Raw genomic sequence first — 59242 nt, forward strand, 5'->3', positions numbered from 1 at the left:
AAAAATTATACCTTGATGCCTTACTGCACTTTCTATTTGCTTGTGTTTTACTGTATAAATTTATTGCTAAACATATAACACAAATTAATGTTTCATATCCTGATGTGCAGTGTTAGTTTATCTTACAATGCAGTCCATACTGCATGAATATCTGAATTCTTAATAAAATTTTGGATTCTCAGTTTTTTCATCACCATAACAGTAAATGTTTTTTTGTTACTAAAATTACTATTTAATTTTTACAATTTGATGTTAAAATTTTGATTTTATCAGTAATATATACAATAAGTTAGAATTTTAGCATCTTGTGCCTTGTTACTTACCTTATTTGTATACAATAACTTTAATATAAAATACTGCTTGCAAAGTATATTTAAGGAAAAAATAATCCTTTTAATTATGCGTTTCTTATTTTTTGGCAGAATAATGCAATTCCCTCCAGTATTATATCAACAATTTTTTTATCATTTATTAATATTTTTATACACTATAAAAACAAACTTACACAACTGTCCAGCTCCTGTTGTGAGTCAAACTTCATCTTTTTGCTGACCATAATTTTGATTCAATGTTTTACAAAATTATTAGTGATTCACTTAAATGATGCTCCTTGAAAACAAATTTTTATTAATTTCCATTATTAAATTTGCTTCCACAATTTTTACATTAGAGATTTAATATTCACATACAAGGTTTGATCAAAGTAATGAGAATTTTAAATTTTCTCTCTAAGTATTATTCAATCTTCAATGTTTATCCCATCCCCTTCAAAATAGTGCCCCTGTGATATTATACACTTATGCCAATTTACCTTCCAGTTTGAAAAAACACTGGTGAAATGCTTCTTAAGGTATCACTTTTCAATTTCACCTTTATCTATCTATTGTTGAAAAACATTGTCCTTTTAAGTTTGGTAAATAAGAAAGTCACAGGGAGCCATGTCTGGAGATGACGGTAGTTCATCACAATGGTGTTATGTTTCACCAACAGCTGTTGTAAAGCGGTGTGGGCTGGTGCAAAATCCATGAGTTGTCTTTCCAAAGTTCATGTCATCTTCTCTGGATTGCCTCAAATAAATTGCATATAACTTCTAAGTAGTACTCCTTGTTGTCTGTATGATCTTGCAGTAGTAATTTGTGATGAATAATTCCATTGTAATCAAAGCAAACAATTAGAAAGGCCTTCACATTTGACCAGACTTGACATGCTTTTTTGGTTTAGGCTCCTCGGAAAACTTCCATTGAGATGACTGAACCTTTGTCCCAATGTCATAAAATTTCGCTATTTGATTTGTTTCACTTTCTATTAGTAAAAATTGATTCGCATAAGTCATATTAAAGTGTTATCTCTTTGGCAATCTCTCTATGATGATTCTGTGATTAGCAAGCACAAACTCTAACTTTTTCATCAATGATTTTTTGTGCTAGGACCCCCAGACCTGTCTTCAGTCTTCCTGAAAGCAGTTGCACCACTTGTAAACTAGTGGCAGAAACATAGCATCATTTCCAAAGGCCTTCTGTAACATTTTAAACGCTTAGCTCCACTTAAATCGATTTCAATGCAAAATTTCAAATTTTCTGACATTTTGCCATACAAAAAATCGCTGAACATAGTAAAGTACATCTTGCTTTTTCACTTGCCAAACACAAACTAAATGTTGTAGCTGGCTGAAAATTAACAGTAGATCATAGATGGTACTATACCAAAATACAAAAAAAAAATATCAATGCAATTGACTAGATACAGCAAACAGAATAAAATAATTCTCATTACTTTTTGATCAGACCACTTACTTAACTTAGCTTTGTAGCTCTTGGCTTGTTCAACAACCTACCTTCTGAAAGCTTCTATTTCACTCCATCAGTCTTCTCTAAACCTTCTTCACATTCATTGCTGTTCTAGTCTCTAAGGATCTTATCGAATTCACCTTTTTTTTTCTTTTCAACAGGAATTCAAACAAATTCTATTAGTTCACATTTTCCAATTGAGTTTATTAAACTCATGAAAAGTTTAATTTTTGCTTTTACGGTAGTTCTATCAGTTTATACCTAAATTCCTTTTATGAACTGTGTCTAACAGTTATGATCAAATTTTGCTCTTACCCCTCTTCCAAGTTGGGTAAATTTTTCTGAGATTTTAGCATCAATCTCTCAGAGGACTGTCACTTGTAACATTATCATACATGGAGGGAGTGCAATTGGTGGGTTGTCATTTACATTTCTAATCATCAGACTTAACTAACACCATCCTTGAAAACAACTTCACTGTGCTGTTAGTTTCAGACTGGAGATTCATCTGACCATAAAGAATTGATTACCATAGTTTCACAAATGTTCATGGTTCATCTACCTTGAAACATGTGACTTTTTTTTGTTGGGTGTAGGGAAAATGAACTCTTTCAGATCAATGATGATGTTAAATATTGAAAAAAATTGAGTTGTTTCCTTGCAAAATATTTATCCTGTTATTTACTTTCTCTCTGATAGACAAAACATTTGGTGTGCTATGAAAGCAAATATTTAAAAAAAAACCTTATTTTTCTGCATCCGATTAAAAGTATAGACTCGCTGGCACAGAGACTGAAACCCTATGTACTAGCATTCTGCATGTGTTGGCCTCTGTTACAAGCAATCTAAAAACATAGTAATTTTCTAAATGTCTTTTGTGGTATGGTAATATATAAAAAAACAAGTTTCGTAAACTTGCTGTAGCGTATGTACTTGTTGAGTTTTATTCTAAATTATACATTGATGTTGATCTAGGCTTACTTCCTGTTATATAGCAACTAATAATAGCAGAATCATTCATAAATCATACATGACTAATGTGCTATTTATAAATTGTAAACACAACACACAATTCTAAGAATTTCATTTAGTTATTTTTAATTTACTCTAATCATTGCACTGTAAAGAATCATATGTCACACATCGCTAGTAATTATGTTCTAGAAGTGGTTATCGTAGAAACATTTATTGCGATGTATATTTTACTTGACGTGAATAGCTGTTAGTAATTTATTTTTACTATTTGTTGTTTTTTCCATTTAAGGCTTTGTCATAAATATTTTGATACAGTTATTTTCTTTCCCAAGTTAGGAGGAAAAGGTACAGAGTAGTTCATAGTCAGGAGAGGGAAATTATATTCAGTGTTTATAATTTCTTTTTACAAAAGAATGCCGGAACCAGAATAGTGAGGAAAACTGAAGTGCAGAATACAGTTCTGTTCAAGCAACAAAACAAGTATCAAAACAGATGATCCAAACAATTATGGCAAAAGAGAAATCAAATGAAACTGAGAAGCCATCCGTGTTCGTTTTACCGAGAAAATGTATAAATTACCCCAATACTGTGTAGAATTTAGATTCGTTTGACACAGATGCTTTAAGGAATTTAATAAATAAATTTTATGTAACCTAAAAATGCATTCCTACTGTGAAGAGAATTATAAAAGAAGCCCATGAAAGTGAAATTAATTTCAAAGGGAGTGAAATATCTTTAAGGAGAATATTATGTAAAATGGGATTTAGATGGTAAAAAATAGAAGACAACTGGAAAATACTGATAGAACAGCATGACATTAAAATTCACAGAATGGAACTTCTATGATAAATCTCCTTATTTCACAAAGAAGGAAGACGGATTGTACACACAGATGAAACCTACATTCACAGTAGTCATGCAACACCAAAATCATGGGTAGACATAACAAACCTTCATGAGGGACTGATATCCGAAAGCTCACTATTAATAATTGTTCATGCCGGCTGCAATAAAGAATTCATTAATAATGCTTTACTTGAGTATGAGTCAAAAAAGAAAGGAGATTATCACTAATTGATGGATGCCAAAAAGTACATGAAATGGTTATGGGAAAAGTGTATTCCCAACTTGCCATTATACTAGATAACACATCGTATCACAACATTCTGCTACAAAAGCAGCCAAATTCTAACTCTAAAATGCGATATGATAAAATGGTTAGCCATACAACGAATTAACTCCCGCTATGACAAAGTGATAAAATTACACAAAGAAAATCAAGAAATTTCTAATAATCACATTTTTGAAAATTATAGCCACAGTTCTACGGTTGCTATTTTTTCATCCTGACTTAAATACCACTGAAATGATATGGAATCAAGTGAAAAGACAAATAGCTAAAAGAAATACATCTTTTAACATGTCAGACATTCTTAAGTTAGTTGAAGAGGAATTTCATAAAGCGTCTGAAGCTGAGTGGAGCAATGTCTGTGAGCATGTTGTCAACGTTGAACAAAATAAACATTGAAGATGAACAATTATATGATGTGCACATCAACAATTTTGTGATAAATGCGAATTCAGAAACGGACATCAGTTCTTTAGAATCTACAGACAATAGTAACTTCAGAATTTGCTAGCTACAGCAATAAAGCGAGTAGAAAAAATAATTATTTATACTTTAAAATAATAATATTAAATGGGATACTAAAATAGTTTTAATTAAATAGCATCATATGTATTTTTAGTTATAAATATTATCTATATTAAACCGAGAATGTTTTCAGTTGTCCTAGTACTGTGCCAAATGTTTGCTGAATGCTAGTAGTTTTTTGCGCCAACTTACGTGCTGATAGTTATAAATATGTTCTCAAAATAGTTTTCAAAATCATCTTCACAATTTTGGATTATTTTGTAATTATTTTTAACGTATATATCTTAATATTATTTCCTAAATATAAAGTTTACATTTATAATGTATTATAAATAAATTATATTATTAAATATATAAATTATTATTATAATTATATTTTAATTTATTTATAGCACATATTCCAATGTAAGCTGGCTTCTTTGAAATTTCCTGGCAACATTTACAACACTTTTCAAAGAAAGCACTGAGTATCATCATTATGGTACTCAGTGCTTTCTTTGAAAGCACGCATCATTATTCATCATTATGCCCTACTCTAAATCTCTGAATTTTTTATTCAAAGAATTTGTCACATCGCACAAGGTGAATAAAAAATCCTATCTGTCCCAGTTTTGAAAGTAATCACAAAACCATATCGAATCCTCAATGATAAAGCTGAATTTGTGCGTATAAGAATACTCAAGGAATAGAGACTAGGCTAAAATGTCTGACAATAACTACTGTCAGCAATTTAATGACTAATATGTTAACAGGAATCTACAAGATTTCTAGGATAATTCATCTTACATTTTTCTCCATTGCAACCGTGAATTTACTGCTTTGTTCTATGAGCTTTTTACACATTCTTCCAATAATGCAGTTTCACAATCCATTTGTAAGTGATAATCTCACTCACCAGTTAATGCTTCATTAAACAACTGTACTTTTGTATTTATTTATGAATGTTTGCTCTAGGTTCTATTTGTCATAGTACACATTAGCTCAAATTCCATCAGAGAACTGTTGATCCTACTAGTAATTTCATGTTTTCCTTAAATTTGTTGAAAGAAAAAAATTACTCTTAAATAATAATTTTAAATATTACACTCCTTCTACCTTCTTTTCTACACTGCCACGGGCAAAGGAAATGAACAATTTGATTATCAGTCTTATTTCAAACAGATATACATTAATTAATTTGTTGTTTTACACGATCTGATCCAATTTTCCTATAACTGTGTGATGCATATAAATCATATACGATACTACACAATCACTCTAATTATTTTGACATAGAATGGTTGTTATTCTTGAGGAGAGCTATATAATTTTGGGAATAAACTGTGGCACATATCAGGTTGCCTTGGCTATTTTTTTACCAAAGCCAAAAAAGAAAAGATTTAGTCACACATTAAAAATATTTTATTTACAATATTTTTTGTATATTACATAGTTGTAATGTACCTAAATTTTGTACTTAAAAATATGAAAAACTTTAATTAACATTCTATCAATAATTAAAATTTTAAAATAACAATCTCTTTTTTTAATATAAAACGGAATGAACTGAAATGTAATTTTGTTTTAAAAATGATTTCAAATACAGATAAAATAAACTTACTTTTAAATGTAATAATTTAATAAATAATTCTTTAAAAATTTTATTTTCTGTAACAACTGAAAACAAAAACTAACAAATTTCTATAAATAATTCAGAGCAACTGATTGAAGTAGGATATAACAGAGTACAAAATAATAATTATAATTCATCGATCAAATTGTGTGAAATATAATTCAGAATTATAAAAAAAAATCACAATAACATCACCCGAGGTGTAACTTTACTAATATCTGTGCCTACTGTGCCTGCAACATAAGAAAAATGATAAATTATTTTCTAAATGTCAATAACAAGGTTAAATAAATTTAAAAAAAACACATCTTTACATCAGATTATTATTAAATTGTTAAAACTGAACAAGATTTCACTGAGGGAGGGCTTATTTGATGCTTCCTTCTATCAGCCAGGAATATTTCTGCAAGATGGGAAACCTCTCTACAAATAAGAAAGACATAATTTATAAAGGAACTACTTCTCTGAAAATAAACAGTTTTATGCACTTATTTTATTATTAATATAAGATTTGTTTTTTAAAGTAAGGTTTGTTTTGAATTTGCTGCCTTTATATAAAATGTAACCGGATCGTGCTTGCATAACCCAGTTATTTCAGTTAATAATGGCTGTTAGAAACAATAATTTAGTAATTTTGTTGATAGTTGTTTATATACATCCATTTACAATGAGCGCTACAGTTCATGATCCTGTCAAGTTTGAAGTACAAGGAGTAATCCAATTTTTGATGAAAAAACAATCCTGAGGCTGAAATTCAAGGTAAATTTGTGCCATTTATGGGATAAATACTATGAGACGCTTAAGTAAGACAGTGGTAATTCATTTCAAAAAGGGTAAACCAATGATCATAATGGAGAATCTAGTGACCGGCTGTTGTGATAACCGATGATTTGATTGAAAAAGTCAATGAAAAATTTGAGAAATCTGACACTTTACTATGTCATAATTGTCTTTGATACATATAAAATTTTGACTGAAAAATTGGATTATAAAAAAATTGTGTAACAAATGGGTGCCAAAGATGTTAACCACTACAAAAAAGTAAACCATCTTAGTACAGCGCATGAATTTTTGTGGTATTACAAAAATTAAGGTAATAAATTGATTGACCTACTGAAACCTGGATTTCTTATTCATACATAGAGACAAAGCAGCAATCAATGTGATAGTGGCAGTCGTCATCTCCTAGACTGAAAATGTTCAGTTAAGAAGCTCATGGCTAGTGTTTTTTGGGATAAAAAGAGTGACTTGCTTGTAGAATTTAGTGATTGTGGTACTACTGTGAATGCCAATACATATTGCAAAATGTTAAAAAAATCTTAGAAGAGCTATAAGAAACAAACATGGGATGCTATCCAAGAGGATTTTGTTTTTGTATGACAGTGCCCAGCCATCCACAAAAGGCAAATCAGAGGTGAGGCAACTGAAAAGGTTTTATTGGAAAATCTTTGACCATCAATCCTACAGCCTGATTTAGCTTAAGTGATTATTTTCTTTTTCTTCGCCTTAAACAATAGCTTGCATTCAGTAAGGTTTGAGAATGCTATAGTTTTTGTGTGGTAAGTTTATTCATATTTTCAGTTTAGTTTTTTCAAAACAAGGCTCATACTTTCAATGCCTCCTCATTCATAATACTAGATAATATTTTTTTTTAATTTTAACAGATTTTGGGTATTTAATGTGAATTGCACCACTTTTTTGCTAGCAAATTAAAAAAAAAATTACACTATGCATCATCTGGAAAAATGGATATCAACAATTCATTCACTTTATCTAACTAGTGTAAATTTTGTATATTTATTGATCGGAGTAATATTAGTGGACCCCCATATATACTCTCTAATTAGTCAGTGACTAATTTTTATCAACATATATCACATGATCCTTTCATATATGGAAGTAAAATTATACATGAAAATTTATACAAAATTTAACAAAGGGCTTAATTGGCTCTTCTATCTCCCTTTGAAAATAGAATTTAAAAAAAAATTATATATATTAGTGTTCTGTAATAATATATATGAGAAAATATAATTAAAACAAAATTTAATAAAAAATTTTGTTTAATTTTGTAAAAATTTAACAAAAAGTAATAATAAAAGTATGCATAGGACTGAGAAAAAAGTAAAAAGATTTTTGTTAACTAAAAACAAAACATGAGTTAGAAGATCGTTTCATAAGATATAAAAGTATCAAATTCTTCTCTCAACCTACGATTTAAATTTTAGTTGCTAATTCAAAGAAAGTCTGAAAAATACATTTAGTATTTGTAAAGTTTCTAAAGCCATATCTATGCAATTTTGTTCTTCTGTCATAATATTTTATTTGTTCTTTCTATAGTTACGTAAACATAATCACAGAAACTACAAACAAAATCACAGCAACCAATATTTCATGTGTTTGGTATCCCTTCATCACAAGGATTATAAAAACCAGAGTGTACCTTGATGATGGTGATAGTATTTATCTTCCTGTAAAGAAAGTTGACAGTTCCAAGGGTAAGCCAGGCAGGCTATATTTTAATATCGTTGGCTCCTAAATACTATTTACTGGGCAACTGCTGGTTAGTGAAACACTTTGAAAAAACGTGTAGAAGTTAAAAAGCTGTATAGTTGATGATTGCATTGTACATAGATTTATGTATGTATATATAAATATATATATACACAAGTGTCCCGCAAAGAAACGAGGAAACTTTCAGACATGTTCTACTGGAAAAAATAATGAAAAAAGTTCATATAAACATAGGTCTGGAAATAGTTTGTTTTGAAGTTATGGCTAGCAAAACAGATGAAAAATAAATAGAAAATGGTATTATTCTTTTGGTACCTAGTAAACTTTATTCTTAATATAGCAAAACAAAAAAAAATAAAAATAAAATACAGGAAATGATAAAGAGTTAACAGAATAAACAAACCTCAGTTACTATAATTGTTTGAAATTCCCTCCTTCACAATGTACACAGCAATCTGCCCAATGTAAAATGTTTCTGGTTGCTTCCATATCATCTCAGGATCATTTCATATAAATTCAATAGCGTTTCGTGCTTCAATGAGTAACTCTTCTTTAGTATTAACTTTTTGTTGGTATACTACCATTTTCATATGGCCCCAAATGAATTAATCTAGTGGTGTTAAGTCGTATGATCGTGGCCAATTGATTGGTCCACCACGTTCAATCCAGGTTAAGGCATTTTTTTTTTCAAGTAATTTCAAGCTACTAAAGAAAAAATGTGGCATTGTACCATCATTCTGGGAAATCATTTGCAATCTAGTTTATAAAGGTAATCTTACTAAATATTTGCCTTTAGGTTCAGTAATTTAACTGGTTATAATCTTTCAAGTTTATCTTATTTACAGAATAGCAAAAACGAACAGTTACTTTTCATTCATTGTCTTATGCAAATTTTATAGATAAAATAATTCAAAGTAAAAGAATAATAAAACAGAACTACATGGCCATTGCAACTTAATGGTTCTTGATAATTCAGGTGTGAAGTATCACCTGAAGTACCTAAGAAAGCAGAGTTCTGACAACCAAGAAACAAAGATACTCCTTAGTAAGGATAAAATCGTAACAGTCGAACTATGTTTAACAGAACAGACTTTTATTATCTCTTCATATGGTTAGCTAGAAACAGTTACATATTTCTGGTAATATCCAAAAGAATTCCATTTTACTTAAAATCTAAACATATATAAATAAAAAAAAGTGCAGAATATATTTAACTGATGACAACAATTATTGTCATCACACACACACACACAAACACACGTACCTAAGAGGTCAAGAAATTTAAGCGATAATAATACTGATACCAAATAGCAATTTCAACTTGCCTATCTTTTGATGACCCTCCACTGCGTTCTCTATCTTTACTACTATGTCTATTATATCTGTCTCTACTTCTGCTGCGGCTTTGCCTACTATATTTGTCTCTACTTCGGCTTCGGCTACGACCTCTTCTTTCTCGGCTACTCCTTTTATCACGTTCTTTATCTCTATTATAATCCCAATCTCGATCTTTACTTCTATATTTCACATCACTTCTATCTCTATCCCTTTTCCAATCTTTACTGTAAGTACCTTCTTTGTCTCTACTGTAATCCTTCTCTCTTTCCCTACTATAATCTCTATCACTGTAGCCTCTTTTCTCTGGGGTATAACCTCTTCTATCTGAATCTCTATCTTTACTATATCGTCTTTCAGATAATCCACTAAACAATAAAAAAACACAAACACATTCAGGTACAGCTTAATTTTCAAAATAATACAAATGTAGTTAGTTATTAACAAAGTACAACTTATTTCATAAAAGTGAAAAATCTGATGTGGACACCACATGACTTCATTCTACACCTATTAAATTACAAATACACTTTTTTTGCTGTACTCATTTAAACTTATTTCATTTGAAAGTGAGATATGATCTTCCAGTTCATTAATAAACAGGACACTTACACAATTGCTGAAATATTAGTTTTTATTAACATCAAATATTTAAACAATTCAACAATCTTACCTGAAATATTAGAATAGAGTAAAAGTTCCTTTATTACTCTTTAATAAATGTAAATCTTATGTCTATCTAATCAATATAAGGCACCTAAGATCCATATTGCTGTAGCTAACAAGAGGAAGGCACAGGCTTCAGGACACCAATTTGAACCATGTGTGAATAGTACGCTGTTTACGTGTCTTCATCACAAAATACTAACACGCAATATTCAATTATACTCAAGAAAAATTTCCTCAGCATTTTATATTAGTTTAGATTTAATCTTGTTTCACGTCACTCAAGTAGATATGTGGTGTACATGAGAACATGTCAAATCCGTAACCATGCACACATTGGTTCGAATCCGACTTCACATTTTAAACTTTGTTTTTTAATTTGAATGTATTGATTTATTAATAATTATTAATCTCTGTAAAATTTTTGAATTAAAATGAAAAGTACATCAACTTTTATTTCATTAATAACTTCTGCTTTTTCTTTTTTTATTGTTATTATTGAAATTATTATTTATTGTTAAATTTTTTTTACAATCAAAGGTTAATAATTATTAATAAATCAATATATTTAAATTAAAAAAAAAGGTTAAAAAAATATATGTATATGAAGTCGGATATGAACTGACGTCCTTCCCCTTGTGAGATTCAAATATTTCATTAAATAAAATTTTATTTGACTGTAACTCTGGAACCATTGAAAATAAGTACCACTTATAGATAATATCATTGAAAAGCTCTTAACGAAGGCTTATTTCTGCAGTTAAGAAAAAAATCCAAAATCCAAATGTTTCAAAATTGAAACACCCCTATATACACATTTTTGGTCCAATAAATTGCAATGAAAAGGGGAGGTGCAAAACTAGATGTTACAACAGTCCTAAATACAAAATTTCAACATTTTACGACTAATAATTTTTGAGTAATGCGAAATACATACGTACATACGTATGTACGTCATGTCAAAACTAGTCAAAATGGATTCAGGGATGATCAAAATGGATATTTCCGTTGAAATCTGAAAACCAAAATTTTTCACGATTACAATACTTCCTTTAGTTCGTACAAGGAAGTAAAAAATCTGATTTCGGCATCACATGACTTCCTTGTATGTCTATTAAATTACATATACACATTTAAAAAAAAAAATAAGAACATAAAATTTTATTTCAATAACAATTTTTTATTGTTATTGAATTACTACTATTTATCATATTTTTTTTTATAATCTGAAGTTGGTTAATAATTATTAATAAATTAATATATTTAAATCCAAAAAAATTACAATGAAATTATAAACTGTACGGCAAGTCTCACAGATATATATTTTATATATATTTTTCACTCAAAAATCTGTAATATTAATAAAACTGTTTTTAACAATATAATACGGATAACAAAAAGTAAGACACTATATATCTATTATCAAAATCTATTAATAATTTAGAATTTTGTTTAAAAAAAATACATGTTATAGATAATTACACAGAGATACACGCAACAATACAGTGATAGATAATAAACAATGTTTAAGTGTTCAACATAATAAGCAAAAAATAGAAAAATTTGTTACAGAACTCTTATCAGCCTGATTTCATTTATATGCAATACATATCACATTTACAGAAATAATACAATTCTTACGATTATTCGTTGTTTAATAAATAAAATTGGGACAGTAAGTTTTAAAAGAAATTTTTCTATTTTTTGCTTATTATATGGAACGCTTAAACATTGTTAATTATCTATTATTGTATATCTATTGTCTATTACATATATTTAACATGTATTTTTTTTAAAAACAAGATTCTAAATTAACAACAGATTTTGATAATAGAAATGTAGTGTCTTACCTTTTTTGAGATCAGTATCATTTTGTTTATATTATTTATAATATCATTTATATTCATAACAATTTTATTTATATTACAGAAAGTTTGTTTTTTGAGCAGAAGAAATGATATCTGTGAGACTCTTCCTTAAGGTTTTCAATTTCATTCTAATATTTTTAATATCACTACATTTTATTAATTATTTTTTTATTCTTTTTTATGAATAACTGACTGACTGTTAACATATGGATTTATAATTAAAATTTATTACATTTCTAGAACACAAAAATATACATTTTTTGAATTCATGGGCAATCTTTTCTGTTGATAGTCATATCATTCTCTTCATACCATATTTTTCCTTTTGTAATAAAACTAGTATAATCTTCATGAATTGCAGATCCGTGATGTAATATTGAACTTATTACTTTGTAAGTGTAACCCTTGATTTTTATTGTTAAATTCAATTTTACCAGTCAAATTTATTTCTGTTTTATTTATTCCTTTTTTAATAAAACTACATAGTATAATCTGTTGTAAACTAATACTTTAATTTTTTTTAAAGAAGTGATAGGAATCAAAAAAACTGTTTTATCTTCAGTACTTTCATTTACATAAGAGCATTTAATATTAAAACAAGCTATAGTATATTTTCCTTTAAATTAGATTATTTTGAGTACATTAACAAGTTTTTGTACGCAACTTACTACTATCAAGTACTGCTATTTAGCGGGGCGATTTGTAAAAATACTATCCAGTACTGCTATCTAGCAGTATGATTCATAAATTCACATTAAAAAATGAATAAAATGACATATTTAAGTCCCACGGTTCATCAAAAAAAAAAAAAAGACCCCGCTGTCTAACAAAATTCGAGGTATGTTTAGAAAGTATTTTTTGTTACAAATATAACTGAACTGAAACATAATGTTTTCACACTTATTTTTATTATTTTTTTCACATTTTCATTTTACTTTTAGGTTATGTCATGTTTAGAATGGTAAACGTAGTTCATTGACTTTGCTGTCTGCAGACTCTTACCAACACCACGATTTAAAAAAAAGGTGATGAAGTTCCTCCGATGTGCCCTTGTATGAACAAAATATTTCATTAATTAAAATTTCATGTTGCTACAACTCTGGAACCAATGAAAATAAGTAATACTTATGATATCTCATAGAAAAGCTCTCAATGAGGGCTTATTACTACAGTTTAAGCTTTTTTGGACACTTTTAGTTCAGCCAACTACAATCAAAGGGGGAGGTGCACAACCAGATGTTACAACAGTCCTAAATCCAAAATTTCAACATCCTACAGCTAATCAATTTTGAGTTATGCGAGGTACATACGTTATGCCAAAACTAGTCAAAATGGACTCGGGGATGGTCAACATGGATATTTCCACTGAAATCTGAAAACCTAAATTTTTCACGATCACAATACTTTCTTTACTTCATATAAGGAAGTAAAAAAGGAACAAATCAATTTTACATAAGGCAAAATTGATATTTTATTAAAATGAAATCTTGTATTACACCAAAATATTATGATAAATTTAAAATTAATCATTACCGCTGTGAATATTTTTTTTATATATATATATATATATATATATATATATATATGTGTGTGTATATATACATTGCGATATACAATAGCAATTCTGTAGTCTACACTTCAATTTCTTCAGCTATCTTTGGTTAAAATAATTAAAAGTAATAAATTAAAACAGAGAAAGATGTTTTGAAGTCTCTAATTGGTCTACTTTAAAAATGATTGTAAAATCAGTTTACATTCTTTTGTATTGAGATAGGTAAATTTTTTATTTATTTACTTGTATTTCTTTTACACAAAATTTTTCTTCTTAGACAAGAGTGGCTTTCTAACTCTAACTACTAGAAGATGCAATAACACATGATATAAATACACAGTCCCTAGCTTTAATTTATCATGCCAAATGATATTCAATATCAATTTTCTTATGGCAACCAGTGCATTAATAAGACTAAAGCTTCTGGCACCAGAATTATAATATTTTCAACAATAAAAATAATGTTGGTGATGGAGTGGTTGCCTTACCATGCAAGCAACTGTTTGAAGTTGATATATACCTGACCAGACTAACACTACAGCTGGTCTAACACTACAGCTCCTAAGTTCAGTTTCCTATCATTATTCTATGATTGGGTTCTAATTAACAACACTTCTTAGTCGGCAATTTATAAAATTGTAAAGTTTATATTACAAGTTCAAAGTGCATTCGCTACATGAACAAGGAACACTGCTGCAAATGGATTCTGCATCAACAAAGCAGCACTAAACATTTAGACTTCTAGAATATCATAGAAATCAACAACAAAAACAAATACGAGGGTTATTTTTTTTCAAGGTTCGATCAGTTGTGAAATAAAAACCCGCGCAAAAATCAGATGAACCTTTGCGCATATGTGTTGTGCAGCGTCTCTAGTATGGCCTTCAATCACGCCACATCACTTCGTTTAGTTCTGAACACGCAGCTAGTACGTAAACATATCTACAACAATAGCATCTCCTGCCAAGTGTGAAGTGCGTGCGGTAATTTGATTTCTTCAGTCAGGCTGAGGGGTGTAATGCAGCTGAAATTCATAGACGAATAAGTAATGTGTATGGTGAAACTTCAATGAGTGACAGCAAAGTGCGAAAATGGTGCAGGAACTTTAAAGCAGGACATGCAGATGTTTATGATGCAGGCGGTCAGGGAAGGAAGCGAGTGTCAACTGATGATCTCGTTGAGCGAGTGGATGAGGCAATTCGAGAAAATCGTCGGTTCACAATTTCTGTATTGAGCGATTCGTTTCCTGAAATTTCAAGGTCAGCTCTCTACACCACTGTGAGTGAGAGAGACTTCTGTACCGCAAACTGTGTGCGAGATGGGTTCCCAAGATGCTGTCCGACCATCACAAAACAATGAGAATGGACGCCTCCCTAACGTTTCTCCAGCACTACCACAATGAAGGAGAAGATTTTTTGAACAAAATTGTCACAGGGGACGAGACATGGTTCCATTTCGAAACTGAACAAACAAAAGAACAATCCAAACAGTGGATGCATTCTCATTCTCCCAATAAACCAAAGAAGTTCAAGCGAACCTTCTCCAACAGAAAGTGAATGGCTACTGTGTTCTGGGACCGGAATGGAGTTCTCTTGGTGGAATTCATGGAACGTGGCACGACCATCACTGCAGCCAAGTACTGCGTGACTCTTCAACGTCTACGAAGGGCAATTCAGAATAAGCGGAGAGGAATACTGTCATCAGGCATTGTCTTTCTCCATGACAATGCTCGGCCGCACACTGCAGCTGTAACAAAGAAGCTTTTGCAGCGTTTTCGTTGGGAAGTATCTGATCACCCACCATACAGCCCGGACTTGGCTCCATCCGATTTTCACCTCTTTGCTCACATGAAACGCTGGCTAGGAGGACAACATTTTGGCAAAGACATCGAGCTGCAGACCAGTGTAGAAACATGGCTGAAAACACAGGCGGCTCTGTTCTATGACGAGGGTATTAGAAAGTTGGTACCACGCTATGACAAATGTCTAAATCGGAGTGGCGACTATGTAGAGAAATAGCGTAACTATGTAAGTACTTGTTACAAATAAAAACGTTTTTATTTTCACTGTGGTTTTAATTTCGTGATCGATCGGACCTTGAAAACAAATAACCCAAGTATTGTAGCATATTTTAAAAATTAATATAGATGTGAAAAATCTACAGCAGCTTGTGATTATTCTATTGAATTTGGAAATGCTGATTCTAATCACTGTTGAATTGAGCAATTAAATAATAAGTGATAATACTTCTTTCAGCAATGTGATTACATCCCACATGGATTTAACTGAACTGGATATTTAGGGGAATTACACACTACAGAATAAATGTGTACAAAGATAAGTTTACATAAACTTCAGTAAAATTTTCAAGTAACTGATGTCATATGACTAGATTTTTATTTAACAAAAAAAAATTCTTATACATATTAATAGAAGGATTATAAATTAAACATATGATTATAAAAATGGAGTACTCTACAAATTGTGAAAAACAACATTTAAGAATTAAAAATTCATTAAAAAAACAAAACAAATACTGAAAAAAAATGAAACCTAATAGATGTAGGGCTTGCAATAAGTATAAATGTTTCAAATCCCACAATAATAATCAATATTTCTTTTTTTTATGTTGTCAGTGAATATTATATTTACACCATCTACATATAATCTCATTACATTCATTTATAGTAGTACTATTTTCTGGAATAGTATCCATACCTAGCAGAACCTTCTATAACTTTCTAGAAGGAATATATAAGAGTTTTACCTCTTATGAGAGGAGGAGAAAGATATAGTGAGTACATGTATATTATGTCATTACCTTCTAATCCGGCTCGCTTTTTCAGCCTCACCAAAATGGGCTTCTGAATCTGGTATGTGTCTAGTATGGCTTCCAGATTGAGTTGGTTTTCTAGTTGCTGCATAAGGTGGAAATCTTTCATTCATTTTTTTCTCCAGTTTTTGCTGTAAAAAACTTTTAATTAAATTTATTTTATGTTCACTTTTTTACACCATTTAAGATATATGATGGTCCAGTGTTTGAGAGTTTTTTGCTCAGAATTCTTTCAAACAAAACTGATCGATGTGAAATTTTGACAGTAATTGGGGAGTAGCTCAAGGAACAAAAATTATATAGTGTCAATGTGTGCTTTTACCCTGGGGATGGAAATTAGTACATTCAAAATAACCACAGAAATCAATAAAGGAATAAATTTTTTTGTAGAGTCAATACTTCTTGAGTTATTCACAATTGAAAATGTTGATTTTCATATAACTATCGAACAATTTTTCACAATTAACTCAAAAACCTTACGTTTTATCCAAAAAAAATTATTATAACAAAAAATGAAGCTTATAATAACAAAAATTGTTTTTTTTTTTTTTTTTTTTTACTTCTGCAGATGTAATACAAATCAAGTTATGCCTCCCTGAAGGTAACTTTTTGTTCACCAAAAACTCAATTTGAACCCTTCAACGTTAAATAGAAAATTTTTTGAGGAAAACTTATAGGATATTTTTCAAAGTACTTGAAAAGATCTTTAAAATTAGCTTTGGTAAAAGTCATTAGCATAAAAACTAATGGATTTATGATGAAAATAATATGGTTGTCTTGTTTTTCAGAAAAAATCAACAATGAAACAAATGACTTTTCTGCAAGAATTGGAATTGAACATAATCCTTTTACGATTCACTTTATTTAAGTACTAAAAATATGTTCTACAAGTTTGGCCAGTTTGGAATGCCTAGATTTGAAAAAAAGTTTGATTCAAATTTGAAGAAGTTTTTGAAATTTCTTAAAAATTTTATTTTTTTCACAATAATTCAAAAACTAAAGAAAATAAGTAAAAAGTACAAAAAGTTAGCTTTTTTTTTTTTTTTACTGAAAATTTTTTTTTTATTTCTCTAAAATAAAAATTGATTGGGAGATATCACTTTCAGAAGTTTGCATCCGAGTGCAAGGACCACCTTCCGCGAGCCTTTAAACTCAAAAATTTCAAAAATAAAGAGCTCAAAGAATCTGAACTTTACATGCCTTGTAGCCCTTGAAAATTCTCTGCAAAACGATTTTTTGAGCGATTGGATAGCTTAAAAATTAAGGAAGTTATTGTTGAAAAACCAATCGCACTTTTTCGGTGAAGTTTTTAGAGAATGTAAATTTTTATTTCTCGACAGTTTCGGAGCGTTTATGAATACATGTGAACACATATAACTGTATCTACATATGTATAAGTATATCCTCACACTCATATTTATGTGTGTATATATATATATATACACATTTATATATAGATGAAAGTATAGGTAAGAGAAGAAAAGTAATGGAGCACACCATAGGCAAACAACACCTGCTGATGGATGATAGAACTTTGTGTGCATAGATGTATATAGATATATTGTACATGTATATATGTGAATGTATATCTCTTTTATATGATGTAGTCAGTACATTTCCAAAACTGAAAGAATAAACACGAGGAACATTTTAAGCTGTTGAGAATTAAGTTTTTTTGTCATTAGGATGGATTCTAATGGTTGCAACGCTGTAAAATATCATAAATTATGTTTCAGAATAAGGAAAAATGTTTATTCTACACATTTAAATAGTCTGAGCTACAAAACACATTTATGATGTTAACAATTTTTTTCATAAGGAGTGGTTATTAAGGGTTATAACATTGCAATAAATCATAAATTATATTATAAACAGTAAAGGGATTTCAAATTCATTATAAATGCACCATTAAAACACTTCAAACTGTTGAAAACTAACTTTTTTTTAATTTCATCATAAGGGGTGGTTTCTAAGGTTGAAACTCAATAAAACATCATAAATTATATTCCACAACATAAAAGAATGTTTATTCTACATATTTAAACATGATTTCAATCTATGGTTTTTGAATTTTTTCTAACAAGGGGTAGTTTTCACCCTCAAAAAACAAAAACCACACATCAGGAATATATAAATTTTGAAGCAGTCAGTTAGATAAGCTTAATTACAAATTTTCATGAAAATCGATGTTGTCCGAAAGAATTCTGAGGTAATACTCTGTATTTACGGTTAAACACTGTGTTATCTTAACTTGTTCATTAAGCCTTGTATTTATTTCCATGAATGTTTTTCTTCAATATCAATAAAACCATGCAACTATAATTGTTCACCAATTCTCCAATACCCATTAGCCAGTATGCAACAACAAATTAAAAATCAAGAACTGATTGATCTCTAAAGTAAATATTTTTTTTGTTTATAATTATATAAACTCTTAACATCAGTGCTGTAAATAGTGGGTTAATTTTAAATCCAAAAATTTGACAAAATAATAACTTAAAAGTCTAAAATATTAACAAATATGGCACAACCCTATTTGTAAGGACCAACCTGGCATCAGGAAATTTTAAATGTATAAATTCTAAGCTTTTACTTGAGAACTCAATTTCTTTCATAATTTTAGTTAATATTTTAATTTCAAGTTGCTACAGCATTATAAAATATGTATTAAAAACAACTTTAGAGATTATATTTATAGTTTCTAAAGTAAAGTAAGTATAAGTGGGTTTATAATCTTATAAGCTCAGTAGTTAATTGCATGTGGTTACTTAAAATAAGTTATCCATTTCATATTTTTAATTTATTGTAATCATAATAAGATTATCCAGATTTTCACTCTTCTGGACTATTTCTATCCCTTCTGGTCAGTTGCTTAGGGTTATACTTTATAAACAGATGGTGCATTACCACCAGCTGTGTCCAATGGAAGTAAAATCTGAACAGTAGTGAAAGAATACCACTTATATATGCTTCCACCTCCATATAACAGAACCATGTTAGCTAACCTAAGCACTTTTTAATATATATGCTTCTCCTTTTAATATATAATATATATATATTAATATATTATATTATACAATATATATATATTATATTTTAATATATATGCTTCATATATCAGTGGTTCTATTTTGTTTAACAAAGACAGCAACAAATCATATTTACTCTCCTGTTAAATGAGAGTTTACTACTCTTCAAATAGTAGTACATTAGCCCACTGGTTGGTCTATTCGTTAATTTGCATTGCAAATCAGTTGTGTTAACAGCTAATTTTCAAAGTTAAAGGTTCTGAGATTCAAATCCTAGTAAAAAATAGTTGCTTTTATATGGATTTGAATACTGGACAGTGGAAACCGGTGTACTTTGGTGGCTGGGGTTCAATTAACCACACATCTCAGAAATGGTTGGTCTGAGTCTGAACAGGATTACATCTCATTTACATGTCACATATCATCTAAATCTCATTGTGCTGTGTGGGTGGCTTACTGGTCACTAACAGATTGAAACATACAAATCAGGAGAAAAACTAATAATAAAAAAAATAGCAATACATTTTTTGCTACTCAATCATGTTAAGAAAAACACAATGCACATTTAAAATTATTGGCGATTTTTTTGAAAACACTTTGGATGATTTTAGTGCAAAAGAAAATGCAATGTACATTCTGAGGCTACAGTTATACCACAAAATTATGACCTCAAACCATCACAGTAACTGAGATAAAAAACCTATCTACCAGATTGTAAATGCTAAATAAAAAATTTAATGAAAAAAAAAATTAATTTATTAAATCTGAAAATATTTCTACTACCAGTTAAAACTATGGAGTATAATACATCATAATTATTTCTAAAGTCAATTACATCCGCAGACTTTAAAATTGTTTTTTGAAAAAATATTTATAGAAATTAATAATTATTCTTGAAAAGTAGTTGGTAAGGCAGAGAAACAAATAAAAATTAAATTTAAAAAAATTGTGTTTTTACAACAGTAGGTTTGGGTTAGGTTAAGTTTTATAGAGGATAAGTCTTTGGTTTTGTTCATAATTAATGGATTAATCAGAATTTTTCTTAAATTACTAATAAATTCTTTTAATTTTAATAAAAACATTAATTTGATTTTATTAATCATTCTTAATAAGTCTTAATACTGGCATTTTTTTAGTGATACCAATCAAATTTTTATTTTATATTTAATCTAGAATAAAAAATCTAGGTAAAAAAAAAAGCTAGCTTTCAAATTCTACTTTTTTTTAAATTGTTAATATAACCTGTAAGCTGTGATTAACATAATGCTGTACTACAGATCAACTACTCATAATGATTTTGTGATTCAAAAAAAGATGTAGTGAAATAAAAGAGTACAGTAAGTTTTTTTTATTTTTTATTAAACATAAATAAGATTATTTATTATTTAATAAACTACAAATTAGTAAAAAAAAAAAAAACGTTCTAGGAGCACGTTCATTCTGTTTCAGTGTATCTTCAGCTGAATATAAAAGAATTATATGGATTACTTTTTAAAATTAACAGTAGTAAACACAGATTATTAAAATAAAATATATCATAAGAATTCTAATGATTAAAATTCCAAATCTAATGATAGCTATCTAAGACATTTTATTAAAGAATTATTACTACTAATTTTGTAAACCTTTTTTTACAGCTGATGTTGTACTGAAAGACAGTAAAAGCACTAATGGAAGAAAAACTTGGATAATTTTCTTTTTATTTGGCGATTACTTAAATTAAATTCTTTAAAAAAATTAAAAATATGACACACACCGAACAAAAAAGTGGCCTATCCCTAAATGAGTTATACAAAGGTAGACTAATTCATCAATAAGAAAAATGAACTAAAATTATATAGTATATTTTAATGTAGTTATAGAATTCAATACAAACTGAAAGTGCAGGTTACCATGAAAATCGATTACATAAACACACACATATAAATTGATCTGTTAATTATACAGAAGCTATAGATTATAAGCCCACCAGTTGTAACACCACAACTTACACTTTATTAATTTATAGGCAGTACTGAGTGTCAATGATCGCACCCAAAATTTATCAGATTTACAATTATCATAATTAACAGTAAAGAAACTATGAAAAAACTTAAAGCATATATATATATATATATATATCTATATTACCTGAATTGGAACAGGAATGCGAGGAAATAATGTTGAGAACCACTCCAGTTTACACAAGAAATTTTTAAGAATATTACCAATTGTCATGACTTGACCCCCTCCAGCTTTCACATCAAGTTCCTATAATAATTACACAAAGTAAAATACACATCACAGACTGATTTTTTAATAAACAAGATACACGTAAAATATGACAATTAGATAGCCAACTGCTTTAAGAGGAGTGATAAGCTAATTTTTTAATAACAACATAATCTTTCTTCAAATCCAGTATCTTGAGTCGGCTGATAAACCACAGAGAATTTACTCAGTCACTTCCACTTTCTATACAATTTTTCTGCTACTACAACCCCTATTTGCAATGTCTTCCTTAACTTTATCTAGCTATCTATTTCTCTGTTTACAGTTTAGTCACTTCACTTTTTATCTAATTCTTTTTATATGTCCAAACTAATGTAACTTTACTCTCCCTATGATATTCCACATACTTTCTCTTATCATGAGATTACTTACTTCTGCATTCTTTAGATACTCCCTTTTTGTCTTTCCTAACATACTTCTAAAAAATTTCATTTTCTCAGTTCATAGTACACCTTTCTACTGCCTTTTGTAATGTTGAATATGAATTATATAGAATAAATAGAATTATATAATAAGTAGATCATATGAAAAATGTCTTAATTTTCTTTGGTATTTTCTAACTCCATAAGGGTCATTTCACATTCTGTGTACTATTCTTTCTACCTCTCTATTTACATTCCCTTTTTGTACAAGCCCACTACTCTACACTTCTATTTTCACTACTTTAAGAACTTTAATTTCACCTTTTCTATTGATCTCTCTCTTTTCTGGTCAACATCAATATCTTATTCTATTTTAACTTGTTTCCATATTTCAAGCGTCAATTACTTTAACCTGCACATTGAGCTTTTCCGCTAAACTTTAATTTTCATCTGATATATCCAAAATAACACGCTATTGAATAAAATTAAAAATATTCTTAAATAACCGAACAGAAAATTTGTGATCACTTGATTTATACTTTAGAATAAAATAGTGTCATTATACATACTGAATAATTAAATGGCACTGGTATGTATCAAAGTAAACATCAATAAATTTTTACAGGTTACAAAAGTAGTGAAAAAAAGACATATAAGACAAAACACAGTAAAACATATTATCTAAATCTTATACCGCACAAGAAAAATGTTTGTTTAGTCCAGTTGGTAAAATTCACAAAAAACGAAGAAATTTGCAGCAGAATTTATATGTATATATATATATGTGACAGGATTTAGCAAGAAAAATAAACGTGGAAATTAATCATTTAATAATGTTATAATATCAGAAAATAGAAGCAATGTATTGCAAGTTATTTTCTAACTGCAACAGCATTGTTATTTTGATGTTACATGTACATGAATTGGTATTAAAAATTATTCTGCACCAGTCCTAGTTTATATTTTGATGAATATTTAATAAATTCATAACATTTTCACTTATTAAAAGCTTCCACTTATATAAACTAAACTGATATCTCAGTTCTACTAATGAATGGTTTTCAAGATGCTTTACTTTTATATTTATTTGCATAAATTTTTTGAGTGTTTGAAGATGTGTAATATTATTAACTGTATCATAGGTTTTTGAGAATTTGATGGAATCCGATCAATAAGAGCTACTTGGTCATTTATCATTAATTTTGATTTTCTAAAATACCTCTTTGTTCTGATTTTGGAATCAGATTTATTGTAAGTGTGAAAGACATCCATATAATGCTCTCATTTAGAGAAACATAGTGCAAAAATTAAGAAACACAATACTAAATAACAAATGGTTAATAATCAAAATATATAAATGGAATACATCATTTAAAGACAAAATAAATCCAGCTGCAGGAGTAAAAGAGTATACTCTTAATGAGTTAACTACACTGCAAACTAACTATACTTTTGTTTAGGAGTTAATACAATGTAAATTGATATAATATACAATAAAATTATTAACTTTTAACATGAATAAGAAAGACAGGCGTCCTACTCACAAAATGAAATAAAGTAAAATCCGTCTAAAACAAATACAAATGAAAATTTACAATTTATTCATTCACAAAAGAAGAAAAAACATAACATACAGTGTGACCAAAAACAAATGGTTCAGATGTCAATCATAAAAACAAAAAGATTAACATAAAGGATGATAGTAAAACATCTGTATTTTGAGGCAGATACAGAGATACACATGTACTGTGCAAAACTCAATTCAATCACAATTCAGGGCTTTCATTTAACAAAGAGATTCTCTATTTTCATAGGGCTTAGCAGCAAAATGATTCCTATGAAAAATCAATTATTGCTGACCTCCACGGAAGAACGGTAATGTTGGTCGGGTTTGAATCACCAGTAAGGCTCAGCATTTGTCATATAAGCTATAAATATTATGATACAAAGCCTTGATCTTATGCGATAAAACAAAATGTTTTTAACAGACTCCATGAAGGATCACCGCCAGTCCACAGGATGATGTAATCACAAAAAAAAACTTCATCCAAAAAAAATTAAGATTCATAATAACTGGAAACAATGGCTTGTGATAATGGAAATACTAAATTACAAAATCAGTAAAATAAAATGTAATAAAATCAAGGAACGACTAATTACCTACCTCAGGATCCTCCAAATATTCATCGTACCAATCCCAAAGATCAGCAGGTGGTTGTGTGTATCTGGAAATGAGGAAAAAACAACTATAAAAAATTATAATTTTACAATTATAACATAAAACTATATTTTTAAATGTTAGTACAAAAGAAAATGCAAGTAAAATATACACTATAATGACTGACTAAAAGAAAGTACATTCATCCAGTAATCGAGAATAAATTTCCATTTATAGAAAATAAAAGTTAACAAACTTTTAAAAATACAATTATATGAAATGTACCTATCACCCTCACTTTTTAAAATTAAAGTTTAGAAGATAGCCTTCTCTTGACATAAAAATATCACTCTCAGCATTTTAAAATTGAACATAGATTGTAGATGAATGAATATACTGAGTGGAAATAAAGGAGTAAGAAGAAAAAAATATTAGAAAAAAAAATGTTCTTAAGGTAGGAAGGTTTTTACAATTTCTGCAAAAAATGTAGAATGAAATTTTAATCTACAAATTTGGAGAATATGTAGTTTCAAAAATAATTTTTTTATAAAGGTAATCAATTTCTGAATCTTCACAAAAATCTTAAAACCTAGACAACAGTTTGCACTGATGAATCACAAAAATTCAACAGTGAACCCCGCTTAATAAGTAATTTAATCTTTTTAAAACTAGTACCTGAGATAACCAAAAGTTTAAATATAATCCTGTGATATAATTTTTAATTAGAATCAATCAAGTTTCTTCGCAACATTTGAGCAGTATATGTTGCTATGCACTCATTGCACTTGTTCTGCATAGTAGCCTAATACCATGCATATCCTGTGTTATCTGTTGACCCTGTGTTTGGTCCATTTTGTCAACTGTTTACAATTTATTTATTTTTTTAAAATCGATATTTATAGATTAGAATTTAAAAAATTTTAATTTATTGTTAATGAATTACTTACTAGTAGTATTCAGTTAGAGAGATGTAAATGTTTCACTGTTTATACTGTCAGATGTATGAATCATAATTAGATGAGTCATTAGTTTTTATTTTTAGCATATACGTTTTAATTTTTATCTAAGTCAATATAATAATTGTAGTTATAAATTATTCTGAATAAAATTTTATCTTTTTTTACTGGAAAAATCAATCAATTTGACCAAACTATTCTAAAAAGATTTTTTTTTACACAAACAGGAAAGTAAAAAAAAAAAAAAAGTCTTAACTAATATATGGAGATGCAAATAAAGATAGAATAACAATTTAATAAATGATCTTTAAGAGAGAAAAATTAACATTACATCAATGTTTGTTACTTTATACAACATGCTAAATTATACTGAAATTACTCTGACAAATATAATAAAAAATGTTTGTAATATATGGCAGAGTAATGTAATAAAAAGATTTATTTTGCTTAAAATGAATAAAAAGTTAAGTACATGTTCATATGAAAAATTTTATATCCTATTTCTCAGAAGTTTGTTGTTCAACTGGCTTAAAAAAATTTATTCATTTCATCTAAATGAAATATAATCCATATATTTCATGATATATGAAGTGATAAAGTAGTATAGTGATATATACACAGCTTATGGTACAATAATGCTGTAATGGACATCTACAATTCAACATGGTATCACAGTATTTTTAAGAAAACATTACTACACATATAAGTAAAAACTGTCCATATAAGTAAAAACTGCTCTCTGTAAGGGTGTAAACAGATGGTTAATAGAAAAAATTACTTTACTGCAGGTTAATGGAATGTTACCAGAAGAGAACTAGTAACTACAATGATTTTTGGGTATATATACTCCAAGAAACTATTCTGTGATTTTATTGTGACAGATTATTTTTAGAATGCAGTATCATACTTTTGTCATTTTAACATATGTTTTCATTTATACGTGTTTAAAATCCATAATTAAAAAAAAAGAAGATATAACTATGATTAGGTTTCCAAGTAGGTACTTCATGACTAAATAAATAATTGTAATTAATAAATGAGTCTTGCATAACTTACCAGTTGAAGCACCAAATAAGAAATTAAAATAATGAGCAGGTTATAATATTTGTAATTCAGTTAATAAATTACTGATATTTCTTAACTTTAGTTGGTTGTAGTCTTTAGAAACAGTTTCTATGATAAATATATAATTTTTTTATCAATAAAACAATAACAATAAAAATCTTAAAAATAACTGTCCACAACAGGACTAAATTATTTACTATTGTTACACACAATTGTACGTCCCAGTGATTTGAAACATAACTGTGATAAAACATATTGTCACAGACCATACAGTGAAAATGAGCAGACAGCAACAAGAAACTTCAGTTCATCTGAAGGAATTTTATAATTTATAACATACAAAGCAGTTTGACCAAAGAAAAACATAAAAATTTATTTGAAAATGTTTTGTTTTAAACACATAACAATTCACGGTGTTGTTTAAACTATTTTTCTCTCTCATTATTCTATTCTTTATTGCAAAGTATAGAAGTGATAAGAACTAAGAAAATGTTTTTCCCAAATTACCTATTATACTGCAAGACTGCAATTTGTATGAAATTAATTATTAACACTTGATATAGACTATAACTAGAAAATTATAGCATAGAATAATCACATGTACTTTAATAATCACTGCATTAATAAAAATTGTAAAAATAACACAATCCTTGGTCCAATAAATGGAATACATCCTTGCAATATTATATTGTCATTTGGAAGAATTTTCATCTGAATACTTCTGTTTCTAAACAGAAATTTGATAAATACAAAATTTTACTGCTTCAATAAACTAAATAAAAAATATTTTATAATAGACTATTAAATGAAAATGAATGAACTTTTTCAAGCTGATCAATATCAATTGACAACAAGTCACATTTAGAAAGGTGGTGCCAGTAGTGTGTCGAGGGGACGCCACCTGTTCAGTTAACCTGAACTTACCTGATGTACATAAAACCCAGAGCACGTATGTAAGGTGAATCAGGATGGGTTATTAACCCATTTACCTGCTTCCTTGTCAACTTCAATGTAAATAGCTTATATAGAAGGCAGTAAGCAGTTGATACAATCCCTCCGGCTCCAACACCACGTACCTAAAACAACCAGATGATTTCACTAACAGAGAGTATAATTAAAAAAGGAATAAAAAAATCTCAAAAATTATTCCAAAATTTAAGAATTAATTTCTAATCTAAACCTTCCATGGCAACAGCAGAAAAACTGTTTATTATAAACTGAATTTGTATGACACTCAAGTTGGCATTCCTGACACAGAAAATATTAGCTGTTTAAAAAGAATTTCCATTACTAATCTCTTTTGTTTACTTCAAAATGTTGGCTACACTTGAAATGTCCACTGTAGAAGAATAACATGCTGTGATAAGATTTTTAGTTTCTGAAGGTCTAAAACTGGCCAAAATTCATTTGTAGAAGTTAAAACAGTATGGTAAAAAGTGTATTAACCATATAAATTTTTATGTGAATCAAACAGCTTAAACTGGGCAGAAGTATTTTCATTGTAGTGGAAGTTTTGACTGGCTCTTTGCAAAATCACTATAATGAAAAAAAATCAAAAATCAAAATCACATTATGATCTTATTCATAAGGGCAAATGCATAAAAATTTGGGAAATAACAGAAACTTGTAGTACAAGTAATTGTATTGTCTACTCCATCATCTACAAAAAAGCTGAATTATTGGAAAAAGTGTCTGAGGTGGGTTCCGAGATGGTAAATTTGAAATTACAAACATCTGCATTCATGTTTGTATGGAACTTAAATAACAATTTTTAGCAAACAGTATTACATTTTTAGATCAGACAATAACTTGTAATGAAACTTGGATTTATCATTTTGAGCCAGAAACCAAACGTCAAGATATGGCGTTTGGTTCTAGTTTTGCCCACCATAAAAGATTCAAAACCTACGTACATGTCAACTGGTAAAGTGATGCTAACAGTGTTATGAGACAATAAATTTATTGCGCTTGTTTGGAAGAACAACAAACAAGCAACAATGAGTACTACTGTGACACTGTAGAAGAATAAAGTGAAATCTAAAATAAGGAAATGTTCTGGTTTTCTCTAAAAAGAATAGTTCTGCATGATGCCTGCCCCGTGCATGATTAAGTGGCAAAGGGTTTGCCAACAATGAGCAGGTCAAGAACACGGTAAAAGAATGGTGTAAACATAGAGGTGAACAATTTTTTTACTGGAATAAGAAAAAGCTACCAGAAAGATGGAACAAGTGCCTAAATGTAGCTGCAGATTATGTTGAAAATTAACAACAGTTTCCGTGCCACTGAATAAATAATTTTTCTATTGTTATTTCTCTAATTAAATACGAATGATCCTTGTATACTACCAACAAAGGTTGATTTAAAACATCTACAATAAACAACTGTTATAATTTGGTTATTAGCAAATTATTGTAACAATAGATACAACTTTGCACAGAATGATGCACGGTTAAGTTAAGCAGTCCAATGCTAGAGCTTTGCTACTCTTATACATGTAACACCAAGTTCATTAAATCTACCAATGCCACTTCCAGTTAGAAAGCTTCTTAAATTTTTTTACTGAATTCTCTGAATCTGTATCATATCAAATGCAAGTTTACTCAATAAAGAACAGAATGGAACTTTCATGTACTTATAACTCAAGTACATGAAAGTTCCATTCCACTACCATAATACTACCAGCTCAATTTAATTAACAGAAGTTCAAGGAAAAACATTTAATGAAAAGTTCCATTCACAAAATTGTGAAAAAACAGTCCAGTCCTATATTCATTATAGAAAGTGACTCACAAGCAAAAAGTAAATAAACCAGTGCACCTTTTATCACATCTTCAATCAATATTTCACATTTAGTTAATGACTCAAATTCAAAGCGATATGTTATTTTTGAAATAACTATTTGATCTTGATAACAGGTATGAAAATGCCTATACTGGAGACAAGATAGATGAAGAAGAGGGTCACAGTGAATAAAAGGGTGCGTTTGCCATATTATGAGACTTGAGATACCAGACCACATCTTATAACAAATACTTGCTTTCAATTGTGGTAGATTTATTATTATATACATTAATCATTCCATGTTTTTTATTGATTCCAATATTTTACATTTTCAAAAAATTATTAATAAAACTATTTGTAATTTATTATCGTATGTACTATACACTTCTAGTTTATTGGAAATTAAATAAAATCTTGTTTGAATATCCTTTAGTATGAAAAGGTCATCTTTTAATGTTTTATAAAAAAAAGAAGCAAATATAGGAAGGTATATTTTAATGGAACAAGTTATATTATAAAAAATACAAAAAAATATTTGATTACATATAAAAAATGATTTTTTAAAAAAAGCTTTTATTTAACTAATATAAATATTAACATTAATAAAAAAAGGAAACAAATTAGAAAACCCTCTAAAAAGTAAAAAATAAGAATTAAATCAAATTGAGAATTTTAAACAAAAAAAATATAATGTATTAACAAATATAAAAATGCACTGAAAAGTAAAAAAATAAATTGTATAAATATCTAATAAATAACCAATAAATAAATGTAATAATTATTAAATTTTAAAATTAAAAGTAATGAAAATATTTAGTTAAATATTAGATTTATTATTGTTAGATTAGGTTATTTATTAGATATTTATATAATTTATTTTTTACTTTTCAGTGCATTTTTATATTTGTTAATATATTATATTTTTTTTTTTTGTTTAAAATTCTCAATTTGATTTAATTCTTATTTTTTACTTTTTAGAGGGTTTTTCTAATTTGTTTCCATTTTTTATTAATGCTAATATTTATATTAGTTAAATAAAAGCTTTTTTAAAAAATAATTTTTTATATGTAACCAAATATATTTTTGTAATTTTTTTTGTATTTTTTTTTTAAGACAAAAAAAGTAAAAATATTTATTTTTACACATCGAAGTTGCATACGTGTACCAAATTTAAATTATTTTCATACAATAGTTCACGAGAAATGAAAATTTTCAACTAAATGCATGAATTTAGCGTAGGGGTAGCGCGTGGGGGTGGGTCATATCAAATTCTGACACCGTAGTGCTGTATTGTCATCGAAGTTACATACGTGTATCAAATTTCATTGATTTTCATACGATAGATCAAGATTTGATTATTCCTAAAGCGAGTTAAATAAAAACTTTTAAAAAGTTTAAAAAAAAGTTTTTATAATAAAAGAAAACTGAACTTAAGATTTTTTGATAATTTAACAATTTTTTTTTTCATAATTAATATATTACAAAAACATAACAGAAATATAACACTTAAAATATTTATGATATTTTAAGTAAAATAATTAAACTTAATTTTCCACTTTACAAAAGAAAAAAGAATTGAAAAACTTTAACGGGATCTCAAGATTTGTTACTTTTGTTTATAAAATGGGTCTAAATTTTTCAAAATTGTTAGGTAAAAATGCATAATTGTCTATAGATTAACAGTGTATTAAATTACATTTTTAATGATAATCCACCAATCTAACAAGAAAGATTACTGATTGAGCAGCCAGTATTAAAGGGTTAAAAAAATGCTGAATATTCTAATTATTTTTGTGAACATGCAATGCAGTTATGTATGTATATATGATATATTTGTACTATGTAAAGTGAAATGTATATTCCAGATTCACAACTATTTTGATCAAATAAATTTAAAATTATAAACACAATTTTCCCATACTTATAAAATTATATAGATTTATTAAAATAAAATTATGATACTCACACCTCCACACATGCCAGTTTGGCCAGCGGTCTTGCGACTACCCTTCTCCCATGGTTCTAAATGGTTAACTTTGTAATATATCTCGTCTATAACTTCATGATAAGTCTTCAATTCATAAAGATTAACTGTAACATTAACAAGACTTTTATGTTATTTTAATAATTTTATTAGTATAACGCAGTATTCAGTACTAGTTCTTGCAAGAAATAGGTTATATCAGTTAAATGTCAGATAATATAAATTTTGTAAAAAATAAAAATGCCATGACCAGGATTTAAAATCCGAACTTAGTGGATAAAAAACAAAAATTTTATTCTTATTCCACCACAGAAGTGTAGAGTAGTACAAATCTGGTACATGGTTGTTAGTTGCAGAATTGAAAGGTTTGTTTGAGGAAAATAGTAGAAAATGAAATAAGGATCAGCGATCAGCTCATTTTCAATTTCTTTTCTTTTTTTTTATATTAGGAAACCTGGCTTTTTATCATTTGATTGAGTTTGCACACTCCCTGAATTGGTCCACAGGCAGTCCCCTACCAGAGATACCAAGGATTCACTGAATTTTCAGAACCCTGGCAATATCAGCACACAGAACGTAGCTCAGCCATAGAATGCTAATGGGAACCATAGAAATAATACTATCTTTTAACTTTCTACAAAAAAAAAGAGAACCAAATGTAGAAAGGTATATTTTAATAGTTCAAGTTACATGATAAAAAAATAAACAAATAAAAGATATGTTTTATAATAAAAGAAAACAGGACTTAAAAATTTTTAGATAACTAATCAATTTTATATTTTTTTCAGCAGAGATGTATCATATAAAAACTTGACATGTTTATGATTTTTTTTTTTTTTAGTAAAATAATAAAGCTTAATTTTCCACTTTACAAAAAAAAAACAAAAACTTTAAGTTGAAAATTTGTAAACATTAATCATTTTATAAAATGGGTCTAATTAAAAAATCTTAAGTAAAAATGCATAATGCATCCATAAAAATGATTACCGGAAAGAAGCAATCAAGAGTAAGAAAAAAGGTGGGTGGTAACAAACTACCCTTACTAATTACCCCGATTCCTCTCAATTTGAAAAAAAAAAATAGCTTAATAGATTCATTCAATAGCTAACTGTCACAATAATCACTCCATACTAAACTTCAATAAAGAAATCAGCCTTACCACTACTTACTGGTTTCTGCCTCCCCAGATTTGCAGGTATCTATCTGAAACTCTATTTCCATACCTACCTGGGGAAGAATTATCAAGGAAAAGAAAAATATAAGGAAATAATCAATCCTCAGTGATAACACATTCAGTAAAGTAGAACAGTTATCATCTTACTATCTAGCAAAGAATCAATCAACATTTCATGGGTTGGTTATAAAAGGAGTGGCTGACATCTAATATGTAGTTACTCACAACTCGCATGTGAAAAGAGACAGTCAAATGAAACAAATCTCATATAAAAGAAAATGTTATTTGATACAAAATGTTACATCCAAAAGTCAATCAGTTTTCTCATTCCATCAATGAAGAATGCTGGAGTCTATCCTTGAACAATGACCTCATTGCGTTTTTCACTTCGTTGTCCATGGCAAAATGAATACCTTTAATATCCCTCTTTAATTGTGTAAAAAAGTAAAAATCACAAGGTGCCAAATAGGGTGAATATGGAGGACGTGATGGTTAAAAATTTTAATATCACAGGAGCCTCCTTGGTAGTTTCACGCAATGTGTTTGGCCGAGCATTATCAGTTTCATACATTATTAAACATGATGTTGTTTTAGAAGCACCAAAAGGTCTTTCCACATCCTTTTGGTGCTTCTCATTAGACCACTATGATATTTTACCAGCTTCTGATGCACAATATTTTATTGACCACCACATCAATCTCTGATTGATGAAACTTGGGTTTTATCATCATAAACGGCTTTCAGACAATGATTAATGCATACTGATCTTTAACAAACAAAAAAATCACAATTAAATATAAAAATAAATATAAAATTTATTATATAAATATAATAACAATATTATCATTAGAGTTTACTTTTTCTGCTTTTCAAAATTCAATAATGCATGTTGTTTTAGATAGGTTGACATAATAGATGTACACAACTCCATAATGATTTTGACTGACAGAAAATAACAGGTCAACGAGTTTTGGAATGTTAGTATACTAAGTGAGCTGAAGGTTTGTCCTGACTTTGTCAACCGAACAGTCAGCTGGAAGTGAGCGGGGTTTGTTGTACTATCTAATCAGATGACATCATTCGATAGCTAATAACATGACATATTTGTATATAAAATGCAAACACAACAGACTAGAAAATACAATGACAGCAGTTGTCGGCGCAGGGGGCGCAAATTTTCAGCTCATGTATTGTAGTAGGAAAATGAAAATTACAAGATGGCATTATCTTTTGTTTTTATGTGAATTTTGTTCTCCCAAACATTCCAGTGTGCACTGTATTTCAACTGTTGCTCATACTATCCTATGTACCATACATAGAAAATAAAAATAACAAGTATGATGAAAAAATTGTTCATTTGCATAATTTTTTCATTTTTTGACGTAGAATAAAAAAAAAAATAGTTTTATTAAACTAAATTTAAATTACATAATTTCTGAACAAACTTGGCAGAAAATTAATTTTATTTGATTAACTGTAAACCAAATTTAAAGTAAGAATAGTCTTTATTTGAAAATACAAAAACCTAAATTTCTCACAGAATATACAATTTACAGAGAAAGTTCAAAAAAGTAAATTTTTATGTAATACAAATAAATAGCTCCCTGGTATTTCTATCTGGCAAGAGATATTTGGTAAAAGTTTTACATCGAAGCACAATATGTGTGAGTACATAAAAACCTGTTTACTTTCAATAGAAAAAATAAAACCTCACTGTTAATATAAAGTCTATTTTAATACTAAAATGGCTCCACTTGAAATAAACCTAGTTAAATTGAGGTTGAAATTTAATGTTCTACAACTCTAATATATACAAGGTGCTACCCAAAAGTTCAGGGAATTTGAATTTTGTGCGCGAACCATTGCTGGTACGAGCTGCTGCCGCTAGATGTGGCTAACAGTACTCTTTGTGAATCAGTGTTCCAACAGCTGTGACGGTGAGAGGCTGCATTGTTGACTTTCGTGTGGTTGTGTAATGTTGTTTTACTCCTTCGGAAGTTCTAAATGCCAAATTTTAAAGAGCAAAGAACCTGCATCAAATTTTGCTTCATGCTTAAAAAAACCGGTGCAGAAACCCATCGCATACTTGTGGATGCATTTGGTGACAATGCTATGAGTAAAAGTAAAACTTTTTTGCGGTACAAACGATTCAAAGATGGACGAACAACAGTCGATGACTATGAGCGTTCAGGAAAACCATCAACAAGCGCAACACCGGAAAAGTGCGAGAGGCTATTGTTGCAGATCGTAGACAAACAATCCATGATGTTTGTGCAATCGTACAAATATCATATGGGTCCGTGCAACACATCTTGTCGAACAATTTGAACATGAGATGCATTGCTGCAAACATCGTACAGAGACTGTTAAACAGCGATCAGAAACAAAATCGCGTAGCTGTCTGTAGTGAATTGAAAAATTCAGCAAGAGATGACCCTAACTTCATTTCCAACATCATAACCGGTGATGAGACACGGGTGTAGGGTATGACCCTGAAACTAAACAGCAGTCGTCGCAGTGGAAATCGCCAAGTTCACCACGGCCAAAAAAAGCACGCCAAGTTCGCAGCAACATGAAGTCCATGATGATTGTTTTTTTGACATTAAAGGCATTATCCATAAGGAATTTGTTCCTCTTGGTCAAACTGTCAACGGGATGTTCTATTGTGAAGTTTTGAAGCGGTTACGTGAAAGCATTAGGCGCAAACGTTCAGATCTGTGGGGTAACAACAGCTGGGTTCTGCACCATGACAACATGCTTGCGCACACATCGCTAGCCGTACGGAATTTCTTGGCTTCCAAAAAGACGGTAGTGATTCCCCACCCACCCTATTCACCTCACCTTGCCCCGTGCAACTTTTTTCTCTTTCCGAAAATAAAATTTCAATTGAAAGGCCATCGTTTTAACAGAATTGAAGAGATTCAAGAAGAAACACAGAAGGTGCTTTGAACACTTACACCTGCAGACTTCCAGGGATGCATGGAATCATGGGAAAAATGCTGGGATCACTGTATCAATGCCCAAGGGGATTACTTTGAAGGAGACAGTGGAAATTATGGTAAGCTATTTTATTTTTATGGTAAAATTCCCTGAACTTTTGGGTAGTACCTCGTATATATATTTTCTGAAATTCATAAAAACAATACAACTTAAGTTAATCTTTTTTAACTCAACTCAAACAGAAATTAGCAGTACATACCTTTAAAATAATGTGAAGATTGAATATTTGTTAGAATAAGAGCATTTAAATTCATTGTACGTTCATTTCCCCATAATGGTAACACATTACTTTTTTTTGGCCCTGTATGGTTTGTTACACGTGTCTCTTCTTCTTCTTCACGTGGGCTACCTGAAATTAAAGAAAAACCCATTTTCAATGAAATTTCAACGTTTATATATATAAATTAAATTTCCCTATATTTTTAGCTGATTAGTTAAAATTTGTTACATATACAAGACTATAAATGAAAATGGACAAAGCTAATAAACACTAGTTGTTTAGGCCAATAGATTAATTAAAAAAGGTCTGCGGGTAAAGAAACAGAAAATTTTAACAATAAAAATTAATAATGGATTTTGATAAAGTAAAATAATACTGAAATTTTTATTAGAAATAAAAAAAAAATTTTATTAAACGTTAAAAGGGATCGTAAGTAAAAACCAAAAACAATACAAAAAAACCAATAATTTCTAAGCTGCCCAAAAATTTGGGCTGATGTTCTCTGTGGTTCCAGTACATTAATTATAAATTCAACACCTTAACATAGCACATAAATATCTTAATATATTTATATATCAAAAATATCTTTATTTAGATAAAGAAAAATAAACAGAAATTAATTTTTTAAATATTTTACACAACTATATACAACACTACCGTTAATTATAATATAATACAAACTAAGAAATAAATGGATTTTATTAATTTTTATTTATATAGTGCATGTATGTAATGAAATTTTAATTAGGTAGCAATAAGAACATACGTATTATACATCGCAACTTCTCGAATAGCAGTATAAGAAGTTACATGTTTGTCCACTGGAGTAGACGAAGACAGTTGTATTTAGGACCACAAAGAACCTCAGCCAAAATCTGTAAAAAATTAACATAAATAATGGATTTTGATGAAAAGGTGATAAACAATTCATACGAATAAATAAAGTGATGATAAAAATTAACCTTAACTACAGTATATTTCATTTTATGAGCATTTAGTTACAGAGTATAATACTCCGCTATCATCTAGCTTATAAATGATGGTACCTGAATTTGAATCTATATAATTTTGAAATTAACAGCTGCAGAAAAAAACTATATATATATATATATATATATATATATATATATATATATATATATATATATACGAAATAAAGCATTTTGTATTTTAAAATGACAAATTTTTTAAACAGCAAGAATTATGTCATTTACATTTGTAGAATACCAAAGTTTTTCACCTTCTTTTGGAACAATCTCTGAGCTCTGCAACTCTGACAAAACTATTGAAAACATGTATCTCACATGGTGAAGTATGACTATCATCATTCTTATCAAATTTAAGATGATTGTTTTGGCATTTATTTCTTCAGTAATTTTTTTATTTTATTGGATGTCAAAAAAATAAAAAATAAACACGACTTATTTCTATTGACATTAGTAATAAAATAATGTCTTCTAATAGTAAAATACTTTAAACAGAAATTAAAAAATGAGGTTGTCTGTAAAATTGTAATCAATTTTATCGAGGAAGTTGGAAAAGCATTTTTCAAATTTTTATTTAAAAAATCTGATAGGTGTTACACGAGTCAGTAACGCGTTACGACAAACTTAACGTCAAACACTAAACCCCTATTGTCGAACGCGTAACAATGAACGCTAAATGGCGTTCATTGTTTCCATTCATTTGAATGAAACTCTTTCCAACACCAAATGCGTAACGCTGAACGCGCAAAACGAAACGCATGACACTGAAGGCTACACGCCTGATCCATGACTCCAATCGCGCAAGCCTGAACATCCAATACCAAACGTATAATGTCAAATGCTTAACGCGTACGGTATTAGATGTCGTCAAAATAAGACAATATATTAAAACCCCACTATTATAATTTGTAAATAAAATATCTGCAATTGAACATCTATCTGAAGGTTAGACGAGGTATCCAAGCACAGGGAAAGGAATTAAAAATAGGTGGCATTGGGGGAAAGAAACGTTTTCCTAATTTGCGAGTATTAGGCATTTGTGCGAGATTATTGAAATATATTGTCACTTTTCGATAATTCGAAAATAATTTGTATTGGATTGATTGTTTTTATTGTTAACTCCACTATTGACCTAATTTTAAAAATGAGCGCTGACTATGTGAAGTGTATGTAACTAATATTATGATTTCGATTGCAAAGAATGTTATACTAGGGCCAACCAATGTACGAGCTTGTAACGTCACAAGCAGAATGAGTATTACTACTCTGCCTGAAAACACAAACTCCGCTATCAAATCGAAGTATTACTTATTATCATACTGTACGCGGTAATAACTGTCATATTTACATTTACTAATTATAAACAATACGTAATTAATTCTTTTATAACCTTTATTTATACCAAATTATTCATTTTTAATAATAAACAACAGCTTACTTGAATTTTCTTCATGCATTCAATTCAAACTTCTAGCAAGTTCGCCATTCTTGCTAAACGAATTACTACTATCTTTTCCTGTTTACCCTCCGGGAATTACCGTTCAGGTATTACTTCAGAGGATGGTATAAGTGTAAATGAAGTGTAGTCTTAGTTCGACCATTCCCGAGATGTGTGGTTAATTGAAACTCAACCACCGAAAAACACCGGTATCCACGATCTAGTATTCAAATTCGTAAAAAGTAACTGCCTAGGACTTGAACACTGGAACTCTCATCTCTCAAATCAGCTGATTTGGGAAGACACGTTCACCACTAGACCTACCCGGTAGGTTGAATCACCATCAATGTCAATTTCACTTTCAAAGCCTACAAGTATAATCAGCTTTGTCATTTCATTAATCAGTGATTCCAGTTTTTCGTATTCTTTTTCACAATAGGGTTTCCATTCATTTTCATTCAAGGAATTAATTTTCTCTGTGGTTAATTTTTCAACATTTGTGAAAGAAAATGTGTTATAACTCGTCACATGTCTTTTTACGGCCAACAATACCATCTCGATCGGATTCAAATCAAGATGGTACGGTGGGAATCTAAGAACACGATGCCCAAGATTTTTCAAAAGTTCATCCAAGTGATATTTTAGTTATATTTAAGTTTACAAATTCATATAACTGTGGTTTCAGCATTTGTGAAGTATACGAAATACGGGTTTTCTCCAGCCAATCGTCATATATTTTCTTGTGGAGTTAGAATCTGGCGCTTTATCAATACCTGTATTGTGATAAGAGGCGTTATCAACAACTACTACTGACATTGGTGGAAGATTTGAAATCAATTTTTCACACGCCCAATTCATGAAATTGTCTGTATTCATGGTAGTCGCCAGTTTTCGAATTGGCTTTCCAAGTTAGTAATGCGTTCGGAATAAAACCGATTTTTCCTCAAGCATGAATTACTAATAAACAGTAACCTTTATTAATCGGCACATGAAGTCCCTCAACAATACCATCACACCACGACTTTGTTGAATAAAGCGAACTTAAACGTACGTTTCATTCAAATAAACAATTGTAGCATTGCTTTGTCTGTACTTAGCCATTGGCTGCAAACATTCACTTCTCGTCCACCTGATATCGGATTTCTCAATTAAAAGTTTTCTGTCAATTAAAAGGTTTCTGTTACCGCCATTTGAAACCCAACTCTTTTAAAATAACAGCTAAAGTTGATTCACTGCATTTAAAATCAATAGATGACTAAAGTACTTGCCCTATTTTTTAAAAGTAGTTAATTCATTCTTCTTTGAATGTAATTCATTAACTGTTCTTTTAACTACACTTAAATCAAAACTGTCCAGTCCACTGACAGGTTTCGAACGTCATTTATACTTTTTTGGAGTATTGAAAGAACACGATTGGGATGTTGACTGAAGAATCATGTCTTTTCTTCTCTTCTGAATTTTTGAACCTGTTCTTGTTATCCCACAAGCAGCAGCAGTTCTTTCTTTGCATTTCTGAATGCCAATTACATGTTTATCATCAGTTAATTTACCTACTTTTACAGCTTTTTTTTTCATAAGATCGTAAACGCTATTGATAATTTCACGGCTTAATTTTTTTTTTTCTTAAATACGGTTTTAAATTTTGCCATAACAAACCACACTAATACCAGATCCAGATGAACAAAAATAATATATTACAAAAAATTTGCGAAAAAAAATGAGTAATTTTATAAAATAATATGACCGCACAAAAATGCTATCAGAATACCTTCACTGAACACGATATAAACTGGACTCAAGTTTAATTCTTTTTTACACACGTTGTGTACGACGAATGATGGATCTAAATATAATCGTGACGAAAGACATCATTTCTAACCGCATGTATAAATTCTTATAGGCCTGTACATAATACAAATCAGAGCATGTCATTGGGTAAGGAATTGTTATTGTTTACAAGATTAAGCATTTTTATACGTGTAATCAACTCAAGCGGAAAGAATTGAACACACAATAACATAAATGTATTGTTTGGGCGCCCGTATTTTTTTAAGTCGAAGAATAAAATAGAAATAATAATTACACGCAAAAATAATGTTTTAAAAAACAATAATATGAGATGTCAGCACGTGAAGTCACAAGCTCATCGATTCGCTGGGGCAACTGTATAATTTTATTACTATCTTTCACTGATCTCTATGTAATCAGTGTGATCTTGCATTCGTAGCAAATTTATGCAAATTAAACAGCAATTTTAACTTTATTAATAATACTGAAATCGCAAAATTATCAGATATTCCTTTGATAGAATTATTTTTCTGTCGACCGTGGCCGTCCACTTTGACGAAAATGATTTTGTCATTTCTATCTCACATTTTTCTGGCTTAATAATATCGCCACATAAGCTTGAAGCTTGTGTGTGGGATATGAAAATGGGCAGAATAGTTCTGCAATTTAAGGTACTTAAATTACTAATTTATAATTTGCCTTGTATGAAACTTTCAGATTCTTCTAACGGTAACAATATTAAATTCCATTTACCGTACGTTTTTTAAGGAGACTATTAAAAAGCCATAAGTTCATTTTTCAATACCATTAGGATATAACATGTACACTGTTGCTTGAAAAACAATTTTTATTAGCTCATTCCAACATGCTTCTAGTGACTACCAACCGGTGTACAGACTTAATCAGAACATTATTTTTTCCATTCTGATTAATATACATGTAAAATAACAAAACTGCTTGACTATTATCTTAAAACAAATTGTACTATCACCTCTTCTTCTTGTAATAAATATTACTATAAAGCCACCATATTTGAATAATTTAAGTATCTCACTTTTAGATGAAGTTTAGTTTTTACTTCAAATTAAATTAGATGCTTACTGAATTCAATATCCTCTTTATATTGGCCAGTAATTGAAGTTTATAACAAAATGAATGAATTTGTTCTGTACAGAAAGATGACTGCTCTGGCTACTTATTCAGACATACTATATCCTATTTGTACCTTGTGAGAAGAGTATAGATACAGATGCCTGCCAATGAAGGCAGAGTGTGACTGGTATGTATGTTTCACATCACATTCTGCTTCTCACCTCTCGTTTCATTAATTACTCTTTTAGCAAGATTAGTCTTCCAACATACCTAATTATTCATTAGCAAGATATCTAATTACTCTTGAAAGAAATGATACTTTATTTTCCAAATTAAATTTCAAATCTACATTTCTTTCAACCTGAATATTACATTCAATTACAATTTGCATAATTATTACTTTCACGTAATCAGTCTTATAAGGTGGCCATTACTCCTGCGGAGAAAGCTGTTTATTATGTGCTCAAATTAACAAATCAAACTACAATTCTATACAACATTTCAGAACAAAGTACAGTAAACCACCAATAAGGATAGTGTTCTATTAATGACTGGAAACTCAATTAGAAAACACATGGTGTCTAATTTGGGTGTCTTTCAGAGGACCTTTCACTTCACAAGAACCAGCTGATCGTGTACCATCATAGTCCAGGTACATCAATTAGATCAGAAAGTTTGGAATAGCAAATCCCAGAACCGGCCACAAGGTGTATATTTTTTGGAAACTGATGAAAATGACAACATAAATTTCAGTTAGAGAAAGTTTAAGTGATGACTATAATGTCTTACGCAAAGATACTTCTGTATGGTTATATGGGAACATGTTGAAGATGTTTCATTTGTCGCCATATTTCTTATGACTCATGTATGTTTCACACAAGTGAAAAGGGTAATTCTGAAAAATAACTTATCAACAACAATCTTGTTCATACTTATACCATAGTGTACTGTACATAATACACAATAGCAGATTCTTCACATAAAAAAAAACAGGTTTGGACAGCGGGTGACCCTTTCAAGGTCAAATTCTGCACCATCTTATCAGTACTCTAGTGAATTAGCTATCAGTTTTATGAGTTGTCGAGACCTGTTCAGATGTTAATCTTTTCTGTGGAGAGAGGTTAGGGTTAAGATTAGACTTTTGTGGCAAGACAATGGAGATAGATTACCAAGGTATGGCAATACTTAACACCGTCTCATAGCCAAATTTATGTTTAACAAGTAATGAGTACTGATAACCCAAAATGGACTTTGACCTTGCCCTGTCCAAATCTGCTTTGTGACATTTAGATCTTGTGATTTCCTAATACTATGCATATTTATTATGGTACATTGAAGTGGGAAAAAAATGAAGATGATCAAGTAACTGTTTGGGATTACTGTGAGAAGGCCAATGGATACATTGCATGAGTACGGGGAACAGAAAACTACAGAAACTGTGCAACACATACGGGTAGTTTATTTTCACAACACACAGTAACTGAAGAAATTTATTTTACATGTTAAGTGAATGCCTAATTCCTCAACTCGAAAACGACACTAACAATTTAATTTTCATGCAAGATATGGGTCCCCCTCGCTGGTACTAACATGTAGAGGTGAAAACTATGTGGATCACTCAATTTAAAAAAAAAAAATTACATTACATTACATTTTTATGTAATATAATATAAGACCAAATTTAATCTTTTTAACCTATACTACATTCCACAAATTCATTCCTGTGAATCGGGGTGGTTGGTTCACATGTCCCTCATAATTATCTGTGATTTTGTCTTAGTGGAAAGTAAGGCTAAGATCACAAACAGTACATGCACAGACTATACAGATGACATGACTTTTCCTTTCTTTTTCCTGTTTTAGCCTCCGGTAACTACAGTTTAGATAATTCTTCAGAGGATGAAATGTATGAGTGTAAATAAAGTGTAGTCTTGTACATTCTCAGTTCGACCATTCCTGAGATGTGTGGTTAATTGAAACCCAACCACCAAAGAACACCGGTATCCACGATCTAGTATTCAAATCCGTGTAAAAATATCTGGTTTTACTAGGACTTGAACGCTGTAACTCTCGACTTTCCAAATCAGCTGATTTGGGAAGACGCGTTAACCACTAGACCAACCCGGTGGGTAGATGACATGACTGACTGGTTGTTACAGAATCCACCATAAAGAAAAACCATTACAGGAATATTGAGTGGCACTGCATTGTCCTCCAGCTGAAAATGGAGAGAAGCATAACAACACTCTTAATATAATAATAACAAAATTTTAAAGCAAATTGTCATAACTTTAAAACTACTCCAATGGACTATTAATTAACTCTCAATTCTTATCATTTCTTCAATCAACAATTTAATTGTTGATTCAATGCTAATATAATAAAAAAAAAATATATATATATATAAATTGAATAAAATCAATTCAATTCTTCCTTTATTAATGTCCATATTTTTCTATGTATTAATTATACTGAAGACTAAAAGTAAAACTTAGCAATCCACCACAGTACAGAATAATATTTCTTACCTTATTATTACTTCATTTGTACATCAAAAGCACTTTCGAGAATTTTCCCTCATTGTCAGTTGATCAAAAATTTAAAATTAAACATTCTTAACATAATTTTTTTTTGTTTTTAATATTTAATTTTTGACTGCATATTTTACACTATATATGTGATAATTTTAATTTTTAATGTGTAATTTTAAAATTTTTAATTTTTGATCAACTGACAATGAGGGAAAATCCTTGAAAACGCTTTTGATGTACAAATGAAGAAGTAATAAAATAACAAGGTAAGAAATATTATTAGATTCTGTACTGTGGTGGATTGCTGAGTTTTACTTTCAGTCTTTAATATATATATATATATACAGATTCAATAAATGCAGGTAAAAATTAATTAAGGGGCTTATGTATTAATGGGAAGCCCACTTGGTTTTATTAGAAATTTTAGCAGAACCTGCCAGTTTCAAGCCCTTATTATATTCAAAAGAAATCATGTAAACAGGGGAATTCATTTTTAGTAATTATGCATTTCATTTCTAAGAGCAGTCAACTTCATTTACAAATGGAGTGAAAAAAATAATGTCAATTAGATGATTATCAATGGTAACTGAAGATAACCAGCTACAGTTTTCACGTAAAACTAGCTGAAAAGAATTGAAAGGTAAGCGTATCAACATTACATCAGTGTAAAAGTAAATTTGCAAAACACAGAAATAAAAATGGACATGTGCTTCCACAAGAGTGGCTTAGGTGGTGAAAACAAATTTACTTCCAAATTATTTTTGGAACACTTTTCAAAAGGACAAGGGATTTCATAAATAAAAAATAAAAAGGTTAATTATTCAAGTTTATGACTAGTGTATGTACTGTACAATAGATGAAGCAGCTACGTTTCCATCATTTCAGAATCCATTATACAAGTACAAGTTAGCTGAACTGCCAAGAGGGTTGGTTGGTCAAGCATGTGCACTTCTTAGTTTACATCCACATGGACCTCCACACACATAATATTCAGTATATTCTATGTAGTATTAAAATAAAATTCAGATGCTTAAAGTTTACTGCACATGTAAGATGTTCTAGTACATATTATATAATAAAAAGTTATATATTTTTATTCTGTACCAAATAACAATTTGTTGAGTTAATTCTTACGAAATTTGAAAATATAAGATGTAATTTTAAATTTGGATATAATATTTCTTGATGGTTTATTTATTCATTCTATACTTAGCAACACCCCCCACTCTATATATATATATATATATATATATATATATATATACACACTACAAATAATAAAGAATAATATAATAATATAAACATAAACTAATAATATATTTTACATTAATATTTTGTTATTATTTACATTGTAATATATAAACTACGTCATACAAGTTACACAGTGATTGATAACAATATTCAGGAATGTTTATAACAAATTCCTTTACAATAAAAGGAATGTTTTTAATTGCTTATTGATGAATCACACATATATTAATCAGATATATAATTTATACATATCGAATAACATGTCTTAAAAATATAAAAACAATTCATTTTCATAATCAATGCAATAAATTTAATATAGTTTTATTTATGTACATATTCAATGTCCTTGTATATGTTGGGCTTTAAATGCAGATACCTTAAAATATAAAACCTTTGACAAAATAGTTTCAATCAAAATGTGGCACTCTAGTTACATCACTGAAGTATTATTAGTATCAGTAACATTATTAGTTAACAAATCAACATTCTCCATTCAGTAAGATGCATAACTTTACAGTTCCAGAAAATGACATGCACATCCCAAACAACATAAGGTTGTGAGAAAGAATTGTGTCAGAGTATACCAAGGCACCACCACTTGCTTTTGTATTTAGTGAAATTCCAATATCATCACTGTGTCTCGGATAAACGATTAATTAATTGAGATCCGCTATGCTATTGACTTGCGATTTTTATTCAACCAATAATTTACATAAATGTTAAAAATTCTTTTAGTTACAACTGTGGAAGACATCATACAGTTTACTTCAATAAAAAAAGTGAGTGCTTCCTAATTAATATATTAATATCAAAATTAAAATAATTTAATGAAATAAAATCTATAATAATAATAATTATTATTATTATTAACATAAATTGCATTATAAATTAGATAAAACAAATTATACAGATATACGTTGTAAGATATGGTGTATAAATTAAAGTGTACATTTAAACAGCTCCATTTTTCAAAATTCTTTTAAATTAAAAAAATGCGTTAAGAAGGTTTTAAAATTTTCCTTATAACACAGTAATATAATAAGTATGAACTGACACTTGTCTTAAGGGAGTTAATATACGCTGAAACATTTTCTTGAAAGTCAGCCACATTCATCAACTTGTTTGAGAAAAAGTTAAAATATATGAAATGAAATGTTTAAATGGTGATCAGTTTACACCGTTAACTTCTTCAATACAAACATGACTGGTAGGTTTTTCATCACCGAGTAACATGTATACACTTTGGCTTCTGGAAAACTTAATTTGCATCTTTTCTAACATTTGGAGTAATTGTTTCAGTTGACTGTAGTCTGACTGCTAGGATTTAGTGTACTACCATTTTAAGTAAATAACTGAAATCTAAACTGACTGCAATTGTAAGTGTGGAAAACCAATATAGTTCAAGTTGAAGAACAATGTACAACAAAAAAATCACTTCCAAAATACATTAATCGAAAAAACATAATTAAAAAAAAAAATAATTACCAATATTAACTTTTGCTATGTAAATTAAAGGCAACAAAAGAATTGCTCATATATGATGGGTGGTTGAAATGTACCATACAATCTTTCATAACTTGCAAATGAAAAGATAAGTCAAATAAAACCAATGTACAAGTAAAAATTAAGATTTATTTTTCCAAGATGCCACCAATTACAGCTACATGTTTCTCCAACATTAAACCAGTTTTCCCACTCCATCAACAAAGAATGCTGATAGTCCTTGATCCACAACTTCTCACTGTGTCCTTCAGTTCATCATCTTTAGTGAAATATCCATCTTTAATTACAGAAAGAAGTGAAAATTTCAGGGTGCTGAATGCTGAGTATGGAGAGTGTGAAATCGGTTCAAATTTCAATTTCACAAAAGTATGGATGGTAGAACACAATATGAGGCCAAACATTATCATGTTGCAGAATTATCATTTCCGTGATTGTCAGACATGTCTTCTAAGGTATTTTAGAATTGCTACTCATCAAAGAAAAAACTATAAAAATTCACAGAATTCATCAACGACTGCAAGATTCATCCTTAATATTTTCAGTTTTATCACTATTATACTTAATACTTCACTATTATCAGTTTCTAACATATACAATTTTACAGCCTACCTACTCACAATACTGTTAATCAACAATTGCATCAGCATTAAAGAATTTTAGACAATGAATATCACTAGCATTCACTTTTATATTAGGTGAGCTCAACTCCAAAACACTAACTGCTAAAAAATGAGTTTCTGAAGGTTAGTAATAAACAAATGATACTACAAGATGGAGGAAGCACCCGTCACTTTGTATGACATATTGTTCTTCAATTTGTTCCAGTATGCATTACATTTCAGCCAACCTTGAATAATGTATAAATTCCTAGGAGGCATTAAGAGCTGCGAAGCACAGCAGTAATTTAATGATAAATATTACTCTTATTTTATTACACTTCAGAAAACTACATCTTTTCAAATAAAATTATCAACTAGATAAATAAAGTACTAGCTGCAGGGTGGGTGGCATCTCGGAATGATACTATTAGGTGTCCAAAATTGATTGCCTTTTGTAAAAATGTCTTCTTTTTTTTTAATGATGAAAACTGATCAGGAAAAGTGAAAAAATATCAGCAAATCTTACCAATTAAATTTTGTTTAGATCAGTTTAGGCATCTTTTAAAAATTGCACACTCAACATTTTCACCAAGATCCATACATCCATATGCAAATTCACTCAATATAAATAAATATAAATTAAATTAATTTATTATTTATATATTATATTCAATTTACGAAACAAACTATTGTAATACGAAACTAACCTTCCTTGACACAATAACAAACAAGAAGGTGGCTTCAAAATCAATAAATCGCTAAGGAGGATAAATAGGATTCAAAATTCTTCTAATTTTGACCATTATTGTTTCTTCTAATTTGACCCATGTATTTTGTCTATATGTATATTAAATTGTAACTACAAGGCCAAAAAAAAAACCATATATACAATTCTAAATGGACAATCAGTAGTATTTTCAGTATCGATTTATTTGTATCGAAAATAGTTGTGTTTTAAGATCTACTATGATATTGAGTGAATGAATTACGGTAGTAGAATTTATTAATTTATTTTGTAATTATTACAAGACTAACTAACAATAGAGTATTGGACAATTCATTTAATAAGAGTAACAAAAAAGGGGAGAATTTATAAAGTGTAAAAGGATAAAATGAAACCTGAGTCATAACATAAATAAAAAAATATTTTATTAATATATATTTTACATATATATCGATAAACAACAAGTATACACCCGACCACCATGAAACACGTATTAACAAATCAGGATTTTCCGCTAGTGATCGGTACACTTTGGTGCTAAACTAAGGGGGCCGCACACAAAGACAGACACACATATAAACGCCATTTATTAGGGTAGGACTGACTTTAGTAGTAAAAACTTGGAAAGTTAAATAACCTAAGTTTTATAATTCAAAGCCCGATTTTATAGGTTGGGCAGTGAAACTTACTTACAAGAAACATATTTGTTGAGTTACATCAATAAACTACAATTCCCTAATTAAAGGTTTCAGTTGGAGCTGTTATCACTTAAATAACAAGAAGACCCATTTAACATATCACTAAATAAAATGGTAGGGAGTATAGCTGCATGGGTGAATGGCCATGCAATGATTTTGGAGGTAAAAATTGAAATAAATTACACAGAGAGATTTATTTCCTGCGCATCTACAATCAGCTATTTTAAATATGTAAGATATACTCAATGAATCATTTAGTTGAAATTGTGGAGTTGTAAACACAGTTACTTTTTTACTGGAGTTTATAACTGCTTTTCACAATAAAGACATTCTATTCAGTTACTGGCAGTACACCATACAGAAAATTTTAATGAATATGAGTGATGGATCCAGTTATGCTCAAGAAGAAAAAGGGGGTAGCAGCAATTCTCAAAAGAGAAATATCACATTTAACTGAACAACACTGTGTAGCACATAGGGAAGATTTAGAATTAGATGATGCATGGAAAAATCTATCTATTATGCAAGATGTAGAAAATTTGATTAGAAGTGTGTTTACAATGTTTCACCAATTTAGCACCTAAAAGAAATTTTTTAAAAATTAGCTCAAGTATTAGGGCGTGATGTTATATCATTTAAACCGTTAAATGAAGTTAGAGTTATCCAGGTATTTTGCAGTTGGGGTTTAGTAATAAATTACAATACATTAACTAAGTACTGTAAAAGTCAGCAGAATGCAATGATCCCATTTGTAAATACTGTGAAAAAGTTCTAACTAATTAACAATATAGAATAGCAATATTTGCTTTGAAAAATACAATAGACAAGCTTACATGTATTAATACATGTATTAATACAAATATTTACAAAAAAGTGATTTAATAATTATTGATGATACTCTTCGGTATGTAAAAATTACAATTAACAAACTAAAAACTCAATGTTTGGGACACGAAATCTTTTAGCGTGACATGTATGTAAAACGTGACACGTGACGCGTGATAATATTATTGGAAATGTCAAAATGATACCGATACATCAGCTATAATTCAATTTATTGGACATATATATACACTTAGAGAGCAGATTTTCCAAATGAATTAAAAGGCTGGCAAGCATTGATAATGAAATTATTATAAATTCAGGAAACAATTTTGATTTCGAAAAGCAAAATATAACACTTTCAAAAAAAAAATATTCAGAATTTATAGCAAATAAGAATGCTGATATAAATAAAATATTGAACGAATATTCAGAACTGAAATTTACAATTCTAGAGAAAACTAAACCAGGATTGTTCAAGACTTTTATCCAATACATTAATCTTTGTCTAAACTAACCCTGAATTATCTATCTAACTTTTCCATTCTATATAACATTATGGGAACTTTTCAAGCATCCAGTGCAGACTACAAACATGGATTTTCTGTTATGAATTCCACAAAAACAAAATACCAAACAGACTCAAAAATGAACATATGGATGACCTTATGAGAATTCAATTGTTTTGCCAATGGTCATGAAGTAAATACAAATAAAGATTATAAAGAACATATTTCTATGAACAATAGAAGACAAAAATTTTAAAAGTTAAGAAAAAGGTGAATATATAATAAATCAATTTACCTAATTGTTTTTGTTTAAATATGCTTACATATATGTTTATATATATATATATATAAACAATAAAAAATTTTGAATAAATTTTTTTTGGCCACCATTTTTGTGCAGGCAAGCTGAAAAAAAAGAAAGGGAACTTTGGTTGGGATTGAAACTTATGTACAAGATAATGATTTGCTAAATTACAATTTTTTAATTCAGTTTCAGTCAGGGCAGTTCTCGTATCACTTAAATTACATGATCGACCTAGTAATACACTCACAATAAAAACCAACAACAAATATTAATGCTGAAACGGGTAAAATTTACAAGAAAAGTTTAAGTAATGGAGAAATCAGTTTACCACATATGAAATACCACAACTTATTTAGCACGTTTAGGTTACGTTAGATCAACCTCATAAGGTAAAAATAAATAACAAAAGAACCAAAAATAGTCTCATACAAGATAAATACTTTTAAAAAAATATTTGAAAAATACGATTATTAAAATATGAGATATAGTGCTGATAATCAATAATTAGTAGTGCTACAAAGTAGTTCTATCTTTATTAATATAACCAATCTTGCAAATTCGCGGTTAGCATTTCACCGAATTAATTTTATCATCTATAAAAACTTATAATTATAAACCAAACTTACCATCATGATTATAAGAATCTACTGAATTCATTCTGAGTCCAAAATTACAAATACACAAATAATAAGTATGTACAAATTTTTCATAAACACTTCTTTAAATATTTAGGAAGCCTAAACTGTTCATTCTCGTCCTACTGTATAACTATGATTACATATTAAAGATATAGTATTAATTATACACATTATACATTTTACAATTTAACAGAAAACGAATCCAAGAAATAGTAATTATAAATTCAAACAAAACTATAACAAACACTACCTATTTCAATACCCAAAGCAACACAAATCAACGACTATTAGTAATTTACCAGAGTCGGCAACCTATAAATATGAAAATATGTTGTAAAACACAATTATATAAAGACTAGTATTTCTTTGTTTATTTTTATAAGAAAAGAATTCCTCTTAATTAGGGAGAATAGTTGATGAAAACTCAAAATCACTCTCAGTTTTGAAAAAACAATATAATCTTTTATAAAATTATTTTTTTATAATATCACTCACAAACACTTCGCACGGGTAGACCATTTGATTTTAAAGCAAGAAGTCTTTATTATTATACTTTTTATTGTTTTGTTGCAATAAATAAATTCGAGCATTAGTCAAAAATACCGTGATTCAGTGTTTGTTTTTTAATATTATTATTTATAACAGCTATTTATTTATTCAACAATTAAATTATTTAATTTTGTCATTTTTTATTTTTTTTTAAACAGGGGCTGAATCCATTATTCCATCTTTTCTTACAAAAAAAGAAGCAGGAACACAGAACCGAGCTATTTCGTGTTTGGTATTTCGTTAACAGCGTGAAAAAAGTAATAATACTTCAAAAATACCACTAGTAATTAAGAACTTACCCTTAATTTTTATAAAAATAGTTAATGAAAATCTTTCCTGCTGTAATTGTTCTTATACTAAAAGAAATTATAATATCATTCTGAACATTATTTTTTTTATAAAATAAAGAATGAGCATGAAATTTCCAAATTTAATTTTTCTATTAACTTGCAGTATAACAAAATAATTATGTTTTAGTACAAAAAGTCTTCTTTTTTAGGTAAACTTTACATTTTAAATTTAAAAAGTAAATATTCAAGTGGTATTAATGAAATTTTGTATCTAATTTACAAGAAATTGTAGATGCTATTGTTATTCCAACTTGCAAATTTAATTAAGAAATCTTTTTTACTGATACCTATATTTATCTCTTGTCTTAAAGAGTTCTATTGCTATTCCCCTTTATAATGAAATTTCTGCACTTTATTTATAGACCAGTTTTGCTATTATCCATATTTTCTTAGTTATTTCAAAAAGCTGACATAAGTCAGCTTGTTTTAAAGTTGTTTTAATTTCCTGGCATTAGTTATTTATAATTATATAGTAAAAAATTCTGATACATGAAAAAAGTATAAAAAAATTTAAAAAAAAAGAATGTTTCCTGTACCCCTAACCACAAAATCACCTCCCAAGAAAATTGTTTGATCTGTATAGGCTTACAATGGACGAAACTAAAAAAAAACCCGCAATGAAAAATGTAAAACCAATAAAAAGTTATCTAGGATTTCTTTTTGGGGTTGGGGGTGAATTATGATGAAATTTTATTGTAATATTATTATTAAAAGTCTAAATAAATCAAAAAGTTTAAAAAAATTCATTAATCAATATTTTTAAAATTTGATCAGCTCCACTACCACCAATTCTACCCCCAAAGTATTTGTTGGGGTCGTTTGCACTACTGCTATGTTTAGAAAGACATAAAAATATTTATTTAAAAATATGCAATAAATAAAAAGATTTTTTTTTGATTTTAGGGAAAGAGGGAGAATTTGGGGGACAAATTATTTTTAAAAATGGTAAGATAAGCATGTATACATGTACTGAGCTTAATATAAAGTGGGTTTTCTCAAAATTTGAGTAAATTGACTCCAAAGAAACTATCTACCCATTCCTTGGAAATATTGACCCAAATACTTTATTAACAAATTGCCCCATAACCAAGAATCTCTGCAGCAAATTTCATCAAAATTGGTTTATCCATTCAACATTTATTAAGGTTAAACACACCAACACATGTACATACATATATACGTATAAACATTAGCCTCCACTTTTTTTTTGTTTTTGGGGTCCCTGGGTCATGAATGTCAAGAAATGCAAAAACCCATACTCCATTTTTTGACTGATTACCATATTTTCTTGCTTTAGAACTATGATGCCAGGAAAATAAAAATACAATCTGAAAGTGTTTGAAATTTTCTTGAAATGCAATATATACTGACTAATCTTTCCAGGGTTTCAAAATTGTTTTTCTTAGAACTGCAATTAACCAATATTTGGAAAAGTATTTTAAGTAATGTAGATAAAATTTTATTTTTACTTTTTCTCATTTCAGTAAGTTAATTCAGCTCTGAACTTCTAACAAAAATAAAAACTTAGTAATTATGCAATCAGAGGAGCAGCTTACTGTTTGTTTAAATCAAAACTTACCAACTGCAAATATAAAATTGAAATTAGATCTTTTAATAACTGTACACATAAAAAAATTAAGTTCTGACATCAAAATATTGAATGTGGGATTACCCAGCAACTATACTTGTCCTCCTGTTCTTCCTGTTCTAACATTTATAAATAATTTTTATGAAACATAAATTAAATTATAAATATTTAATAACAGTTAAATATAAGCAAATATATATAAGTTAATTACCCTGAAAAGAGGGTAATCTCCATTGTTACCCTCTTTACAGATGATACCCTTTATGATACTTGATAGAATTAGAAAATTCTGAGAATCAGTTCAAAATATCATTTATTGGTTAGTTTGTTAGTATGATTGTAAATACAGATAAACTGTTGAAATTTGCTCCTCAGGTATCATCCAAGATTCCTGAGTGCACCTTCTTCAAATAGTTACTGGTATCAAGTTACAGATTAAAAAAAATTGTTGGTAACTATTTTTCATTTTCTCCAGTTCCTTAAATTTGACATTTATTTAAAGAATAGTTGAACAACTATAATAACTTATTTTTAGTGCAGTTTTTTAAGTTAGATTTATTAAAAAACTGTTTACTGTATAACATCTTTAACTCATATTACAAATACAGTTCAATAAATAATTTATCAAGTTTTTTTTGTTAATTATGAACAGCTGAAAATTAGTATGGATATTTTTTTCTGTATTTCAATTTTTTTTTAAATTCAGAAGAAATATGATTCAAGTATATTTGTATATAAATGCTACACATTCAGTAGAAGAAACATATAAAATAGGAGTCCATAAATTCATCTGTAGTGACTGTACTAAACACTATCTTGAACAGACTACAGATTCACATATATAAAGTGGTGCATGAAATGATCCAACATTTGCTTTTGTTAAAGTATATTTACTTGAATTGCAATAAAAAAAAAGTAAAATGCGTGTTTGCTGTACACCTGGAGATTACGTTAGCTTATCACATGTTCAATATGACCACCATCACATCTAGCAACTTCTTCAACAAGAATCCCTGTATTGTTATTAACTCACGAACACATATCCTTGGGGTTATCTTGTTGCACACCTCAATCATCAGCATTCACAGTTCCATCACTGTTAGAGGATGTTTAGGGAAAATCTTCTTTAGAAATTCCCAAAGAAAATAATCACATGGATTCAAATCAGGACTGTTTGGTGGTCAGTTCTGCCCATACGCGAAACGATTAGAAAATCGGTTTGAAATGACATTTGCATTAAAATTTTCATGCAGAAAATCTAAAACAACATTAGCCTTTTTCAAGAAGCTGAGGAACAAAATTATTATGCAGCATGTTTAGATAACATTCACTGTTCACCGTCTGATCAAAAAAGAATGGTGCTATTACCCTGGGATTTGAGATAGCAGCCAATACCTTAATACTTGAGCGTGATGCATCTTTTCATGAAGCATGTGTGGATTTTTGAAAGCCCAAAAATGCACATTTTGTTTATTAATAACTCTGTCTACATGAAAATGTGCCTCATCTGAAAATCAAACATCTTTCAACAATACGTCTTGGTTCAAAGCTCATTTAGCAAATGCCATTCTTTGACGTTTATTGTTAACCATTAATTTCAGCAACATTATTATTTTGTATGGATACAAATGCAAATTGGTTTTTAAAATTCACTGCACAGATCGCTTAGAAGTCTCAAGTTGTGCTGCTGCTTTTCTTGTTGATTTGCCCAGGCTCCACAGCAAGGCTGCTCTGACAGCTTTGACATTCTGTGGAAAATGAACATCAGCAGGCCGTTTGCACTTACTCTCAAATACTGAACCATCATTATTAAATGTTTCATAAGTTTACATATTTGTTTAAATAAGGGCAACCAACGAGTTTGAAAATGTGCACAAAACCATCTTTGTGTAAGTACCATGCTTTTAGTTTCATTAAAAACACATTCTTTATGCACTATTCAACAGTCAGTCTTCCTTTGTCAGCCATCTTCAACAACACACTCAGAAAGAGAAGAAGCTAATATTTGTGGACTGCTGTCACCTTTGACAAGATAAAATGCATTAATACTTATTAACCTAAACAATTATTGCCAAAACAAATTTGGAACCTTTTCATGCACCACTCTGTAGAATCAAAATTTATTGTTAAAACACTACATATAATGACAGAATCCACCTTTGCAAGTTATCTAATAGAAACTTAACTCATATACAAAGATAATGATCATTTTAAAAAAAAACTTTCCAAGTGCATAAAGAGCTGAAGTGATGAATTGAAGGACTAAAGGTAAATGATTATCAGTTAATAAACCTACATTTTGCTGATTACATGATGTTATTGAAGAACTGATTAGTGATTGTCATGTCTAATGTTAAATCAAGACTAAAATATTTATCAACTCCTTGAAATCCCAGAGGCTTTTAAGGAGTTGACAAACACTGTAACGAAAAGAAGCAACAGTAATTTTGTTGACAATAAGGTAAGGTTTTGTCATGCAAAGACTTAGAAAAAAGGGATGTGAACCATAAAATTAATTTCAGATGGAGTCTATTCAATATTAAAGAAGATAATAAGAGGGAATTATTTGAATAAATTGTTATCAACCTGTATGTATACTGCAATTTTGGGTAAAATGAAGTCGATTCTGAATAAAATGAAGTCAGAAGATTAGAAACAGAAATTCTGAGGAAAGTTAAAAAACATTTCCAAAAGGAAGTTCACCAGAAGTAGAAATGGACAGCTCAGATAAAAAGGATGGATTGTTGGGCAGGGATATGTACTAAAGGGTGGCAATGGAAAGAATTACAAAAAAAGGTCATCCAGCGATTAGATAGAGAATGAAATTAGATAAAGTTATGCTTTATTTGCATAATTTCAAATGAAGTATAAGTTTTGTTTAATAAAAAAAAGTTCAATCCCTTTATTTTTTGACAGAGGTAGAATATAAATAAGTATATTATGGTTCTCTTAATTCATTTAGCATAGAAACATTTTTTCCTGGATGATTAATTAACATTCTCCATTTTCAATGGTGAAACTATGCATACAATGCCAGACCACCAAAATTGTAGAAGAAGTGGTAGGGAAATATTTTAGAACAGTTATAAATTCATCACTATAGAATTGGATTTTTTTCTTCATCAGATCAATATTATTGATTTACTTGATTGTTTTACTTTACTTGGAATGGAATGGAATGCAAATTAGGCAGGAGTTTATAGATTTTCCCTACGGATTGCAGAACCTGGACAGTGTCCCTTGCTGCTGGATGATTCTATCGGGCGTGTTTTTAAAGGTTTGTTTTATATGACGGGTCTAATTTTTCAATTTTTGTCTTATTTTATATTTTGTATTTTTAAGGACGGAGTTAATTGCATTCCAATCCGTTGTTAAACCAGCGTTATCAAACCCATTTTATGGGCCGACCGCAGAAGGCTAGGCTTTTGAAACCTGTCCTCCCGACGTAATTCCCCTTCAGACCGTCCACTGAAGTCCTTTTGGTCCTAATGCTTCATAGGCTAGCAGGAATACGCCACAACGGGGCACTAACTGTATGGAGGGAGCAATCCCCCCTTCTCCGGAGGGGACGCAGTTGCTGATTTAATTTAATTTAATTGTAAGTTTTTTTTTTTAAAAGGAAAGGTTAAGTAGAAGATCTTCATCCACTTCTGTGATGGCTGCCTTTCAGGACGCATCTCTGCTGAGCTCTTTTCCAGACTCCTGTCCATGATGTTGGGTTGAGTAGAGGGTCTTCCTTCTTCTTCTTCCGATGACCTCTTCATTCTTCTTTGGCCTGCACTTTCCGAGAATTGGCAGTAACCGAAGTTACAAACCATTAACCTTGGTATTCCAGTGGCCCCGAAGGGCTGAACAGGGGAAAGTGCAGGTTTCTTCTTTCTTCCATGCTGTCAGTGGCTGCTGGGCAGGTGGCTACTGGGCTGGTGACTGCTGGGCTGATGGCTGCTGGGCTCGTTCCCTCATTCTTCTTTCTTGAAAGGAAAGGGAAGAGGGAACTTACAAATTCAGTGATACCTATTCGCGATCGCGGTTTTGGGGCGGCGATCGCCTTTTGAGAAGAAGTAAATAGCAGGTTCTTTACGCCACATAATATTAATCTCCAGACACACGTGTGTCTGGGAAGAGTTTGGGGGGGACGCGTGGACGCAGTGAAGAAACCATTTTTGTTTGTTGTGGTGGCTGCTATGAGTATCTGTACCAAAAGAAACAGAACACACGCACGAAAAAAAAAAGAAAAAAAAATGTATTTTATTTTATTGTTTTAGAATGGCGGGATTAAAGGAAGGGCGTTTCCCTCTCTATTTCGTTAAGTGCTTAGCCAAAGACCAAGACGGCACGAATCGTTCCTCACCCACGTCTCTCACGTATCCTCAGTATTGTGGCAAGGTTCCACGTTTGCAGAGCGGAAGTTGTGTCTGAAATAAAAGAAAAAAAAACAACGACTTACCGCATTTTGTTGTCCTGAGACCGTTATAACTCATTGACTTGTACAGTTTACACTTGAAAACCATTCACTCGCGACCCCGGAAACATTTGTGACGCGTTTTTCCGTTTGTGGCTCATGCGATATGGAGGCCCCTAAGCCTGGTTTGTCGATTCTCGGCTCCCGCACCACATCCTCACGGTGTTCGTCCAATACGGCGTGAGGCCGCTTCCTTACAACTGTCGGGGTTGGGTCCTCTCGGCAGATGTCCCGGAGATGACTGTGTTCGGACACAGCCGCTCTCCCGAACAGTCTGCGCGCCTACGCCACCCCCACCTCGGACACGGATTGCAATCTCGCATCGGAACGGAGAGTGGCGTTCCTGACGAACCACGGAGCTCCAAATATCGTCCGCAACGCAATGTTTTGGACGGCCTGAATCTTCTTTTAAAGCGAGGAGCTCAACACTGCCCCCCCCATGCCGGGTAGGCATATGTCAGAATCGGCAGTACGTACAGCCGAAAAATAAGTAACTTTGTTGCCAGTGGGTACGGGCTGGCACTGTTAGCACTGGGTATAGTGAGGCTCTGCCGGCCTTAGCCCTCCGGGTCACATAATTAACATGTTCCCCGAATGTAAGCCGCCTGTCCAAGACTACCCCCAGGTACTAAACCGTTTTCTCAAAAGGGATTTCTCCCCTGAAATTTCCAGCTGCCTGGCCGGTTTGCGTGTCTTGTATGTGAACATCACGGCTACCGATTTTTCACCGTTGACCCTGATTCTCCACATATCGAGCCACGGTTCCACTAAGTCCAGTTGCCTTTGGAGCCTCCGAACCGCGTAATCCACATTTGCGGATTCGTAGAAATATGCCGTATCGTCTGCATAAAGGGCCGTTCTAACCCCTTCCAACAGCGGCATATCCTTGATGTACAAAGTGTACAGGAAAGGAGAAAGCACTGCTCCTTGGGGAACTCCTGCGGCTATTTCTCTGATGGAGGAAATTGTTTCCCCCACGCGCACGTCAAAACGTCGGTCTAGCAGATATGACCGTATCAATCTGACATAGCGGCGTGGAATCGCCGATTGCTACTTTACTTGGATTTTTTATTTACTATATAAGCTACCAAATTACTTTTAAGGTAGACACTTGTGTTCTAAAAAAAAGACAATATTATTATAGTGCTATTATTATAATGAAGTAAAGTCGTGAATGCAATATGCTTAAATAAATGAAAATTACACAATATATTTCACACGTGTAAAACATTATCTGGTCACATACTAAAGTTATTGGGGTATTTCAGTAACTTCAATAGGTACCATCAACAATAATCTCATTTGCAGTGCCACAAATCCAGGACTCTGAAAAGACCTATAAGAATGGCATATCAATGTGTAAAGAACTTAAAAAATAAAAATAAAAATGTAACCATACGCCTTCTGATCAAAATGACATGTACAATAAAAAATTATTAAAACTTTTTGTACTTTTATTTTAATTACCATTATTTGGATGCTATGCTAGAACTGGATAATTTGAATTTGAACTGGATAACTGGAAAAGTTTGAATTTTGTCATTCCCAACACCACATTTAAAATAATTTCAAAACAGTTACATTACACTTTATTTGAAGGTGAAAATGATAAATA

The 59242-nt window shown here is 29.8% G+C and overlaps 1 protein-coding gene across 2 annotated transcripts; it reads right to left on the minus strand.

The window, feature by feature from the left end:
• Positions 1-5897: 5897 nt before the first annotated feature.
• Positions 5898-50971, minus strand: LOC142327813 (pre-mRNA-splicing factor 38B). Of its 2 annotated transcripts, none has more exons than XM_075371148.1 (9): positions 50667-50971; positions 35775-35924; positions 31384-31508; positions 27561-27712; positions 24622-24682; positions 21955-22074; positions 16784-16926; positions 9868-10245; positions 5898-6261 (listed from the first exon to the last, which is right to left on the minus strand). In XM_075371148.1, the coding sequence occupies exons 1-9, from the start codon at positions 50695-50697 to the stop codon at positions 6240-6242; spliced, it is 1182 nt and encodes a 393-aa protein (XP_075227263.1). In that variant the 5' UTR covers positions 50698-50971; the 3' UTR covers positions 5898-6239. The 2 variants fall into 2 exon arrangements, with proteins under 2 accessions (XP_075227263.1, XP_075227264.1); XM_075371149.1 differs by lacking the exon at positions 50667-50971 and adding an exon at positions 36562-36659 and having other exon boundaries at positions 5899-6261.
• Positions 50972-59242: the final 8271 nt, after the last annotated feature.

This window comes from Lycorma delicatula, chromosome 7 (genome assembly GCF_047948215.1).
Source record: "Lycorma delicatula isolate Av1 chromosome 7, ASM4794821v1, whole genome shotgun sequence".
Classification (NCBI taxonomy): domain Eukaryota; kingdom Metazoa; phylum Arthropoda; class Insecta; order Hemiptera; family Fulgoridae; genus Lycorma; species Lycorma delicatula.

Excerpts from the sequence above, each read along its gene's own strand:
- LOC142327813 (XM_075371148.1), bottom strand. The coding sequence starts at position 50,697 with ATGAATTCAGTAGATTCTTATAATCATGATG. Across the intron at positions 35,925-50,666 it reads AGATTCTTATAATCATGATG|GTAGCCCACGTGAAGAAGAA; the intron begins GTAAGTTTGGTT and ends CTTTAATTTCAG. Across the intron at positions 31,509-35,774 it reads ATCTTCACATTATTTTAAAG|TTAATCTTTATGAATTGAAG; the intron begins GTATGTACTGCT and ends TTAATGTTACAG.